Below are 72089 nucleotides of genomic sequence, written 5' to 3'. Positions count from 1 at the left end.
TCTCATAGATTATTTTCAGAATCTTTGATATGTGAATTTAACATCATCAATATTGTCAGTGCTGCCATGTTAACCCTGGTGAAATGAGATTTAATGGTGTCTGTTTAGATTCTAAAGCTTTACATCTCAATTCTGTCTGAGAGTGAAGTGATCCCAGATTGTAAAATCACATCCCTGTGAAGTTATTTCTCCAGTTTAGTTATACAATCTGCTGCTGGGTCACATGACATGGAAGCTCTTGAGAAAAAAATCATAATTTTGCACATTGATATTCATATGAATTACAGAAAGCAGTAAAACACAGTAAAAAACGGTGTGTCTCATTTGTCTAGTTTACTAATACAACCTGCTGCTGGTTTGGAGTCACATGACATGGAAGGTAGTGAAAAAACTACAGTTATTTTGTATCATTATATTTATGTTAAGTAATCTAATGATGGTCCCTAAATCAGTCTCAGTGGTTCAGCGAGGCTCTGGGAGGTGAGCTAACATTCCTCCTGCTGCTAACACTGGGAGAACCTCAGTAAAGTCGCGTCTGAGACCCGAGTGAATATCTGTCGAATATCCAACCTACATAGAGTAGTGTTTAGCCTCAGAGTGTGGACAGCAGGTCTGAGGGGCTTCAGATGGCTCTGTCAAGTTTACCTAGCTAGCTGCTAGCAACTTTTAATGCAAACTAGCAACTGGGGTCTAATCAATGTAACGTTAATCCAACAAGTGCAATAATTCACTCCCGACATGGGGTAAACAGTAAAATCAGAGACGGTTCATAAAGGATCTAAAGAATATTTATTTGGTTCTTGTTTTCATTATAGCCTAAGTTAGGCTGCCCATCTATATAAATGTTGTTGTCTGCATCACATCTGGCTTCGATGAGTCGCCTGTTGCGGCCTTTGAATAGGTTGACGAGGATTTCAGTCACTCAACTTAAAGGGTGACTAGTAGAAATTATACAAATAACAGTAATGACAATAATAATCGATTTCAAGATAACTTAGGGTGTAGTGCTTTCACTGTGTGCAACTTAAATTTGCCATTCGCCTGTGATATTAAACCTACAAAAATCATGTCTTTTGTTTGTTTTTTTTGAGGTGGTGGCACTGAAAATCCAGCAGCAGCAGCGTATCGCCACAGAATGCATATAGGAGGAGCACTGCATCATGATCCCAGACTGTATCATCACATCCTGCTGCAGTTCAACAGTGTGTGACTCCCTCTAGTGGATGTTGTGGAGTATTGTGTTGTCTTTGCTCCAAAGGTTTTTGTACAGAGGTCTGTCTGTCTTTTTTTCGTACAGAGGGAGCGCTCCTGTCAGCCAAAGATTGTGTTGCTCCCACACGTCATTGGCTCAGCATTCCTGGCGTGGCAGTGAGGGATTGGCCAGCACCAGGAGCGGGGAACTTAAAAGCTGATGCTGCTCAAGCGACGCGGTGGATCGCTATTGTGAAGGCATCTACCTGACAGACTGTACTAAGAAATTTCGTGTGACTTACTCAGAGTGTGTTTGTGCGCCTGAGTGCGGGAGTGTTTGTGAGTGTGTGTGTGCTCTGGGTAACCAGAGCAAGAGCGTCTGTGTTAGAGAAGCAGTAGGGGTGAGCTGCCTTTTCTTTTGATTCTGTTTTCTCCTGTTTTGTATTAGGTTAGGGAGTTAGGTTTAGCACTTGTCTTTTGTTTCGTTTTGTTTTCGGTAGGGTTTAGATAGTTTTCGGGCTCTAGAGGTTAGATTGATTTTGTTTGTTATTTTAGGCCTGGGCTCACCCTGAAGCCACGCTTCATCACTGTATAGATATACCGCACCCATCACTGTACATATTGCACCTGTTGTCTTGTAAATAAATTGTTTGTTTTCCCTGAACTTACACCGTGTTTGGGTGTTGGTTATTTATGTTAGGCTCGGCTCCCTAGACCGAGCGTAACAATACATAATAAGACTTTCTCTATTTCTTTTCATATCTGTATTTTCTCTTCTCTCTGTTACACTTCCCCTACCTTTAACTCTGAAATGACACTGATGCTTCAGTCACCATCATATAAATCATGTTTTGCACATGTTGAGACGAACCAGTGGAGGCTTCTTTATCAACAATCCCAGCTGTGAAACATGAATTTCTCTCTCCAGACTCTTTTCTGTTCAGTCTCCACAAACATGATATCTTTAAGTGTCAGCAGGGAGAGCTGAATATCAAGCAGCTCTTCTTCAGTTTAAACAGATTGAGTGTCTGAATACTGACTTCAGGTCAGCTCTAGTTTCTGCTCATACTCCAATATCACACAATGTCACATAGTTTGACAGAAGTCCTTCTGTCCACTGATGAATGTCTTTGTTCATGTTGGAAAATAAGTTGTTCAATATTAAATCAACGATGATGTGTTACTGAGGAACACAGTCATCATACAGAGAAACACATCATGTGTCAGTTAAAGTAATCAGTTATCATTTTATCCTCCTATTTGTCTTCTGGACCAAACGATCATATAGTGCAATGATCTCACACAGAGAACTCATCAGTTCCACTCTTTTGTGTTTTTGACTTTGTGAGTCCAAAGATGGTAGATGTCATAGTAACATCCAGCTGCAGTTTAACGGTGTGTGACTCCCTCTAGTGGATGTTGTGGAGTATTGTGTTGTCTTTGCTCCAAAGGTTTTTGTACAGAGTTTTGGTGTTTCCTGTCACTGTGGGCTGCAGAGCACAGTAGTACACAGCAGAGTCAGACAGCTGAAGCTTCTGGATCTTCAGAGGAACTGACTTGTTGATGATTGTAGCATTAAATCTGTCTTTCTCAAAGTCGTCAGCATGTTCTACTGTTTTTGAGAAACATTTCAGGATGAACTTTGGGAAGTTGTTTACTTCCTGTTTGTACCAGAACAAAGTTGGATTTGTTCCACTGGTCTCAAATTTGCAGCCAAGTGTAACTGTGTCTTCTTCAGCAGCAATGACATCTCCTGTTGGCTGCATCACTCTGTCTGCTCCTTTACACTCTGAGGAAGAAGAGAACATGCAGAGGAAGAGATGAATCAATAAAGATGTTGATTAAAGGAGAACAATCAGTAGGTTTAAAGAGTTACCTAGCCAGAGAGTCAGAATCAGGATGTTTCTCAGCCAGTGTTTCATGTCTGCAGTGAGAGGGGAGGAGAGAGAGGAAGAACATTGATACTCTGATGGATCTGGGCCTTCACATCATTGGTCCTTCATCTTTATCATCTGTTGAGGAACTCTCTACATTTACATCTCATTTACATTTCAACTGTTCAGCTGAAATGTTCTTCATGCTGATTGTAGCGGACAGAACACAGGAATATACAAAGAAACTAAATTCTTTCATCAACATTTTGATGCTTTAATTAAAAGGCTCTTTGTGCCTGTGTTGTGTTAATTTGCAGAATTCCAATCTGCTGTCTGATGAGTTCTGGTTATAACTTTTAACACATGCTGTCTTATGGTCTCTTGTCTCTTTTCAGCTCGTCCTCTTGTCCTGACTTTTGGCTTTTGCTCATCACACTTTTAAGGCTCTCGGTGGTGAAGCCCTCCGTCTTCAACATGCTGCTAACAACGACTGCAAATATTCCCAAAAGCCAGAAGCAAAGGCTTGCTTGATGAATCATTATACATTTTCTAATCCTCCTTATTTTTATCAAGTTAACATTGACTTTTTGGCTCCATGCATTCCAACTCTGCAGCCTATCTGAACACAACAAGACCAGAGAACACATGCTGTGTGTCTCCTCTGTGGACTCAGATAGACCTTGTCTGAGCCTGGACTCATCATCCTGAAGAAGTGAGACCAGCTGCTTCACTGAACCTACAAGTTCACTTCATCATCAGCCCATCAATCACCACAGGACTTAATCAATGGAGATGTTACCCCTACTAATGACTGCTTAATAATATCTCATAAATGGTGAGAATTTTACAAAGAAGATATATTTTAGTTTTCCTTCTAAACTCTGGTAAATCATCACATTTAATATTTTCTGTGAAAACAAATGTTTAACAAACATCCAACCAGGATTTGGTGATATAATATTGACATCTAAAATGTTCACTCTTAGATGATTTTTGCTACGTATTCACCTTTTTGTGTTTTTGAAACCATCGTTTGAGTCATTGTGATGTTGTTTAAACCAGTTTAACAGTGTGTGACTCCCTCTAGTGGATGTTGTGGAGTATTGTGTTGTCTTTGCTCCAAAGGTTTTTGTACAGAGTTTTGGTGTTTCCTGTCACTGTGGGCCGCAGAGCACAGTAGTACACAGCAGAGTCTGTCACGTTTTTCCTCAGACAGTTTGGTCGAGAACTTTGTATCTGATTTCAGAGACTCTGCAGGTCTTGTATCATTCAGCCCTGAGATGTAGAACAGAAACTCTGGTGGTTTTCCTGGATATTGTCGATACCAGAAGAAATAATCATTGCCATCAGCTTGTTTGGAGTAGGTGTAGGACAGAGTAACAGTGCTGTCTTCTAAACTGGACTCTTCATTCTTGACTGGACTGAGTTCTTCACAGCTGACACCTAAAGGAAGAAATAACTCTGTAACTTCCTGATGTAAATATTTCATCACTGAAGCTCTTGTAAAGTGAATTATGTCACCTACCTGTTATTGTGAGCAGAAACAAAGTGACAGACAGACTGAAGTTCACTGACAGCATCTTAAAGATCAAGACAATCTGTTTTTGTATGAAACTCCACTGTGAGAGTTTGTCTTTTCTGAACTTGAGTCTCAGTTTCTCTCCTCCCTTAATCCCTCCCTCCTTCCTCTCACAGCTCTGACAGATAGTGTGTTTGTCACTGCTGTGCTGCTGTTATTCACTAACTTCCATCATTTCCATCTGGTAAGAAGCAGCTGATGAGGTAACACTGATTTACACCTGACAGCACATGTGAAGGTCCTGACTCGCCTCAGTCTTTAATCTGACAATGTGCTCCCCTTCACTTCCACATGACAACCATATTAATGACTGATTGGAAACTTGTCTCAAACAATACTGTTCACATTATTGTGTCCCATGTGAGGACCAGTCAAATCATGAGAGTCCTGTACAAACATAAATCACCTACAAAGTTGATTTTCAGCTCCAACCAGAAAGATTGTTTCCATCTGTCAGACTGTCTCTTCTAAAGTCTCATGGTTGATCATTATTGTTCATCAGTCAGTCTGATTTTGTTGCTCAGTTATTTCATGTGCCATGTATTAGGGCTGTCAACGAATATTCAAAATACGAATATATTATATATTCGAATATTAAACAGAACAGAGATTCGATTGTGAAAATAAGTATTCGACTGTAGAAAGAAAACACTGGTTCTTTTCAAGTGGGCGTACTGCATGACAGGTCAGGGACAGGTTACAGGAGTCGCACATGCACAGTGTGACGCAGATGGCAGAGAGAAATCCAAATGGCAGAAAGTTCAGAGCCCAACTCGGCAGCAGAGAGAGTGGTTTGGACTCCTTGCAACCTCAAAAGGCCCGTTTGGAAATACTTCGGATTTTGGCCAGTAGAAGGCAAAAATGCAGAACATCGAGATAAAGTGTTATGCAAGGTGCATAAGCGACGGTTAGCTTCTCATTCGAACACAAGCAACATGAGGGCACATCTTGAAACTGTGTACCCAAAAGTGCATGCCCTGTGTGGAACTCCAACTAAACAGCCACGTCTCGATTAATATTTTTGACCGCCCGCCACAAGCTCTATGTCTGCAGCACGACAAGAGGCATGCACGGCAAAACTAGCTTCATTCATATGCAAGGACATGAGGCATATCAGTATCGTTGATGGCACGGAACCAAGTACCATATTCCGAGCCATGGAAAAATCACCAGTAGAATCATAGACATAACAGTACATCAGACAATATAAAGGATTTACTCAAAGACCAAGATGTGGCTCTTATAACGGATGGGTGGACCTCCGTAGCAACAGCATCCTATGTTACAGCAACGGCCCACTGGAATTCAAGTGACTGGGAAATGCACAACTTTGTACTTGAGACAAAAGAGCTTAGTGAACGCCACACTGCAGAGCATGTAGGCGAATGCATTCAAGAGATCTTGGACATTTATGGCATTAAAAAGGGAACAGACAATGCCACTAATTACGTCAATGCAGTGGAGAGACATCTTGAAACAGTGAACAGGCTCGGGGTCAGAGCCATTGAAGCAAGTAATAACATAATTTGGATTTGTTTTGCATCAGTGGGTCACATGACATGAACTCTACTGAAAGGAATGCAAATGTATCATTAGTATTAATTAATGTGATATATGACTAGCAGTATAACTCAGTTACAGCAGGTGTGTCCTCATCATCCAGAGAGGTAAAACAATTCATCGTTGGTTTGGAGTCACTGTGTTAACAGCTGTAACCACAGTGACTGTGATAAAACAGGAATTAGCAGAATCCGTCTGATATGAAGCTGTGGTTTGAATACCACTTCCCTCCTCTTTGAAGAGTAGTCAGATATCTGTGTTCAGGTTTTTGTACAGCCTCTTCTACACTTTGTATCACTGTGTTTCTAGAGCACAGTAGTAGAGAGCTGTGTCTGCCAGGGTTAGCTCTCTGATGGTCAGTGTAGTTGATGTTTGTGTTGTTTCAGATTCATATCGAGTGTTAGAAATATATTCATCTGTATCCCCCTTTGCTCCTTTCCAGAGTATAAATTGAGGAGCCTGAAGGTCAGAATGATGTCTGTACCAGTAAAGTGCAGGACCTGATGCAGTTGTCTCATATTGACATGTGAGGTTGACAGATTGTCCTTCTGTTCCACTGACTTCATCTTTTTCAGGAGAGATGCTGTCTCCAGCTATTAGTCCTGGAAAAAGTGTAGAAAATGAAGCCATTAGACTAACATTGTTCATGAGGCTGAGAGGAGAAGACAGTGGAAAATATCAAGTGTACAGTGTTACTCTGTGCTCCTTCACAGTCACATACAAACAATATCATTCAATGAACATCCATTTTGTCAATCTGATGAAAACATGAGGAGCATTGACTCTGTCAGAGCAAAGACATGAGAAAAGTGATGAAATCCAGGTTGTGTATATGTGGTTAATGCAGCAGGTTCAACAACACTTAAATTCCTGTTGTGTTCCAAAACTCACCTGTAAAGTGACAGAAGAGTAAAAAGAAGTAAAGCAACATGTCTTTGGATTTATTAAAGCCAGACAGACAGCAGATGAGCAGTGTTCTTCCACTGCAGCACAATGAGGAAGGAATGATGTCATTGGTTGAGTTGAGGCTAAATGGGCGGGGCCAATCAGCTCTTCACATTATTTATTCACTTCAACTCAACCAATCCATTTGTGTCTGTTGTCACGGCAGCTCTGTGTGGAATCTTTATTGGTTGAGGTTTTGTTGTATTTGTCATCAGTCCAGTGACACTGGCTCAGACTGTAATGGGTTCATGGTGTGTGAGTCCCTCTAGTGGATGTTGTGGAGTATTGTGTTGTCTTTGCTCCAAAGGTTTTTGTACAGAGTTTTGGTGTTTCCTGTCACTGTGGTCCTCACAGCACAGTAGTACACAGCAGAGTCTGTCACTGCAGCAGAGGAGATCTGCAGATGAAACTCCTTTCTGTCTCTATCATGTTTGAAAGACAACTTCTCTGTATTAACGAAACCTTCTGCGATGAGAAACTGTGGAGATGAACTGGACTTCTGTTGATACCAGTAGAGGCTGGTAACAGTGCCTGAATAGTTGCAGGAGAGAGTCACAGTCTCTCCTTCCACAGCCAGCATCACATCTTTAAATGGTTTCACTAAATCCTCAGAGGATCCTGAAAGAACAAACGTATATTTCACTGTGACATCTGTATTTTTTTAAAGTGAGTTTAGTAAAAGTAAAACTTGATTAAAATTGACTTACCAGCATGAAACATGAAGATCATCATCCAGATTAAAAAGAGCTGCATTATCTTCAGTTGTAGTGAATGAAGAACAGAGAGAACACAGCAGCTCTTCACTTCTAAAATGAAGCCTTTCATATTCAGTTGTGTAGCTCCTCCTCTTGCTGTGGTCTGTTTACATTCAGGCTGATGGAAGCTGTAGAAATGACAGTGATGCTGAGTCATCATCATCCAAGAAGGTCACACTGAAGGAGGAATCTGCAGAAAATTCACTCAGGTCAATCTGGAGAGAAACAACTGTCTGACCATTAACAACTGCACACTGAACACAAAGTCTAACTGTTTGTGAAATATTCCTGAATTCAAAGAGCCTCCTCAGTCTTATGGGTCATGTGGTTGAAAAGAATATATTGATATGAAACCGCTGTGATTGATAAACAGTGTGTCAATCAATCCAATCCAAGATGGCTGCCAGGTCAGTGCATTGTTTGTGTGTCAGTGTCTGATGTCTGAGTTATTGTGTTTTTATGACACTTTGACCCGAGTGAATGAACAACATCTCTTCAGTGTGGGATCACCAGATGAAACATTATTCTCTGGATGTTACTGGATTACCACTGAACTCTAAATCTGGCCTGTTTGAGGACTCGGTCTACCTGAAATCCACCTGCTGGTTTACAGCACCTAAGGGAGGCAGAGCATCAGTGTACATGTGTTATAGGTGGTACACTGCCAGAGTTGTAACTAATCTATTTCTATGTTGATCTGTAACCACATACTCACTCCTGCTGTTGGATTTTGTTTTTATAGCATTGTAGCCCAGCAGGCCCTCTGGTGTCCAAGAGGTTTTCATATGTTTTAAGTGGAATTTGGATTTTCCCTGTGGATTTTAAATTTTGCCGCTGACTTTTCTGGGTGGATTTGTGGAGAGTCAGCAGCCATGTGAAGCATGTGAGCCACTGAATTGAATGCTGGATTGTCTGGTTTTATTGGGCCTGTTTCTAGCTGATGAACTGGTCTGTTGGACCTCCTGTGCTGCTGGATGTTGGTGGATTTCTGTCAGCTTGCTTTGAGTCTGCTGGGCCTTTTTTCCAGAGTGGATAAACTTTGGATCTCTTTCTTTGTGTGATATTGCTTGACACCTGCTTACCCTCCCTTCCTGAGCAGAATTACAGAGATTCCCTCTTTTACTATGAGGCTGATCCAAAGTTTCCCAGACCCCCCATGGGTCTAGGAGACCTCCTTCTCCTCCTGTGATGATTCCACAGGAAAAACAGTGCTGCAGAGAGGGAACAGCTAAATATGTCAATCTAGCTTTTCTCACCGTGACTGCTGCAAAAATACTTGAACGCTCTAATCTGAGCTGAGGGTTGTGAAGTCTCTGGTTAAAATGGCTGCTTATAGTTGAGGAGTCTCTTCACTGCTATTGTCTCCTTGTGCTGAGGGACATTTTAATATTCCTACAACATCATTTACCTGAAATGTATTCACCACCAGTCTGCTGTAACATCAAGCAGAAACGGGTTGTTTTATTATTGCTTTTGCTCTCACAACATGTTGGGAAAAATCCAGGTCCTGTCACTCCTGCAATGCCTCACATCTGCAGATCTTAAATCTAGATCTGGTTTTGGGGTTATTCATACCAGTGTTTATTCTCTCACATGTTTAAGATCTGGATGAAATCAGCTAAGCCTGATATTGTGTTTTCTGAAACGGAGCTTACAGAATTTGTACAGAATTGTGAGATTTGCATTAATAGTTACAATGTTTATCGTACAGACCATCAACGAAAAGACAGTGTAGTGAATTTCTCTTTTTTTCAAATGTATTTGATGTTGAATTAGTGCTCTCTGAGTCAGTAAGCACAGAACTCAATTCAGAACGTGATTATATCTTCTGAGATAATCCCAGTTCTTTTAAAAATGGAGGCTTCTTTAAAAAGAAAGCTGTGAAACATGAATTTCTCTCTCCAGACTTTTTTCTGTTCAGTCTCTACAAACATGATTTCTTTAAGTGTCAGCAGAGAGAGCTGAATATCAAGCAGCTCTTCTTCAGTTTAAACAGACTGAGTCTCTGAATACTGACTTCAGGTCAGCTCTAGTTTCTGCTCATACTCCAATATCACACAATGTCACATAGTTTAAAGGAGTCATCACCCGGAAATCGCAATTTCTCTCGTTAAATCATGCATATTGGTGTTGGACCTCTGTTGAAACTTGCCTGAAAAGCTGGAGTTTGAAAGTGGCTTATTTTTTTCGCTTTGGCTCTTTTTCCGAACAGGAATAGCGCACAATAGTGCGCGTTCCTAAAGCAGGAGATTTTGACTCTGCTCCTGTGGTGACGTTACCACAGGAGGCTACTTGCATATTAAAGGTCCCATATTATGAAAAACTGACTTTTTCTGGGATTTGGGGTGTTATTGTGGGTCCATGGTGCTGCCACACACCTAGAAACTTTGAAAAAAGACTATCCGTGCTTTTTTGAGTGAGATACAGATTTCTAAAGGGGTCCTGCCTGCAGTTTCCAGATACACCAGTCAAATTTGCTGCGGCTGTCGACGTCGACGGCCACTCATTTGCATATGGCTACCCCACTGCCCCTCCCTTCACCGCACGGTGTCTCCACCCACCAGGTACAGCTACCGTCTGGGAGATCCGCCATTACGCTATTGAAATCACCATGTCCAAGCTCAAGGAGAAGTGCGCTGTTGTTGGTTGCAAGGACCAGCACAAAACACTCCATCGTCTCCCAGCTGCAGAGGACAAAAGAGCTGCATGGACTGAATTTATTTTTGAGGCCAATGTCCCAGCTGAAGTTGGCAAAAAACTGTTGGTGTGTGTGAACCACTTTGACGCTGACTGTTTCACCAACTTGGGCCAGTACAAGGCAGGAGTAGTCGGCTAATGTCTACTCAAAGGAATACTTGCAGACCAAGGACATGTAAGTATACAAATAATGTGCTGTGTGTTCCTGTAGATAAGGCTGAACTCGTGTGTGATGTACTGTGTGTTTTACCAATGAGAACAAGGTATGGTTAGCGGCTAACCGCTAACGTTAGCTTCTCTGACCACACAAGTTAGTGCTACAGCAGAATCACTCTGTGTATTACATTTCTGATCTTGCACATTATGTAATGCGCGTCCTAGGTAAATGTCTGCATGTGCAAGTATTTAGCTGTGTTTATTTAGCAATTTTACACGAACTAACCAAGCAGTGTCACATAGTACCAGCTAATGCTAACCGCGAGCTTCCAGGCTAATGCTAACCGCGAGCTTCTAGTTCGCGATCAACACGGTCTCCACATGCAAACCCAGAGACCCGGTCGGTCAAGGTACATACACACACCCTCCGCCGGGTCTAAGTTTTCAGGATTTTGTGAAATAATGCATTTGAAAACGTTTGCTAAGTTGGAATATGTTGGCATAGGCCAGGGCAAAACCAGTGTACTGCTGAATGCTACACAGCAGGCTGGACCGGGCCCTTGACCAAGTAATCGTGACTTTTTGTTTTTAATAACTCAAAATAATGACCATATTTCCAGCTAGAAAACGCGCATCTCTCTCCTCCCTCCATTTTTGTGTTGCTGCGTGGTGTTACACGTGAGTTATCCTCATGGTAAAAACGTGACTTGAGACGTACGTGACATCACTACCAACACGCAAGAAGAAAGCAAGAATATATATTTTTACTGAGGAAAATGATAAAAATAATTGTAATGCACAGTGACTTGAATAAATCACTTTAATCTGATCACTGGTTTGGAAATGTTAGATCACTCGTTACAGAAATAAAGAGGTCAGGTTAGAGTAACGTAACGCGATGCAGCCTTTAGTGCTTGAATTATACTGTAACAGTGCTGTCATGTGTTACTCCTAACTGTGATCACTTGAGAACATTTGCCCATTTCTTGCAATTGTTTTATGTTTTATTGTCTTTTTACTGTTCAAGACTCTACCTGGCTGCACTGCATTACAGTGAGAAGGCTGATAGAGGACAAGTCACCACATCATCAGGAGATCCTCTTTTCAAACTGAGCTTTCCAAAGTCCAGGAAGGGAGAGTGCAGAGCCAAACCCGTGAAGACAGGCATGACATTCTGTAAGTTTTACAATCTTTTATTTGAACTTCTCAAATTAAAATAAACATGGACACACAGGCATCACACAAAAGGTTGAAAACAAACACAAGCACTAAGTAATAAGAGAAACTTTACAACAGTACAGCACAAGGCTTTTTGGTTCTACTGCAATTTTCCTGTAAACATACATTTTTGTTTATTGCACTGCAGACTGCGGTGATGCACTGTTGGACCTGATCTCGAGAAGGTTCTCCAGGACCCTGCCCCATATGTGAAAGAGGTGCTGAAACTAATAATCCCTGAAGACCTCTTGGACCACGCAGACAGGCAGCACAACTCTCACTCTCCACCCCTGAGAGCCCCAGCACCAGCTTACAAAGCTTCTGTAGGCTATATAGGCTGAACACAATTCAATATAAAGTCAGCACTGAATGTTTACACCTATGGCAACTAGATACTTTATTTGTTATTATTTTCTTATTGATATTGAAGTTAATATATAAAGTTAAACTGTTTCACTTCAGATATTTATTTTCTTCTTCTTGTTATTATTTCATTCATGTCAACACGTTTAAAAATGTTTCTTACAATAAAACATTTTTCCTAACTGTTCTGTGTTTTCATTGATTGCTATGTAATTTTCATGGTAATAAGTAAAAGATAAACTATAAGCAATGTAAGATAGAGGAATCAGTTATGTACTTTTTATCATAACACTTTTGCAATAAATGAATAGTATTTATGTGACTAAAAGCTTACTGCACTATTCCCCTCAGACGTAAAGGTCCATAGTCTGCCCAATAAATGTTCAGTGCATTCTGCAGTGCAGATACATTCAGGCAGACAGGTTACAGGCCAGGAGGGTCCACCATGCATGATGGTGGCTCAGGAAGCTGCTGTTGTCTTCGTGTAACCTAGAAATTATGAAAGGTAAGTGAGTGACAATAGATTACAGAAAAGATAGACTGCAAAATGACAACCATGTTTGCCCAGTGTTCACACTTCATTGTGGTATTTCCATACAGCAGATATTCTCAGGTTATGTAGACATTTGTTCACAATTGCCACAGGAACACCTGCTTTTATGCAGAATTTTTATTATTCATTGTAAACTATAATCGCTAATCACGTCGCTTTGTTTCTTTGGTGATATATCTAAAGTTTATAAACCGTTGTAACTGGTTAAAAAACAATTCTACTGTTAGAGAGGTGATGGGGGGCAACTGGCTTACTGAAAACTACAGTTGAAAATTACTGGCAGTAGCTAATTACAGGTCGTCACTGCAAATAAGAACAGGTTCTCAATCAACTTACCTGGTTACATAAAGGTAAATAATAATATGGGGTTACGCTTTTGTCTTGTAACGGCTGTTGCTAAATTGCATCCGCGTTACAACAACTGGACAGCAGTAAACACCAGCCGAGGTTTGGCTAAGCTTTATGATGTAAACACTTGAGGCAGGAGAAGGGGGCTGTTATTTGAAACAACGCGGGGCAGACGGCCAGTAAGCCCGTAAAACTTTACTTAGTCTGCAGTAACATAAAAGTAATGTCGAGGTAACAAATTAACTACTAACCACTGAGAAACATCAATGTTAATTATTGGCTGCTTACTTTCTTCTGGAGCCTTTTGTTCTGGGTCGGACCGCAGTCTGTTGTCCAGCGGCCATTACTTCCTGAAACTCCGCCGTTGCCATGGTCACATGATGCCGTCCTCACGTCTTCCGCAGGCAGGAAGAGGTGGGCGGTACCGTGGGCGGCACGCAGCAGCTCATTAGCATTTAAAGGGAAAGGCACTGAAACAGGCCACCTGGAGCAGGGCTGTGAAACTGGTGTTTCAAGAACCCTGCTGTGCTCAATCCTTCAGCTTTTTTCGACCAAAGCATGTTACTAACATTCCATTTAGACTTCAAGGAACCATGTTAAGATGCAGAAATGACCATAATATGGGACCTTTAAGCATCGGCTCACAGCCGTCCTCAGCCAGACTTTCTGAGTGAGCACGCCGAATCTGCTTATTTCTCTGTCATTTTCACGCCATACATCGTCACCGCCAGCATTAAAACTCAGATCTTACATGTAAAACACGAGTGTGAAAAGTAAGACGGAAAAAAAAAGAATTTACCATTCAGAGACGTCCTGCTGTAAACGTGTCTCTTCCACCGTCTCTGCCTCTTCACTCTCCCGTTCAGTTTCCGACTCTGGCTCGTACATAAATGCCTGAATTCTGTAAGGTTCGTCATTTAGTGTGTGCGCCATGACAGCGGGCTGTTTATGTTTTGGAGTCTGTGTGTGCATGCAGGCTCGCCCCCCATTCCGGCTCTGTCCTTCCTGCGGCCAATCAACGCGTGCCTCATTACATATTAATACAATGCACATCCGGACCGGTCAAAACCTCGCGCATAATCTCGCGTGAGAAAGTCGCGGTATGAAAAAGTGTCAGAACAAGCTCTATGTTTGGTTTTTAAAAAAATAAAAAATTCTAATAAGTTTTAAGGATTGATCCAAAGCGATCCAAGAGGGACTGGATATGTAAAAAACCAGGTGATGACTCCTTTAACAGAAGTTCTTCTGTCCACTGATAAATGTTCATGTTGAAAGTAAAGTTATTAAGTATTAGATCAACAATGATGTGTTACTGATGAACACAGTCAGCATACAGACAAACACATCATGTGTCAGTTAAAGTATTCAGTGATCAGTTTATCCTCCTATTTGTCTTCTGGACCAAACTGTCATGGAGTGCAATGATCTAACACAGAGAACTCATCAGTTCCTCTCTTTTGTGTTTGTGACTTTGTGAGTCCAAGGATGCTAGACGTCATAGCAACATCCAGCTGAAGTTTAGTTGAGTTTAGTTGAGTCCCTCTAGTGGATGTTGTGGAGTATTGTTTTGTCTTTGCTCCAAAGGTTTTTGTAAAGAGTTTTGCTGTTTCCTGTCACTGTGGGCCTCACAGCACAGTAGTACACAGCAGAGTCTGTCACTGCAGCAGAGGAGATCTGCAGATACATTTTGGTTTTGTCATCACTCACTTTGAAGGACAGTCTAGAGACTGGATCAGATATGGATGATCCTGTTCCAGAGTGAGAGATAAGGAACTCTGGTGGTTTTCCTGGATATTGTCGATACCAGAAGAAAGTTTCTTGGGCAGTTGCTTGTTTGGAGTATGTGTAGGACAGAGTAACAGTGCTGTCTTCTAAACTGGACTCTTCATTCTTGACTGGACTGAGTTCTTCACAGCTTAAACCTAAAGGAAGGGAAATCTGTTTTATGTTGTGCTTGAAAAAACACCAAAAGAAATGAACTGCCTTCAGAAAACATTAGAATTTGACTTGACAGGACAAAAGCACAATGCAACTTACCTGTTATAATAGAGAGAAACATCAGAGACAGCCCATAATAGTCCAGTGACAGCATGTTGAATAAAGGTAATGTTTCTGGTTTGTGTATTGAACTCTGCTGAATATGGAAGTTCCTCTCTCTTCTATAGTTCAGTAACAGCTCAGCTCCTCCCTGAGTCTCTCCGTCTCCTCTTAGATCTGTATTTCCACCTCTTCTTCTTCCTCCTGGTTAACAGACTGAAGGTAGCAGTTTGTAACAGCTGGAGCTGCAAAGTTTTCTTTGTTGTAGTTTTTTGTGTTTGATTCCTTTATTACTGGAATGAATTACAGAAATATAGTTGTGATGGTTTCAAGGATGGATCATCTTTTCAGGGTTTGCAAAGAAAAGAGGGACTCATTCTATGTTCTTGAAATAGAGACAACATTATTTAATCACTGTACAACTTAATCTTGTCATTGGTAACATTCCGAGATATATATTATACACTGTCTCGCACGGGGTACCATGTATAGTGCTTAATGCAACATCAACAGAGGGTTTGAGGATAAATTTGGCTGTCAATAATAATTTATGATTATGTGAGATGGTAACTAATTATAATGTGTGAAACAAAATTCATGTTATTTTAAATTCCTTCCTGTCGACTTGACCCGATTGAAGATTATGGACAAACATGTACATGCCATATTTTTATCATATATTTTGAATTTGTAATATTGATATTGTCTTTAGAAAACTCAGCATGTTTTTCTAATTTGCTGCAGGGTAATGTGAGAAAAATGCAGATCTGTCATAGTAATTATATGATTTTTGCATCAGTGGGTCACATGACATGAACTCTACTGAAATGAATCCAAATTTATAACTCATGTTAATTAATGTGATATATGACTAGCAGTTTAACTCAATGACAGCAGGTGTGTCCTCATCATCCAGAGAGGTAAAACAATTCATCGTTGGTTTGGAGTGGCTGTGTTAACAGCTGTAACCACAGTGACTGTGATAAGACAGGAATTAGCAGAATCCATCTGATATGAAGCTGTGGTTTGAATACCACTTCCCTCCTCTTTGAAGAGTAGTCAGATATCTGTGTTCAGGTTTTTGTACAGCCTCTTCTACACTTTGTATCACTGTGTTTCTAGAGCACAGTAGTAGAGAGCTGAGTCTGCCAGGGTTAGCTCTCTGATGGTCAGTGAAGTTGATGTTGGTGTTGTTTAAGATTCATATCGAGCGTTAGGAATATATTGAGCTGAGCTCCCTTTGGCTCCTTTCCAGAGTATAAACTGAGGAGCCTGAAGGTCAGAATCATGTCTGTACCAGTAAAGATAAAGACCTGGAGCATTTGTCTCATATTGACATTGAGGTTGACAGATTGTCCTTCTGTTCCACTGACTTCAGCTTCTACAGGAGAGATGCTGTCTCCAGCTATTAGTCCTGGAAAAAGTGTAGAAAATGAAGCCATTAGACTAACATTGTTCATGAGGCTGAGAGGAGAAGACAGTGGAAAATATCAAGTGTACAGTGTTACTCTGTGCTCCTTCACAGTCACATACAAACAATATCATTCAATGAACATCCATTTTGTCAATCTGATGAAAACATGAGGAGCATTGACTCTGTCAGAGCAAAGACATGAGAAAAGTGATGAAATCCAGGTTGTGTATATGTGGTTAATGCAGCAGGTTCAACAACACTTAAATTCCTGTTGTGTTCCAAAACTCACCTGTAAAGTGACAGAAGAGTAAAAAGAAGTAAAGCAACATGTCTTTGGATTTATTAAAGCCAGACAGACAGCAGATGAGCAGTGTTCTTCCACTGCAGCACAATGAGGAAGAAATGATGTCATTGGTTGAGTTGAGGCTAAATGGGCGGGGCCAATCAGCTCTTCACATTATTTATTCACTTCAACTCAACCAATCCATTTCTGTCTGTTGTCACAGCAGCTCTGTGTGGAATCTTTATTGGTTGATGTTTTGTTGTATTTGTCATCAGTCCAGTGACACTGGCTCAGACTGTAATGGGTTCATGGTGTGTGACTCCCTCTTGTGGATGTTGTGGAGTATTGTGTTGTCTTTGCTCCAAAGGTTTTTGTACAGAGTTTTGGTGTTTCCTGTCACTGTGGGCTGCACAGCACAGTAGTACACAGCAGAGTCTGTCACTGCAGCAGAGATGATGTTCAGATCCACACGTTTGTCTGCTTTGTTGATGTCAGCTGAGAACTCAGAGTCAGTTTGATGAATGAGTCCTCCCTCTGTGATGTAGAGCAGGAACTCTGGTCTGGATCTCTGGTATTGTCTGTACCACTGGATATTGTTAATATCAGCATCATATTTACAGGTCAGGTTGATGTTTCTTCCCTCTTCAACACGTTCTTCACTTCTTTCTGGCTTTATGCTGTTCATGGAACCCAGCGCTGCAAAATGAGTGTTATTCATGTTAGTCGTCTGTAACATTGTGACATCAAGAGACTCAGCAGACCTTCTTTAATAAACCAAATGTTCTTTTCTATCGTGGATATTGTTACCGTCCACAGATACAGCTGCAGTCATTAAAGGAGACAGAATATGTGGTTCAGACAGCAGGTTAATGAGACTTTGATCTCTGTTCCAACACTTACCTATAAAGTGAGAGAAAAGTATAAAGAGGTAGAGCGACATGTCTTTAGAGTTGTTCAAGTCAAACAGACAGCAGATGTCAGCTCTTCTCCTCAACATCAAGCTGATTGTGCTTTTAGTTCCTCAAACACTTCTGCTCCAGAGACAGAAATCATCTCATTGGTTCAGTTGAAGGTCAGTGGGTGGAGCCAAAGAAAAACCTTTTTAGAGATTCTCTGCCTCCTCAAGTTCAGTTGAGCCAGTGAGGTGATTTGTGAATCCAGCTGTTCAGAGAAATGTTGACTGAATGTGCAGTTTCAGTCCTTCACAGCTCTGTGAGACCGAGGCAGGTGACAGGAGAAGGAAGCTTTGATCACCTCAACATTTAGTCTTTACTCTGGAAACATGGAGGCTGTTTAACAGATCCTTTAAACACAGTGAAGAAATACTAATATTAATATTTTATTTTAGCAATGATCAGTTTAAAGCTCCAGACATTCTGAAGGTGGAGAATGAACTTCCATGCTTTGCTTCTCTTGTTTCACAGCAGTGTGGCAGAGTGGGTGGGCAGATAAAGCTGTATTGTGCATCGCTGTCGGTAACATGACAAAAGGTGGAATTGATCCAAACGTGTTTCATCAGCAGTCCTTACACTTGTTTGCAAAATATTGTATGTCATTTATTAACATATATTGTTTTATATAATTCACTTCCAGGCTGAATGCCATTAATTTCTAAGATTCTAAGTAATAACCTTGACATCCTGATTTTGATGTACTTTTCAATATTCATCAGTTATAAAGGACGATTCTCAGCTTTTAGCTCAGTTCTCAGAGGATTTGTTGTCTGACAGTGTCCAATTTATGTAAAGACATCGTTGACGGAGTAACCGTCCAACAGAACTGACTGATCATTAACCAGTCACAGCTCTGAAATGTCATGTTTATTTGTTGTTAACCTCTCCGCACCCACCCGCCCGCCGACGGGCGATTTCAGATAAATGAGTGTATGTCTACACTGCGCAGTGACGTATCCCACTTCAACTTTCATCAATATGGACATACTATACGTCGATAGAAAGAGGAGAATCTCCGCAATTCATTCATCCAGTTGATTTTGCAGAAATCATGAGCACCAAACCATAAATCATTGATATTCACCAGCATGGTAAACGTGAGACACAAGAAACACACGGCGACTCCCTACCTTTGAAGCGGCCATAAAGCCGTAATATGTGTACATTCCTCAATTATCTATATTCCAGTTGTCCGTAAGAATCCACTGATCAAAAGCATCAAAATGGTTTTTCATAAAATTATTCCAGCTTGTGAATATCGTCCTGTAAAGTCCATTTGTTTACCGTCTGCCAACTTTGTCCGGCATATAAAGTTCATACTTTACCGGCCGCACCGAAATGTTTTCTAGTTCCTGTATGGTGATGTTGGGTATGCTTGTTTTCATCACTTTGCTAGCTACAAAATAAAAGTGTCCCCATCTTTTTCTGTTCAGTTTTCACCCCAGCAGAGCCCCTGAAGTAGATCGAGCGCTGCCTGTTTGAAGGACCAATATACTTTGTTTACTGTTTTTCGTTGCCTTAGTATAGGAATAGCGTATTGGCTATCGACATGTCAATAACTCAGGCTTCTAGCCAATTATTTTACCTTTCTAATGAGGGCAGGCGTGCCCAGGTCAGGTATTTATGAGCCGAGGGGTTTCCGTGCGTCTGGCGACTCGTGGGCGGACTTTACGCAGCAGACGCACGGTGAAGAGACGCAGCAAACATTTACATTTCTTCGTAGGCATTTTCAGAGTTTACAATGGCGAAAGCCAGGAAGAAATCCAAATATATCCGAGAAGATGACCAGGAATGGACTATAGCATCATCTGATGAGAGTCAAGACAGTGAGTATGACTCTGAGAGAGAGGAGATGTTCGCTCAGAGACTTGACGACATCTTAGATCGATGAGTAACGTTATCTTTGATCATGTTTTATTTATTTATTTAGCCATGAGTGAAATTTGAATGAAAGTTAGTGGGTGGGGTTTTTTTTATGATTACAGTGAACAGTACAGTATACATTAGCATGTCATAAATGATGCTAAATGGTTAGCGCCCCAGGGCCTAATTAGCCTTGCTAAGCCTAGCTAGCTAGCTAGCTACTCAACTACTCAACTAAAGTTATGTAATCCTTGTAATCCTATTCTATAATGTCAGGGTTTTCCCTGACATTATACGGCTAAGGCGCGGCGCCCAAGCGTTTTTGCCTCCCGCCTAAGCAGGGTTCTCCCCAGACGGTGGAACAGCGGCGCTACCCTGCTATACCGCTAGGTCAGCGGCGCTATACTCCGCGCGTGACAGTGATGAGCGTCCGTCCCCCGGCTGACGGCGATGAGCGTCCGTCCGTCCGTGTCTCTCTCTTCCCCCACCCCCCGGGACAGACTATCCTCTAATTCCCTTTTATTTAGATTTTTTTTTTCAAGCTTGTAAACAAACTGAACTAGATCTTCTTCACTGGGAATATTCCCCCAATTCAATTATTCTGTTTATGTACAGTTATTTCCCTGATGTTTTTGTGTAATATATAATATCATATCCGTGTTTATTTGTTTCCTATGTAAATAACACCCCATTGAAATGCATTTATATATTTTTTCATTATATTTGGTAACATTTGTGCATTGCATTGTGTTTTGTAGGTCACAGTCTGACAGTGACGTGGATTGGGAGCCTCAAAGTAGGACACTCAGACGCCAAACCCCATCTCCTGCTGAAGTTGGTCGGCAGAAGCGGCAACGATCGTCTGCATCCACCAGTGCTACCTCGCCCGCTGCATCTTTCACTGCCCCCTCTGGCTCAGGGGAAGCTGCAGCTTCTACACCAACTGCTGGACGTTCCCGTGCTGCCAGACGTGCCCGGGGGAGGGGCAGAAGAGGAGCATCCTCCAGAGCACATAGCTCCCACACGGAGGAACAACAGTGGCATGATGTGGGGGATGACGACGTTGAACCTGCTCAAGTTGCCTTCATGCCGGTGAGACAGCCCGGACCACAGCAGGAGACCAGAGTGGCAACCAGTCCACTGCAGTTTTTCAGACTGTTCTTCACCGACGCAGTGCTTGGGACTTTGATGGCAAACACTGATATTTTCTTGATATTGGCACAGTTATACATACAGTAATAGTGTATTGATAGATAATACAATCCTTGTTTGAAATTCAGTTCAGTATAGTCTGTCATTTTTGTATAATGGTAACTATTCTGTAGTGTCTTGTCACATGACAATATCTCAATATGGCCACCTAGAAGCGTGTGGAAACCCCTCCAACCACCCATCAAATGAATGTGTGAATAAATTATGTTTTGAATCATGGAGAAAGGTTTTATACTCACCAGAATGCTTCAGTAATGTTTTCAGTGTCACAGAAGTGAGTAAAAGCATTTGGCACAATTTGGCCATTTGGAGACGTTTTGGAGAGGTTCGTGGACGCCAGTGACACCACAAACTAAAACCTCCATAACTCCCAAAAGGGTAGGCCTAGAAGTCTAAAATTTCACCCAGGTGTAGTTGACAAGATGAGGAAGGTATGTGCTATATTGCCATATGCCTTACATAAAGCACATCCTAGTTATTGTTATTCAAATATGACCTATTATTTTCGAAGACAAAAAAAATGATTTAGAGCCATGTTTGAACTGATGTCATTTTGGTTGTGTGTATGGTACATGCTAAATAAACACATTCACAGAAACTAGAGGTTGTCAGCTTTCAAATGGCGTATCATACATCCATCTCGGACTTGTAGTTCTTGTGTTATCAGCTTTTCCATTTGGGTATGCTAAATAGGTGAAGTTACTGAAAATAGGTGGGTGCGAACAGGTTAACACAGTTAGCATCTATGTTGAAGGCATTCTGACCCCTCTACAGACTTTACACTCAAATAGATTTGTTTTTTAAATACTTTCTTTCTATTTTAGGTTTTCTTTTCAAATCTGATGAGCCTAGTGAAATGATGGCAAGAGTGTTGCCATGGTTACATCGCCAAAATTCCGGTGAATGTTCACTCTGAGTAGTTTGATATTTAAATCATTTCATCATCAGTGAAAACACTCCAGACTGTATCATCACATCCAGCTGCAGTTTAACATTGTGTGACTCCCTCTAGTGGATGTTGTGGAGTATTGTGTTGTCTTTGCTCCAAAGGTTTTTGTACAGAGTTTTGGTGTTTCCTGTCACTGTGGGCTGCAGAGCACAGTAGTACACAGCAGAGTCAGACAGCTGAAGCTTCTGGATCTCCAGAGGAACTGATCTTAAGGTGGGATTCAGTGTGGAAGAAAATCTCTCCTTATATCCGTCCTCTGTGTTCCCCGTACCAATCTTAAAGCGGCTCAGAATGAATTTGGGGCTGTTGTCTCCATCCTGTTTGTACCAGAAGAGATGATAATCTGTTGAACTGCTGTTATATTGACAGTCGAGTGTTACTGCCTCTCCTTCAGCAGCAGTCACATCTCCTTCTGGCTGCAGCACGTTGTCTTGTTGTGCTCTGCATTCTGTAAAACAGCAACAAACAGTATCAGTGTGCTGTTAAAGAATCATGTCAGTGTTGGATACATATCACAGAAACAGAGTTGTGTTCATACCGAGACACATAACAGCCAGCAGCACTGAGATGAACAGAGGCTGCATCATATGTGCAGTGTTGAGTAAGTGTGAGCGACAGCAAGTGTAAAGAAGGCTGTGATCTCTGTGTTCAGTCTTCATCAACACTCAGTTGGTGGATTAGAAGGAGGAGCCTGATCACAGTGACAGGGCTCATTCACAGCCCTGTGTTACTCCCTACTGACAACTTTACACTCTACACATGTTACTGCCACTCTGCTGTCAGAGTACAACTGGTCTTCTGTGTCCTCATCAGAGGACATATGTTCTGTTCAACAACTGCAGACTGCAGATTCACTTTGTTCCCTGACAAATAAAAGATAACTGTTGTGAAGCTGCTACGGCCCTTTAATATTTATCATCAGACAGATTACAAGCAGACTGAGGATGAATATTTGAACAACATTTGACTTTTTATGTTCTTTTCAGAAGGTTTTTCCTTCAACATAAATTGACAGTTTCATATATTTTGGTGATCTGCAGCCATGAGAGGTCAAATGCAAATATGCTGAATATTTACTGTTGATTTTGATGCAAATGTTGATTAACAAATAAGTCAGAGTTTTATTAGTAGCAGCTGATTGTGTCCTGATGAACCACAGGCTACAAAGAGGATTTATTGAGTGAGTCAGTGTCATTGTCTTTGTTTTCATGGTGTGTTGAGTTTGAAGCTTCATCCAGTTGGTTTGTCATTGATGTGGATTTGCTGCTCATGTGAATCCTCCCACAGTGTTTCATTAGCAGCTGTAACCACAGTGACTGTGATAAAACAGGAATTAGCAGAATCCATCTGATATGAAGCTGTGGTTTGAATACCACTTCCCTCCTCTTTGAAGAGTAGTCAGATATCTGTGTTCAGGTTTTTGTACAGCCTCTTCTACACTTTGTATCACTGTGTTTCTAGAGCACAGTAGTAGAGAGCTGTGTCTGCCAGGGTTAGCTCTCTGATGGTCAGTGAGGTTGATGTTGGTGTTGTTTGAGACTGATATCGCTTATCAGGAATATATTCAGCTCTGTACCCCTTTGCTCCTTTCCAGAGTATAAACTGAGGAGCCTGAAGGTCAGAATGATGTCTGTACCAGTAAAGTGCAGGATTTGATGCACTCGTCTCATATTGACATATGAGTGTGACAGATTGTCCTTCTGTTCCACTGACTTCAGCTTCTACAGGAGAGATGCTGTCTCCAGCTATTAGTCCTGGAAAAAGTGTAGAAAATGAAGCCATTAGACTAACATCGTTCATGAGGCTGAGAGGAGAAGACAGTGGAAAATATCAAGTGTACAGTGTTACTCTGTGCTCCTTCACAGTCACATACAAACAATATCATTCAATGAACATCCATTTTGTCAATCTGATGAAAACATGAGGAGCATTGACTCTGTCAGAGCAAAGACATGAGAAAAGTGATGAAATCCAGGTTGTGTATATGTGGTTAATGCAGCAGGTTCAACAACACTTAAATTCCTGTTGTGTTCCAAAACTCACCTGTAAAGTGACAGAAGAGTAAAAAGAAGTAAAGCAACATGTCTTTGGATTTATTAAAGCCAGACAGACAGCAGATGAGCAGTGTTCTTCCACTGCAGCACAATGAGGAAGGAATGATGTCATTGGTTGAGTTGAGGCTAAATGGGCGGGGCCAATCAGCTCTTCACATTATTTATTCACTTCACCTCAACCAATCCATTTCTGTCTGTTGTCACAGCAGCTCTGTGTGGAATCTTTATTGGTTGATGTTTTGTTGTATTTGTCATCAGTCCAGTGACACTGGCTCAGACTGTAATGGGTTCATGGTGTGTGACTCCCTCTAGTGGATGTTGTGGAGTATTGTGTTGTCTTTGCTCCAAAGGTTTTTGTACAGAGTTTTGGTGTTTCCTGTCACTGTGGGCTGCACAGCACAGTAGTACACAGCAGAGTCTGTCACTGCAGCAGAGATGATCTGCAGATGCAGTTTGGTTTTATCCTCACTCACGTTAAAGGACAGTCTAGAGACTGGTTCAGATATGGATGATCCTGTTCCAGAGTGAGAGATTAGGAACTCTGGTGGTTTTCCTGGATATTGTCGATACCAGAAGAAATAATCAGCACCACCTTGTTTGGAGTATGTGTAGGACAGAGTAACAGTGCTGTCTTCTAAACTGGACTCTTCATTCTTGACTGGACTGAGTTCTTCACAGCTGACACCTAAAGGAAGAGAAATCTGTTTTATATTATGTTTTTTGAAAAAAAACTCAAAAGAAATGAACTGCCTGCAGAAAACATTAGAATTTAACTTGACAGAATAAAAGCATAATGTAACATACCTGTTATAATGGAGAGAAACATCAGAGACAGCCCATAATAGTCCAGTGACAGCATGTTGAATAAAGGTAATGTTTCTGGTTTGTGTATTGAACTCTACTGAATATGGAAGTTCCTCTCTCTTCTATAGTTCAGTAACAGCTCAGCTCCTCCCTGAATCTCTCCGTCTCCTCTTAGATCTGTATTTTCACCTCTTCTTCTTCCTCCTGGTTAACAGACTGAAGGCAGCAGTTTGTAACAGCTTTCAGCTGATAGTTTTATTTGTTGGTGATTTCTTTCTAATAGGAGTTACAGACCTGTAGCTGTGAGGATTGTAAGGGTGGATCATGTTATCAGGGTCTATAAACAAAAACAATCGACTGATTTATAGTCCTGAAGTAGAGACAACATTATTCATTACTACTATTCAGCCCAGTTTCACAGCAACACGTGTGATAGACCCACAGATCCTCTACAGGACAGTGTGTGAGTGTGACAGTTTGTCTCACTGGGTGCAAAATGTAAAAAAGCATCAACGGGCAGCAGAGGCGGAGCTAGAGGCGAGGCCGGGGTAGCACTGGACCCCCTGAAATCTGATTGGACCCCCCAGGTGCCCCCCCAGATGATTGACATGTCACGGCACCGCACATCTTGTTGAAAGGAGCCAGTTGCGTTTTGAAATCAGTGATGCTTATTGACTGCTAAGTCCCTCCTGTACAGAAGTTGGCGCTATTTACCACAAAGAGTTGAAATCCACATTTATTAGGAGAAGAAGAAGAATCGCCACAGAAGAAGAGTAAGTTTGAACTAGAGGACCGCTTATCGTTGCTGGATTGCCTTGAGCCAGGAGAACAGGACAGGAGACCAACACAACAAGACGGAAAAGAAGAAGAGAAAGAAGGATAAATAGCTTTCATGGACAGTGAAATCCTCATTCTTAAGTAAGTTTTACAGTGGTGTCCTAATGAGTAAGTGTTTAAAATCACTTTTGTGTTCAGATAGGAGATCGCTTTGCTAGAAGCCACGGGTATAAAGCTAACGTTAACATTAAGTTACATCTCATGGTGTCAACAGATGACCAGTGTCAGCTTCCAACAGCCGCTCCACATTAACCAGAGGTGGGAGTAAGTCACATACATGCAAGTCATAAGCAAGTCACAAGTCTTAACTTTCAGGTCTCAAGCAAGCCCAAAGTTACTATTGATGAAAATCAAGCAAGTCAAGTCGAGTCATTGCTAAGGTTAAACAAGTCACATGAAGTTCGTATGAATGTATTCTTCATATCTGTAGACACAGTAAACAGAAGTAGGTCTACTTACCTGAAACTTACTAGTTAGCTGCAGTTATCATCTCATAATCTTCTGGATCTCTTAACTGTGTTTCCATGAACATTTTATTTGTATTCCAGATATTTCAAGATGCTAAGAGGAGGGTCCAATTTAGCCGTGTCTGATATAATTCCCTAGAACTCAGCATGGAGCAAGGAAGAGAGCATTCAATTCTTGGATTCAATACTCACTCCTTAAAGACTCCTCCTACTGCTTTGCATGTAGACATTTTCCCCTGCCTAATGCACCAGACTCTGCCTTTGCATCAGAGTCAGGCTTCTCCAATTGGAAAAAGGTGTTTGTCAAAGCAGGCTGGGTTTAAACTCCACTCAAAATCAGAGATGCATGTCAATGCAATGTATGCATGGAATCAGTGTAAAAAAGCTACTGAGATGAACACGAGTATGTTAACCTCTCCGCACCCACCCGCCCGCCGACGGGCGATTTCAGATAAATGACTGTATGTCTACACTGCGCAGTGACGTATCCCGCTTCAACTTTCATCAATATGGACATACTATACGTCGTTAGAAAGAGGAGAATCTCCGCAATTCATTCATCCAGTTGATTTTGCAGAAATCATGAGCACCAAACCATAAATCATTGATATTCACCAGCATGGTAAACGTGAGACACAAGAAACACACGGCGACTCCCTACCTTTGAAGCGGCCATAAAGCCGTAATATGTGTCCATTCCTCAATTATCTATATTCCAGTTGTCCGTAAGAATCCACTGATCAAAAGCATAAAAATGGTTTTTCATAAAATTATTCCAGCTTGTGAATATCGTCCTGTAAAGTCCATTTGTTTACCGTCTGCCAACTTTGTCCGGCATATAAAGTTCATACTTTACCGGCCGCACCGAAATGTTTTCTAGTTCCTGTAAGGTGATGTTGGGTATGCTTGTTTTCATCACTTTGCTAGCTACAAAATAAAAGTGTCCCCATCTTTTTCTGTTCAGTTTTCACCCCAGCAGAGCCCCTGAAGTAGATCGAGCGCTGCCTGTTTGAAGGACCAATATACTTTGTTTACTGTTTTTCGTTGCCTTAGTATAGGAATAGCGTATTGGCTATCGACATGTCAATAACTCAGGCTTCTAGCCAATTATTTTACCTTTCTAATGAGGGCAGGCGTGCCCAGGTCAGGTATTTATGAGCCGAGGGGTTTCCGTGCGTCTGGCGACTCGTGGGCGGACTTTACGCAGCAGACGCACGGTGAAGAGACGCAGCAAACATTTACATTTCTTCGTAGGCATTTTCAGAGTTTACAATGGCGAAAGCCAGGAAGAAATCCAAATATATCCGAGAAGATGACCAGGAATGGACTATAGCATCATCTGATGAGAGTCAAGACAGTGAGTATGACTCTGAGAGAGAGGAGATGTTCGCTCAGGGACTTGACGACATCTTAGATCGGTGAGTAACGTTATCTTTGATCATGTTTTATTTATTTATTTAGCCATGAGTGAAATTTGAATGAAAGTTAGTGGGTGGGGTTTTTTTTTATGATTACAGTGAACAGTACAGTATACATTAGCATGTCATAAATGATGCTAAATGGTTAGCGCCCCAGGGCCTAATTAGCCTTGCTAAGCCTAGCTAGCTAGCTAGCTACTCAACTACTCAACTAAAGTTATGTAATCCTTGTAATCCTATTCTATAATGTCAGGGTTTTCCCTGCCATTATACGGCTAAGGCGCGGCGCCCAAGCGTATTTGCCTCCCGCCTAAGCAGGGTTCTCCCCAGACGATGGAACAGCGACGCTACACCGCTATACCGCTAGGTCAGCGGCGCTATACTCCGCGCGTGACGGTGACGAGCGTCCTGCCCCCGGCTGACGGCGATGAGCGTCCGTCCGTCCGTGTCTCTCTCTTCCCCCACCCCCCGGGACAGACTATCCTCTAATTCCCTTTTATTTAGATTTTTTTTTTCAAGCTTGTAAACAAATTGAACTAGATCTTTTTCACTGACCAGACACTGGGAATATTCCCCCAATTCAATTATTCTGTTTATGTACAGTTATTTCCCTGATGTTTTTGTGTAATATATAATATCATATCCGTGTTTATTTGTTTCCTATGTAAATAACACCCCATTGAAATGCATTTATATATTTTTTCATTATATTTGGTAACATTTGTGCATTGCATTGTGTTTTGTAGGTCACAGTCTGACAGTGACGTGGATTGGGAGCCTCAAAGTAGGACACTCAGACGCCAAACCCCATCTCCTGCTGAAGTTGGTCGGCAGAAGCGGCAACGATCGTCTGCATCCACCAGTGCTACCTCCCCCGCTGCATCTTTCACTGCCCCCTCTGGCTCAGGGGAAGCTGCAGCTTCTACACCAACTGCTGGACGTTCCCGTGCTGCCAGACGTGCCCGGGGGAGGGGCAGAAGAGGAGGATCCTCCAGAGCACATAGCTCCCACACGGAGGAACAACAGTGGCATGATGTGGGGGATGACGACGTTGAACCTGCTCAAGTTGCCTTCATGCCGGTGAGACAGCCCGGACCACAGCAGGAGACCAGAGTGGCAACCAGTCCACTGCAGTTTTTCAGACTGTTTTTCACCGACGCAGTGCTTGGGACTTTGATGGCAAACACTAATATTTTGTTGATATTGGCACAGTTATACATACAGTAATAGTGTATTGATAGATAATACAATCCTTGTTTGAAATTCAGTTCAGTATAGTCTGTCATTTTTGTATAATGGTAACTATTCTGTAGTGTCTTGTCACATGACAATATCTCAATATGGCCACCTAGAAGCGTGTGGAAACCCCTCCAACCACCCATCAAATGAATGTGTGAATAAATTATGTTTTGAATCATGGAGAAAGGTTTTATAGTCACCAGAATGCTTCAGTAATGTTTTCAGTGTCACAGAAGTGAGTAAAAGCATTTGGCACAATTTGGCCATTTGGAGACATTTTGGAGAGGTTCGTGGACGCCAGTGACACCACAAACTAAAACCTCCATAACTCCCATAAGGGTAGGCCTAGAAGTCTAAAATTTCACCCAGGTGTAGTTGACAAGATGAGGAAGGTATGTGCTATATTGCCATATGCCTTACATAAAGCACATCCTAGTTATTGTTATTCAAATATGACCTATTATTTTCGAAGACAAAAAAAATGTTTTAGAGCCATGTTTGAACTGATGTCATTTTGGTTGTGTGTATGGTACATGCTAAATAAACACATTCACAGAAACTAGAGGTTGTCAGCTTTCAAATGGCGTATCATACATCCATCTCGGACTTGTAGTTCTTGTGTTATCAGCTTTTCCATTTGGGTATGCTAAATAGGTGAAGTTACTGAAAATAGGTGGGTGCGAACAGGTTAAACTCTTTGAACATGAACTGACGAAAAAAAGTGGAAGAAGATCAACATCATGTGAAAACAATAGCAAATGTGCTCCTTTTGACTGCAACCCAAATTATAGTACAGAGGGGCCATCGAGAGTCCTCAGACTCAGAATAAGGGGAACTTTTTGGCCATTCTAGATGAGATAGCAAAGCATGACCAATTTATTGAAAAAAGGCTGGATGCCATGTATGTTACAGATACTTTAATTCATAGACTGGATCTAATATATTCCACCCACAGTGAAGTTAGTTTTAGGTTGGATGTTGGACAGACATTGTCTCTGGATCCAGCGGCGTCAGTTTGTCCCGGTGTTGGCAGTCAGAGGACGTTAGCTGACCTCTGAAACACAGAGGTTTCACTCAGGATCCGTCAATAAAATACTGTCTGACTGAAACAAAGATCATGTTATTTTCAGTACCTTCCTGCTGGCTTGACCTTATTAGTGAAGATCATGGATACAAATGTTCATGTCATGTTTTCTATTGAAATTGATTATTTATAATATTCATAGTGTCTTTAGAAAACTCAGCATGTTTTATCATTTGTTTCCAGGTCACATGACAAAAAAAATTGATTTGTCATAGTAATAATATAGTTTGGATTTGATTTTGCATCAGTGAGTCACATGACATGAACTCTACTGAAAGCAATGAAAATGTATAATTAATGTTATTTAATGTGATATATGACTAGCAGTATAACTCAATGACAGCAGGTGTGTCCTCATCATCCAGAGAGGTAAAACAATTCATCGTTGGTTTGGAGTCACTGTGTTAGCAGCTGTAACCACAGTGACTGTGATAAAACAGGAATTAGCAGAATCCATCTGATATGAAGCTGTGGTTTGAATACCACTTCCCTCCTCTTTGAAGAGTAGTCAGATATCTGTGTTCAGGTTTTTGTACAGCCTCTTCTACACTTTGTATCACTGTGTTTCTAGAGCACAGTAGTAGAGAGCTGTGTCTGCCAGGGTTAGCTCTCTGATGGTCAGTGTAGTTGATGTTTGTGTTGTTTGAGACTGATATCGCTTATCAGGAATATATTCAGCTCTGTACCCCTTTGCTCCTTTCAAGAGTATAAACCGAGGAGCCTGAAGGTCAGAATGATGTCTGTACCAGTGAAGGTAAATATCGTTGTATCTTGTCTGATATCGACATTTGAGTGTGACAGATTGTCCTTCTGTTCCACTGACTTCATCTTTTTCAGGAGAGATGCTGTCTCCAGCTATTAGTCCTGGAAAAAGTGTAATGAAGCCATTAGACTAACATTGTTCATGAGGCTGAGAGGAGAAGACAGTGGAAAATATCAAGTGTACAGTGTTACTCTGTGCTCCTTCACAGTCACATACAAACAATATCATTCAGTGAACATCCATTTTGTCAATCTGATGAAAACATGAGGAGCATTGACTCTGTCAGAGCAAAGACATGAGAAAAGTGATGAAATCCAGGTTGTGTATATGTGGTTAATGCAGCAGGTTCAACAACACTTAAATTCCTGTTGTGTTCCAAAACTCACCTGTAAAGTGACAGAAGAGTAAAAAGAAGTAAAGCAACATGTCTTTGGATTTATTAAAGCCAGACAGACAGCAGATGAGCAGTGTTCTTCCACTGCAGCACAATGAGGAAGGAATGATGTCATTGGTTGAGTTGAGGCTAAATGGGCGGGGCCAATCAGCTCTTCACATTATTTATTCACTTCAACTCAACCAATCCATTTCTGTCTGTTGTCACAGCAGCTCTGTGTGGAATCTTTATTGGTTGATGTTTTGTTGTATTTGTCATCAGTCCAGTGACACTGGCTCAGACTGTAATGGGTTCATGGTGTGTGACTCCCTCTAGTGGATGTTGTGGAGTATTGTGTTGTCTTTGCTCCAAAGGTTTTTTGTACAGAGTTTTGGTGTTTCCTGTCACTGTGGGCTGCAGAGCACAGTAGTACACAGCAGAGTCAGACAGCTGAAGCTTCTGGATCTTCAGAGGAACTGAGTTTGAGGTGGAATCCAGTGTGGATGAAAATCTCTCCTCATATTCCTTCTCTGTGTTCCCTGTACCAAACTTCGGGCGGTTCAGTATGAATTTGGGGCTGTTGTTTCCATCCTGTTTGTACCAGAAGAGATAATAACTTGGGTCACTGGTCTCAAATTTGCAGTCCAGTGTAACTGTGTCTTCTTCAGCAGCAATAACATCTCCTGTTGGCTGGATCACTCTGTCTGCTCCTTTACACTCTGAGGAAGAAGAGAACATGCAGAGGAAGAGATGAATCAATAAAGATGATTGATTAAAGGAAAACAATCAGTAGGTTTAAAGAGTTACCTAGCCAGAGAGTCAAAATCAGGATGTTTCTCAGCCAGTGTTTCATGTCTGCAGTGAGAGGGGAGGAGAGAGAGGAAGAACATTGATACTCTGATGGATCTGGGCCTTCACATCATTGGTCCTTCATCTGTATCATCTGTTGAGGAACTCTCTACATTTACATCTCATTTACATTTTATCTGTTCAGCTCAAATGTTCTTCATGATGATTGTAGCGGACAGAACACAGGAATATACAAAGAAACTAAATTCTTTCATCAACATTTTGATGGTTTAATCAAAAGTCTCTTCATGTCTGTGTTGTGTTAATTTACAGGATAATGTTTCCTCCCTTTTTTATCTAGTTAACTTTTAAAGACTTTTTGACTCAATGCATTCCAACTCTGCAGCCTGAAACTGAATACAAGTCCAGAGAACACATGCTGTGTGTCTCCTCTGTGGACTCAGATAGACCTTGTCTGAGCCTGGACTCATCATCCAAAAGTGATCCCAGCTGCTTCACTGAACCTACAAGTTCACCTCATTATCAACCCATCCATCACTGCATGATGAGGTATCTGGACTGCAACACATTCTGGTCTTTAATTCAACTCAGTTTAAATTTAACCTGTTCCTCCATGTTGTGTGAGTTAAGGAATGTAGACAGTGTGGGGCTAACAGCTCCAAGGGTCCCTGGATTCAGTATTCAGCTGTGTGTGTGTCAAAGGTTAGCAGAAGACAAGGCAACTGTAGAGAAATGAAACAGAATTTGACCGTCATGTCAGATGGATGGAGATGTCTAAACATGTACATTTCCAGGAAAGGATAGTTGGATCATTTTGGTAATTTTGGGATACAAGACCTAAGGAGTGACAGTAACATATTTAGTCATTTATGGGAGATGAGCAGGGAGATAGACCAACTCCTTTTCTAGTCCATTGGACAGATCGACCCTCAACCCACCAAAGTGACCAATTGGAAGAAGTAGGCAGGTATAGCCCCAGGGACTTTACATTGGCCTGCACGAGTAGAGAAGGTGAGGTGGTAATTGGTAGATTTCCTAAGATCGAAGGCTTGATAGGATTTCTGATAGGGCAGAGGGTGAAGCATTTTGGCTTTGCTTTACCATATATGTAAGAATACCAGAGGGCGGCCGCATCTGGTTCAGACGCCAGCTTGAGATCTGTTTCAATAAAGATTGCTCTATCATTCCATCCAGCCTTGCCTTCGCAGAATTCTTTTATCATCAAACTACTAGCCAACACCTTTGATGAAGAGAGCCCAGAGACAACAATGACTTAATCAATGGAGGTGGTGTCACTTCTAACGACTGCTTAATAATGTCTCATGTATGGTAAGAATGGTACAGAGGATATATTGTTAACTTGTTTTACAAACATCCAACCAGCATTTGGTGATATAATATTGACATCTAAAATGCTCATTGCTAGATGATTTTTGCTTCTATTGATCAGAGTATCATATTCCCATTTGTGTTTTTGAATCGATTGTAATATCGTTCATTCATTATTTGGTTCATTTTGATGTTGTTTCACACACATCAAGCCAGGATTTAAACCAGTTTAACAGTGTGTGACTCCCTCTAGTGGATGTTGTGGAGTATTGTGTTGTCTTTGCTCCAAAGGTTTTTGTACAGAGTTTTGGTGTTTCCTGTCACTGTGGGCCTCACAGCACAGTAGTACACAGCAGAGTCTGTCACTGCAGCAGAGGAGATCTGCAGATGCATTCTGGTTTTGTCATCACTCACTTTGACAGACAGTCTAGAGTCTTGTTTTTTTAATATTCCTCCTGTTCCCAAGTGAGAGATGAGGAACTCTGGTGGTTTTCCTGGATATTGTCGATACCAGAAGAAATAATCAGTGCTATCAGCTTGTTTGGAGTATGTGTAGGACAGAGTAACAGTGCTGTCTTCTAAACTGGACTCTTCATTCTTGTCTGGACTGAGTTCTTCACAGCTGACTCCTAAAGGAAAAAATAACTCTGTAACTTCCTGATGTAAATATTTCATTACTGAAGCTCTTGTAAAGTGAATTATGTCACCTACCTGTTATTGTGAGCAGAAACAAAGTGACAGACAGACTGAAGTTCACTGACAGCATCTTAAAGATCAAGACAGTCTGTTTTTGTATGAAACTCCACTGTGAGAGTTTGTCTTTTCTGAACTTGAGTCTCAGTTTCTCTCCTCCCTTAATCCCTCCCTCCTTCCTCTCACAGCTCTGACAGATAGTGTGTTTGTCACTGCTGTGCTGCTGTTATTCACTAACTTCTATCATTTCCATCTGGTAAGAAGCAGCTGATGAGGTAACACTGATTTACACCTGACAGCACATGTGAAGGTCCTGACTCGGCTCAATCTTTAATCTGACAATGTGCTCCCCTTCACTTCCACGTGACAACCATATTAATGACTGATTGGAAACTTGTCTCAAACAATACTGTTCACATTATTGTGTCCCATGTGAGGACCAGTCAAATCATGAGAGTCCTGTACAAACATAAATCACCTACACAGTTGATTTTCAGCTCCAACCAGAAAGATTGTTTCCATCTGTCAGACTGTCTCTTCTAAAGTCTCATGGTTGATCATTATTGTTCATCAATCAGTCTGATTTTGTAGGTCAGTTATTTCATGTGCCATGTATGTGTTACAAATACTTTTATTTATAGACTGGATGTTATATATTCCACCCACAGTGAAGTTAGTTTTAGGTTGGATGTTGGACAGACATTGTCTCTGGATCCAGCGGCCTCAGTTTGTCCCGGTGTTGGCAGTCAGAGGACGTTAGCTGACCTCTGAAACACAGAGGTTTCACTCAGGGTCCGTCAATAAATTACTGTCTGACTGAAACAAAGATCATGTGATTTTCAGTACCATCCTGCTGGCTTGATCTTATTAGTGAAGATTATGGAGACAAATGTCATATTTTTTATTACAATTTTTCATTTGTAATATTCATGTTGTCTTTAGAAAACTCAGCATGTTTTATCATTTCTTCCCAGGTCATGTGATTAAAAAATGTTGATCTGTCATAGTATAATTTGGTTTTGATTTTGCATCAGTGGGTCACATGACATGAACTCTACTGAAAGGAACGCGGATTTATAATTAATTTGGTATATGACTAAATTATTAATGTGATATATGAATAGCAGTATAACTCAATGACAGCAGGTGTGTCCTCATCATCCAGATTCATCGTTGGTTTGGAGTCACTGTGTTAACAGCTGTAACCACAGTGACTGTGATAAAGCAGGAATTAGCAGAATCCATCTGATATGAAGCTGTGGTTTGAATACCACTTCCCTCCTCTTTGAAGAGTAGTCAGATATCTGTGTTCAGGTTTTTGTACAGCCTCTTCTACACTTTGTATCACTGTGTTTCTAGAGCACAGTAGTAGAGAGCTGTGTCTGCCAGGGTTAGCTCTCTGATGGTCAGTCTAGTTGATGTTTGTGTTGTTTGAGACTGATATCGAGTATCAGGAATATATTCATAATCTCTGTTTGACTTTGCTCCTTTCCAGAGTATAAACTGAGGAGCCTGAAGGTCAGAATGATGTCTGTACCAGTGAAGGGCAACATATGTTTCAGTTGTTTCATATTGACATTTGAGGTTGACAGATTGTCCTTCTGTTCCACTGACTTCATCTTTTTCAGGAGAGATGCTGTCTCCAGCTATTAGTCCTGGAAAAAGTGTAGAAAATGAAGCCATTAGACTAACATTGTTCATGAGGCTGAGAGGAGAGACAGTGGAAAATATCAAGTGTACAGTGTTACTCTGTGCTCCTTCACAGTCACATACAAACAATATCATTCAATGAACATCCATTTTGTCAATCTGATGAAAACATGAGGAGCATTAACTCTGTCAGAGCAAAGACATGAGAAAAGTGATGAAATCCAGGTTGTGTATATGTGGTTAATGCAGCAGGTTCAACAACACTTAAATTTCCTGTTGTGTTCCAAAACTCACCTGTAAAGTGACAGAAGAGTAAAAAGAAGTAAAGCAACATGTCTTTGGATTTATTAAAGCCAGACAGACAGCAGATGAGCAGTGTTCTTCCACTGCAGCACAATGAGGAAGGAATGATGTCATTGGTTGAGTTGAGGCTAAATGGGCGGGGCCAATCAGCTCTAAACATTATTTATTCACTTCAACTCAACCAATCCATTTCTGTCTGTTGTCACAGCAGCTCTGTGTGGAATCTTTATTGGTTGATGTTTTGTTGTATTTGTCATCAGTCCAGTGACACTGGCTCAGACTGTAATGGGTTCATGGTGTGTGACTCCCTCTAGTGGATGTTGTGGAGTATTGTGTTGTCTTTGCTCCAAAGGTTCTTGTACAGAGTTTTGGTGTTTCCTGTCACTGTGGGCCTCACAGCACAGTAGTACACAGCAGAGTCTGTCACTGCAGCAGAGGAGATCTGCAGATGCATTTTGGTTTTATCATCACTCACGTTGAAGGACAGTCTAGAGACTGGATCAGATGTTGGTTTTTCTGTTCCATAGTGAGAAATAAGGAACTCTGGTGGTTTTCCTGGATGTTGTTGATACCAGAAGAAAGTTTCTTGGGCAGTTGCTTGTTTGGAGTATTTGTAGGACAGAGTAACAGTGCTGTCTTCTAAACTGGACTCTTCATTCTTGACTGGACTGAGTTCTTCACAGCTGACACCTAAAGGAAGAGAAATCTGATTTATGTTGTGCTTAAAAAAACTGAAAAGAAATAAAGTGCCATCAGAAAATATTCGAATTTAACTTGATAGAATAAAAGCATAATGGAACATACCTGTTATAATAGTGAGAAACATCAGAGACAGCCCATAATAGTCCAGTGACAGCATGTTGAATAAAGGTAATGTTTCTGGTGTGTGTATTGAAATCTGCTGAATATGGAAGTTCCTCTCTCTTCTCTAGTTCAGTAACAGCTCAGCTCCTCCCTGAATCTCTCCGTCTCCTCTTAGATCTGTATTTTCACCTCTTCTTCTTCTTCCTGGTTAACAGACTGAAGGCAGCAGCTTGTAACAGCTGGAGCTGTATTTAATTATAAAAATGTGGCTCTGATGATTTCAATGATAGATCATCTTTTCCAGTGGTGGACAGTAACGGAGTAAATTTACTTGAGTACTGTACTTAAGTACATATCCAGAGGATTTGTACTTTCCTTGAGTATTAGATTTCTTTGGTACTTATTACTCTTAGTTGAATACATTTCCAAGACAAATATTTTTACTTTTACTTGAGTTAATTTCTAGGAAGGCTGAAACGTACTCGCTACTTTCAGGTCTGCTCTTTTTTTTTTTTTTTTTTTTCTAAAATACTATTGGACACAAGCTGTGTTTGTCAAAGAAGGAAACCTATCACAGTGCACGCTCTCCACTGGGATCTATGTAAAAGCAGAAATACGTCATCCCTCCCCATAAGAAAACCACCAAAGTAGCCACGCTCTCGACTGCGGTCGTCAACACAAAACCGCGACAATGGCTGCATCAGATGTAGTTTTTTGTAAAGCAGTGATTCTCAACCAGTGGTCTGGGGACAACATTGGTCTTTGAGGGGGTTCCAGTTCCCAACTTAGCTAAATGATAGAGAGTTAGTTGGACGGTGCAGGTTCATTTGGTTACAGTTTTAATGATTGTTAATAAACATCTGCATCTGCAACATCTGCTGTCCTCCTGTGATCCCATTCATTTGATCTGTTTTTATAGGTGTTTCTGCAGGCTTTATATAATATTGTGGTTCTAAAAGCAAGCACATCAGTGCAGGTGGTTTCAAAGAGTTAATTCTCAGAAACAAGAGTTAAAAGGTCCTTAAATTCATTTAGAAAAAATTATAGTAACTCATTGATGTGAAAAATAAGAAATATACTCTTACTTTTACTTAAAGCAAATTTAAAAGCCTGTACTTTTGGATACTTAAGTACCTTTAAAAGCAAGTACATTTTTACTCTTACTCGAGTAACATGTCGACTGAGCTACTTTTACTTGTAACGGAGTAAATTTTGACCAGTAGTATTTGTACTCTTACTCAAGTACTGGGGTCGATCACTCTGTCCATCTCTGATCTTTTCTGGGTTTGTAAAGAGAAGATGTACTTGTTCTATACTCCTAATGTAGAGTCAAAACTTTTTCATCACTGTACAACTTAATCTTGTTACTGGTAACATGCAGAGATATATATTGTATGTTGCCTCACATGGGGAACCATATATGGTGATTCATCTTGAGGCATCTGGATGGCAACACATTCTGATCTTTGATTTTACTTAGTTTAGATTTAATGATGACTGATTGTTTCTCCTTGTGTGAGTGAAGGAATGTAGATGTTGTGGAGCTTGCAGGTCCAGGGTTCTCTTAGTTGTTTTTCAGCTGTGGGTGTGTTAAAGGTTACTTTGACCCTCACATCAAATGGGGAAAGATGCCTAAACGTTTATGTTCCTGTAGAAAGACAGACAGGTCATTTTGGGGAGAAGACCTAAGGTCGACCGCAGCCAAGTTATATGAGTTATGGGAGATGAACAGGGAGACAGGTCAACTCCTCTTATAGTCTATTGGATAATTTACCAAAATGACCAATTAGGAGAAGTAGGTGTGTACTGGAGAAGGGACTCTAAAAAGGCCTGCACAGGGAGAGACGGTTGGGGTGGTTATTTGTAGATTTCCTAAGATAGAAGGTTTGAGAGGATTTCTGGTAGAGCAGAGGGCAAAGCACTGGGCAGAACTTTGCCAGGATCTGAGAACACCAGAGGGTGGCTGCCTGTTCGGATGCAGGCTGGAGATCTATTTCAATAAAGATTTCTTTATCATTCCATCCAGCCTTGCCTCTGCAGAATCCTTTCATCATCAAACTACACGCTAACACCTTTGATGAAGAGAGCCCAGAAACTACAGTCTGACATTAATAGGGAGTTTTGGGTTAAACTTGGCTGTCAATAATAAGAAGTGATTATTGGGGATAATTACAAATCATGATAAAAATGAAAATGACATTTAATTTCTCTCCGTCTCTTCTTAGATTTGTATTTTCTCTTCTTTCTGTTAAACTTCCTCTACCTTCAACTCTGAAATGATGCTGATACTGCAGTAGCACACATATAAATCATGTTTTACTCATGTCGGATATATTTTTGTGTTTTTGATGAGTCAAACATGTGAAACACATGCTGGAAAAAATGAATCCCATTTCCTTTCTAAATGGAGGCTTCTTTAAAAAACAATCCCAGCTGTGAAACATGAATTTCTCTCTCCAGACTCTTTTCTGTTCAGTCTCTACAAACATGATTTCTTTGAGTGTCAGCAGCGAGAGCTGAATATCAAGCAGCTCTTCTTCAGTTTAAACTGACTAAGTGTCTGAATACTGACTCTAGTTTCTGCTCATAATCCGATATCACACAATGTCTCTTTGTTTGACAGAAGTTCTTCTGTCCATTGGTGAATGTCTTGATCTGGTTGGAAATAACGTCATTAAATATTTGATCAACAATGATGTGTTACTGATGAACACAGTCAACATACAGACAAACACATCATATGTCAGTTAAAGTAATCAGGGATTATTTTGTCCTCCTGTTTGTCTTCTGGACCAAACTGTCATGTAGTGCAATGATCTCACACATAGAACTCATCAGTTCCACTGTTTTGTGTTTGTGACTTTGTGAGTCCAAAGATGGTAGATGTCATAGTCACATCCAGCTGAAGTTTAACAGTGTGTGACTCCCTCTAGTGGATGTTGTGGAGTATTGTGTTGTCTTTGCTCCAAAGGTTTTTGTACAGAGTTTTGGTGTTTCCTGTCACTGTGGGGCTGCAGAGCACAGTAGTACACAGCAGAGTCTGTCACTGCAGCAGAGGAGATCTGCAGATGAAACTCCTTTCTGTCTCTATCATGTGAAACAGACAACTTCCGTGTTTTCTCTGAACCTTCTCTGATGAGAAACTGTGGAGATGAACTGGACTTCTGTTGATACCAGTAGAGGCTGATAACAGTGCCTGAATAGTTGCAGGAGAGAGTCACAGTGTCTCCTTCCACAGCCAGCATCACATCTTTAAATGGTTTCACTAAATCCTCAGAGGATCCTGAAAGAACAAACATATAATTCACTGTCACATTTGTATTTCTTTACAGTGAGTTTAGTCAAAGAAAAACTTGATTAAAGTTGACTTACCAGCATGAAACATGAAGATCATCATCCAGATTAAAAAGAGCTGCATTATCTTCAGTTGTAGTGAATGAAGAACAGAGAGAACGCAGCAGCTCTTCACTTCTAAAATGAAGCCTCTCATATTCAGTCGTGTAGCTCCTCCTCTTGCTGAGGGTTGTGATGTATGTGGTCAAAATGGCTTCTTGTAGTTGTTATTGTCTCCTTGTGTTGAGGGGACAATTTAGCATTCCTTCAACATCATTTACTGGAAATGTATTCACCGCCAGTCTTCTGACAGACGTAAAAGTCTGTAACATCAAGCACAAACTCGTTGTTTTATTATTGCTTTTGCTCTCAGCATATGTCGGGACAAATCCAGGTCCTGTCAGTCCTGCACAATGCCTCACACCTGCAGATTTTATTCATGGATTCAGGATTCTTCATATCAGTGTCAGAAGCTTATTCTCTTAAATGGACATGTTTAGAATATGGATAAACTCTAAGCCTGATATTGTGTTATCAGAAACGGAGCTTACAGAATCTGTACAGATATTTGCATTAATGTTTACAGTGTTTATTGGACAGGCATCAAAGAAAAGACAGTTAAGTGGCTTTTTAAATCAAATATATTTAATGTTGAATTAGTGTTTTTTGAGTCCAGAACATAATTCAGAATATCTCTTCATGTTAAATTATCTAAAAATCACCATATTGTGCTGGTGGGATGTTGTTTTCTTCTATCTTCCCCTCAGATAACACTGTCTGCTCTTATTAAGCTTCTGTCTCAACTAAACTACAATCAAGAAAAAGAGAGATTAAGAGAAAACCTTAAAAATTCAAGGAAGTGCTTGAAAACCATCAAATCAATAGCTTCCAGGATTTACTGGAGAACATCTGGGTCCAGACCAAAGCACAGAAGACATGATGAGAGACTGTAACTAAGTCTTTAGTTTTCAAATGTTCTTGAATTTGAAGCTTCATTCAGTTGGTTCAGTGACAGCAGGTGTGTCCTCATCATCCAGAGAGGTGAAACAATTCATCGTTGGTTTGGAGTCACTGTGTTAGCAGCTGTAACCACAGTGACTGTGATAAAACAGGAATTAGCAGAATCCCTCTGATATGAAGCTGTGGTTTGAATACCACTTCCCTCCTCTTTGAAGAGTAGTCAGATATCTGTGTTCAGGTTTTTGTACAGCCTCTTCTACACTTTGTATCACTGTGTTTCTAGAGCACAGTAGTAGAGAGCTGTGTCTGCCAGGGTTAGCTCTCTGATGGTCAGTGAGGTTGATGTTTGTGTTGTTTGAGACTGATATCGATTATCAGGAATATATTCATCTGTTCTCCCTTTGGCTCCTTTCCAGAGTATAAACTGAGGAGCCTGAAGGTCAGAATGATGTCTGTACCAGTGAAGGGCAACATCGTCATCAGTTGTCTCATATTGACATATGAGTGTGACAGATCGTCCTTCTGTTCCACTGACTTCAGCTTCTACAGGAGAGATGCTGTCTCCAGCTATTAGTCCTGGAAAAAGTGTAGAAAATGAAGCCATTAGACTAACATTGTTCATGAGGCTGAGAGGAGAAGACAGTGGAAAATATCAAGTGTACAGTGTTACTCTGTGCTCCTTCACAGTCACATACAAACAATATCATTCAATCAACATCCATTTTGTCAATCTGATGAAAACATGAGGAGCATTGACTCTGTCAGAGCAAAGACATGAGAAAAGTGATGAAATCCAGGTTGTGTATATGTGGTTAATGCAGCAGGTTCAACAACACTTAAATTCCTGTTGTGTTCCAAAACTCACCTGTAAAGTGACAGAAGAGTAAAAAGAAGTAAAGCAACATGTCTTTGGATTTATTAAAGCCAGACAGACAGCAGATGAGCAGTGTTCTTCCACTGCAGCACAATGAGGAAGGAATGATGTCATTGGTTGAGTTGAGGCTAAATGGGGGGGAGCCAATCAGCTCTTCACATTATTTTTTCACTTCAACTCAACCAATCCATTTCTGTCTGTTGTCACAGCGGCTCTGTGTGGAATCTTTATTGGTTGATGTTTTGTTGTATTTGTCATCAGTCCAGTGACACTGGCTCAGACTGTAATGGGTTCATGGTGTGTGACTCCCTCTAGTGGATGTTGTGGAGTATTGTGTTGTCTTTGCTCCAAAGGTTTTTGTACAGAGTTTTGGTGTTTCCTGTCACTGTGGGCTGCAGAGCACAGTAGTATACAGCAGAATCTGTCAGTGCAGCAGAGGAGATCTGCAGATGGACTCGATTTCTCTTGTCATTCAGTTCAGCAGTCAGTCGAGGGTGTGGAGGTGTTGCTCTCACCACTGAAGGCTCTTTTGTATCAGTGATCAGGAGAAGGAACTGAGGAGCTGATCCAGGATCCTGTCGATACCACTGGAGATTATCAGCTTTAACTGAATAGTTACAGGACAGAGTAACACTACTGCCCTCTGATGAAAACACTTCAGCTCTGCTGGCAGCAATATCATCTTCCAAGGTGTTACCTAGTGAGGGAAACAACACGTTATATTTAGAGTTCAGTTCAATCAGAAGTACATCATTTGAATCATACATTGGGAAAATCATCCATACCTACGAGAGTTGAAAAGAACAAAATTGCAGTGAGTTTTTCCATGTTGACAGAGGTGAAATGCTGTAATTGAATGTTCAGTGTGAATAACTTAATTGAGTTGGGTTTTGTCTGATGTTCACAGCTGAAATCAAACAGTTCTGTCATGAAGCTCCTCTAGAGTCAGTAGGAAGAGATTCATATGTCAGACTGTCTTCATTTGTGAAGCTCTTCATTACAACTGTGTCTCATGAGTGAAAACACTCCAGACTGTATCATCACATCCTGCTGCAGTTTAACAGTGTGTGACTCCCTCTAGTGGATGTTGTGGAGTATTGTGTTGTCTTTGCTCCAAAGGTTTTTGTACAGAGTTTTGGTGTTTCCTGTCACTGTGGGCTTCACAGCACAGTAGTACACAGCAGAGTCAGACAGCTGAAGCTTCTGGATCTTCAGAGGAACTGATTTTGAGGTGGAATTCACTTTGGATGAAAATCTCTCCTCATATTTCTTCTCTGTGTTCCCCGTACCAAACTGGGGGCAGCTCAGTATGAATTTAGGGCTGTTGTTTTCATCCTGTTTGTACCAGAAGAGATAATAACCTGTTCCACTGGTCTCAAATGTGCAGTCCAGTGTAACTGTGTCTCCTTCAGCAGCAATGACATCTTCTGTTGGCTGGATCACTCTGTCTGCTCCTTTACACTCTGAGGAAGAAGAGAACATGCAGAGGAAGAGATTAATCAATAAAGATGATTGATTAAAGGAGAACAATCAGTAGGTTTAAAGAGTTACCAAGCCAGAGAGTCAGAATCAGGATGTTTCTCAGCCAGTGTTTCATGTCTGCAGTGAGAGGGGAGGAGAGAGAGGAAGAACATTGATACTCTGATGGATCTGGGCCTTCACATCATTGGTCCTTCATCTTTATCATCTGTTGAGGAACTCACTACATTTACATCTCATTTACATTTCAACTGTTCAGCTCAAATGTTCTTCATGATGATTGTAGCGGATTGAACACAGGAATATACGAAGAAACTAAATTCTTTCATCAACATTTTGATGGTTTAATCAAAAGTCTCTTTGTGCCTGTGTTGTTAATTCACAGGATTCCACTCTGCTGTCTGATGAGTTCTGGTAATAACTTTTAACACAGTGACATAATGAAATGTCAGCACAGCATGAGTGTATTTGATGTTAACCAGTATGATTTACTTATGACTTGATACAGCCCTAGAATATAAAACTTTACAAGTCACGCCGTCTTACGGTCACTTTTCTCTTTTCGGCTCGTCCTCTTGCCCTGACTCTTGGCTTTTGCTCATCACACTTTTTGGGCTCTCCGTGTTGAAGCCCTCCTACTTGGACATACTGCTAACCAGCCTTTAGGGATGTGGGCTTCTGTTTTTCACTTTTTACTGAGAACAACCCAAAGCTCCAGAATGAACTCTGAACTGAGAAAAATGACTGCAAAGATTTTTAAAAGCCAGAAGAAAAATGCTTGCTTGATGAATCATCATTCATTTTGTGATCCTCCTTATTTTTTTATCTATTTAATTTTGACTTTTGAAGACTTTTGGCTCCATTCATCTAAACTCCGCAACCTGTCTCTGAATAGAATAAAATAGAATAGAATAGAATAGAATAGAATTACTTTATTGATCCCAGTCTGGGAAATTATTTTGTTACAGCAGTAGTGTGTCCTGTTACGCTCGGTCTAGGGAGCCGAGCCTAACATAAATAACCGACACCAGAACACGGTGTAAGTTAAGAGAAGAATGCAATTTATTACAGGACAACAGGTGCAATATGTACAGTGATAGGTGCAATAGTGATGAAGCGTGGCTTCAGGGTGAACCCAGGCCTAAAATAACAAACAAAATACCGATCTAAACTCTGGAGCACGAAACTTACTAATCCCTACAGAAAACAAAAGAAACAAAAAGACAAGTGCTGAACCTACCTCCCTAACCTAATACCAAACACAGGAGAAAACACTACCTACTGCTTCCCTTAGCTCAGACACTCTTGCTCTGGTTTTACCCAGAGCACACGCACACTCACAAGCACTCCCGCACTCAGCCAAACAAACACACTCTAAGTTATTCACACTTTAATTTCTCACAGTACAATTTGCACAGAGTCTCAGCTAGGTAGATGCGTTGGCAAAAACAATCCACACTCATCGTCGGGCAGCATCGGCTTTTTAAGTCCTCGCTGCCTGTGTTGGCCAATCCATCGCTGCCACGCCAGGAATGCGGAGCCAATGGGGTGCGGGAGCCACCCGATCTTTGGGGCGATATGAGCGCTCACTCTGGCTGAAAGAAAAACACACACTACAGACAGATGCCGGCGGGAGCCGTAACAGTCCACAAAAATAAAAGAAAGAAAAAGAAAAATGCTCTGTACATGACATAAATAGAAAGCAAGGTATATGCACAGTGCAAACTATACTTGAAACAATAATTATCTATACAACTGTACAAGAAGTAAACAATTTCTATGAATGTGCAATGACAGAACCAAAATGTACACATAAGTGTGCAATGATAGAACCACAGGGAATATAAATAGATAAATAGACTTACAAGAACCTAGAATGCTTAGATGTAAGCATGTTATAAACTGAACAAAAACAGTAGTGAGATCAGAGATCTCTATGTCAGGCAGAGGTGAGAGAGTTGCTGAGTGGAGTGATGGCTTGTGGCAGGAAAGATTTCCTCTATCTGTTGTTACGATAGCGAAGCTGAAGCAGCCTTCGGTCAGTGTCCTCCTCTCCACCACAGCCTCCAGAGTGTCCTGTTTACAGCCAATCACAGAGCAGAGCCTCCCTAATGAGTTTATTGAGTCTGTTGGTGTCGCTGGCTCCAATGCTGCTTCCCCAACAAACCACAGCAAAGAAAAGTACACTGGCCACCACAGACTGATAAAAGATCTCCAACATCTTGCTGCACACGTTGAAGGATCTCAGCTTCCTCAGGAAGTAAAGTCTGCTCATCCCCTTCTTGTAAACAGCTTCAGTGTTAGATCTCCAGTCCAGTCTGTGGTTGATGGTAACACCAAGGTACTTATAATCCTCCACATCCCTTCCCAGAATGCACAGAGGTTGGGAAGCCCTCCTCCTCTTCTTCCTAAAATCAATCACCATAATTTTATTCATTTATTTGAATCCTAACTTGGTAAATTCTTTTTATCACTCGTATTTGACACGTGCACACACACACACAATGTAGAGGAGATGAGCAAACGGGCTGCAACACATGCCAGGATGAATCCAAGTGGGACTTGAACTGGCGACCTCCAAGACCCCAAGCCAAGTCCCTACGGACTGAGCTATTGCCGCAAAGTGAAGTTCAGCTGCAGGTGATTCTGTCCAGTCCACTCCACAAAGTTGTCCACCAGTGCCCTGTACTCCTCCTCCTGTCCCTCACTTATACAACCAACAACAGCTGAGTCGTCAGAAAACCTCTGCAGGTGACACGACCCGGTGTTGTACTGAAAGCAGTGGTGTATAAGGTGAACAGGAAAGGAGACAGTACAGTCCCCTGTGGAGCTCCTGTATCACTAACCACCGCATCAGACAGAACACTGCCCATACGGACAAACTGTGGCCTGCCTGTCAGGTAGTCAGTAATCCAGGAGACAATGGAAGTGTCGACACCCATCACCCGCAGCTTCTCACCCAGTGACAGTGGCTGGGTGGTGTTAACAGCACTGGATAAATCAAAGAATGTGATTCTCACAGAGCTGCCACCACCATCCAGGTGCGAATGGGCTCGTTGCAGCAGGTAGATGACAGCGTCATCAACTCCCAAGTGGGGCTGGTAAACAAATTGCAGAGGGTCTAGCAGGGCTCTCACCTGCAGCCTCAGGTGGGCCAAGACCAGTCTCTCCAGCACCTTCATGACGTAAGATGTGAGGGCCACTGGTCGATAGTCATTGAGGCCTGATGGTGTCCAACACAACAAGACCATGATGTAGATTTACAAACATCAAACAACAACTTGTTGACTCAGTATTGAAATCTAGAGGAATCTGGACAAACAACAAATTAGATTAATCTATGATGCTTTATAGATTAATCTTGTCAAAGATCTGATTTCAACATCAAAAGTGTTTTCAGTGCTGCCCTGGTGAAATATACTTCAATGTTCAGAGTGAATATATTGTCAGTGGTATAAATTCTAAAGCTTTACATCTCATTATCATCCCAGACTGTATCATCAAATCCTGCTGAAGTTTAACAGTGTGTGACTCCCTCTAGTGGATGTTGTGGAGTATTGTGTTGTCTTTGCTCCAAAGGTTTTTGTACAGAGTTTTGGTGTTTCCTGTCACTGTGGGCTTCACAGCACAGTAGTACACAGCAGAGTCAGACAGCTGAAGCTTCTGGATCTTCAATGGACATGATTTTGAGGTAGAATCTAATGTGGATGAAAATCTTTCCTTAAACTCATCTGGTGCGTTCCCCTCATCCCGTTGAATGCGGCTCAGTATGAATTTAGGGCTGTTGTTTCCATCCTGTTTGTACCAGAACAGATATGGACTTGTGTCACTGGTCTCAAATGTGCAGCCAAGTGTAACTGTGTCTCCTTCAGCAGCAATGACATCTCCTGTTGGCTGGATCACTCTGTCTGCTCCTTTACACTCTGAGGAAGAAGAGAACATGCAGAGGAAGAGATTAATCAATAAAGATGATTGATTAAAGGAGAACAATCAGTAGGTTTAAAGAGTTACCTAGCCAGAGAGTCAGAATCAGGATGTTTCTCAGCCAGTGTTTCATGTCTGCAGTGAGAGGGGAGGAGAGATAGGAAGAACATTGATACTCTGATGGATCTGGGCCTTCAGATCATTGGTCCTTCATCTTTATCACCTGTTGAGGAACTCTCTACATTTACATCTCATTTACATTCCAACTGTTCAGCTCAAATGTTCTACATGATGATTGTAGTGGACCGAACACAGGAATATACAAAGAAACTAAGTTCTTTCATCAACATTTTGATGGTTTAATCAAAAGTCTCTTTGTGCCTGTGTTGTGTGAATTCAGAGGATTCCACTCTGCTGTCTGATGAGTTCTGGTCATAACTTTTAACACATGCCATCTTATGGTCTCTTGTCACTTTTAAGCTCGTCCTCTTGTCCTGACTTTTGGCTTTTGCTCATCACACTTTTAAGGCTCTCGGTGGTGAAGCCCTCCGTCTTCTACATGCTGCTAACAACGACTGCAAATATTCTTAAAAGCCAGAAGCAAAGGCTTGCTTGAAGAATCATTATTGATTTTCTAATCCTCCTTATTTTTATCAAGTAAACATTGACTTTTGAAGACTTTTTGGCTCGATGCTACTCAACTCTACAGCCTGTCACTGAACACAACAAGACCAGAGAACACATGCTGTGTGTCTCCTCTGTGGACTCAGATAGACCTTGTCTGAGCCTGGACTCATCATCCTGAAGAAGTGAGACCAGCTGCTTCACTGAACCTACAAGTTCACCTCATCATCAGCCCGTCCATCACCACAGGACTTAATCAATGGGGGTGATTCCCCTTCTAATGACTGATTAATAATGTCTCATATATGGTGAGAATGTTACACAGATGATATATTTTAGTTTTCCTCCTAAACTCAGGTGAAACATCACATTTCATATTTTCTGTGATTCCAAATGTGTTTTTTTAACAAACATCCAACCAGGATTTGGTGATATAATACTGACATCTAAAATGTTCAATCTTAGATGATTTTTGCTTCTATTGATTTGTTTCATTCTGATGTTTTTTCAAACACATCAAACCAGGATTTAAACCAGTTTAACAGTGTGTGACTCCCTCTAGTGGATGTTGTGGAGTATTGTGTTGTCTTTGCTCCAAAGGTTTTTGTACAGAGTTTTGGTGTTTCCTGTCACTGTGGGCCTCACAGCACAGTAGTACACAGCAGAGTCTGTCACTGCAGCAGAGGAGATCTGCAGATGCAGTTTGGTTTTATCACCACTCACTTCAGCAGACAGTCTATTGTCTTGATTTTTTAATATTTCTCCTGTTTCTAAGTGAGAAATAAGGAACTCTGGTGGTTTTCCTGGATGTTGTCGATACCAGAAGAAATAATCTCCAGCAGTTGCTTGTTTGGAGTATGTGTAGGACAGAGTAACAGTGCTGTCTTCTAAACTGGACTCTTCATTCTTGACTGGACTGAGTTCTTCACAGCTGACACCTAAAGGAAGAGAAACCTGTTTTATACTGTCAAGAATTCAAACATTTTACATGCTGCAAAATGCCACCTACCTGTTATAATAGAGAGAAACATCAGAGACAGCCCATAATAGTCCAGTGACAGCATGTTGAATAAAGGTAATGTTTCTGGTTTGTGTATTGAACTCTGCTGAATATGGAAGTTCCTCTCTCTTCTATAGTTCAGTAACAGCTCAGCTCCTCCCTGAATCTCTCCGTCTCCTCTTAGATCTGTATTTTCACCTCTTCTTCTTCCTCCTGGTTAACAGACTGAAGGCAGCAGTTTGTATCAGCTGGAGCTGATAGTTTTACTTGTTGGTGATTTCTTTGAAATGAGAGTTACAGACCTGTAGCTGTGAGGATTTTAAGGGTAGATCATCTTTTCATGGTCTGTAAACAAAACAATGGACTGATTTTATAGTCCTGGGCTCGTATTCACAAAGAATCTTAAGGCTAAAAGTAGCTCCTAACAGGCGAATTTAGGAGCAACTCCTAAAAATAATGGGCGTGTCAGTCGTAACTTTAGGAGTCCTAATTTTTGAAAATAAGAGTTATTCACTAAACATTTTAAGCCTAAAAGTAGCAGCTAAGTCTGGGAGACCTTAGAAGTAGTCCAGAGGACTCCTGACTCGCTAAGACCTGGTAACAGCCGAATGTTTTGAAGACGCTAAATGACAGGGAATTATTAAAACGATGTTGGATGGACCGCGAAGGGACTGAAGTTGTGGTTGAGTTGGTGAGGGACGCAATAACGTCCCCAATCAACTGAAACAATCCAATCCAATCGCTGGAGCAGCACAACAGTTAGATATGGATATTTTTAATATAATAACTGGTGAGCCTGTTGAAAGATGGAAAAATGTTCCTTACCGCATGCTGCCATGTATGTAATCCATCTAATCATCTTTCGAGATTTCGCTCTTCTGATGAGCCTCCTGAAATTGCACCCAAAATGCTGTCAAAACTTTCATTCATAATTCCCAACGCAGCCTCCATAATTCTCGACCGGGAAAAAGGCAGAAAAAAGGTGTGGAAAACACAAAAAACCTTAAGAAAAACAAAAAACAACCCCAAATCACAGAGATGCCGATTTGCACGGGACTAATATTATCAAATGACCTCTGTGTTTGGTGAAATATGGTAGGTAATTTGCGGTGGAATTTTTAAATTGCGGACATTCGCATGGGATTAAGATCACAGACGACCTCCGCAATTATTACAGATTACTGGAGGTCCCCAGGTTATACTAGTCCCGTGCGAATAGGGCTTTTGTCAATCGGAAAAAGTTGCATTCCATCAATACACAAATTGTCTTTGACGCTTGTTACAATATACTGGACATTGTTGCGAAATGGCTCGGATCAACACACGATTCCCGAATTTTAATGGAGAGTGGTTTGACGCAGCTTTTCGAGCAAATGCCGCTTTTATTGGCAATTCACGTTTTTCATCGCAATCTTCTAATTTGTCATTTTTGTCCGAAGCGTTTTTGTTTGGGGGGGGGCACTTCATTCTCCTCATAAATACATTTCTTTATCCAATATCTTTTCATAGGCTTTGTCATGGGCTCGTAGGCAATTTCCTTATTTTCCCTTCATGCATTGCGTAGCCTAAATGACTTTTTTTAATGGGCTGCCCTGTCACTCAACAACCAATCACCGTTGTCACCGCTTCTAAGTGCGTCCTTATAAAATGACATCATCCATAGCAACAGAGAGTTACTTCTAGTTTAGGAGTTCACTGTTTTCACAACTAAAAGTAGGTCTCAGCGGCTTTGTGAATTACTTTTAAGAAACGACTCCTACATAAAAACTTTTAGTCCGATTTAGGAGTACTCCTAACGTTAAGATAAAAGTCTTTGTGAATACGGGCCCTGAAGTAGAGACAGCATTATTCAGCCCAGTTTCACAGCAACACGTGTGACAGACCCACAAATCATCTAATGTTGAAGTCATTAGGAGGTCGAACCACCAGTAAAGAACCAGAACATCCACATGAGGAGAAGATCAGGGTTGGTTTGGTGGTTCATTCAGAGGACTTTCAGACTTTCAAACAGGATTTAACCAGGATTCCAGCAGGTAGTGTAGTTACTGAGTTATAATGAAACCAGGTTTTCCTCCTTTGTCCAAGCAAGTCTTTTTGGTGCCTTTATTTTGGTAGACATGACATGTTTGTCAGTGGTAACTCGACCAGAGAAAGAGACTGTGTTGTTTTCACTGGTAGGTGAGGTCCAACATGAGAGTGACACTGTGGACTGTTGTGTTTGTTAGACAGCTTGGTGTGATACCAGGGTGTATTATTCAAGCACTGTACAACTTCAGTCAGATATAATGAAATAGCAGCTTATTGTCATATTTTATACTCAGATGATGAGGGGTACGCTGAACATCAACAATCAGCTGATGAAGATTTCATTTCAGCTGGTTGACAGAACAAGAGGAGGACCTCAAAGTTTCTCAGTTCTCAGTTCAACTGATTGTATGAAGGTCCGAAATAGTAGAACCTTACATATAATAAAGCAGCTGGAATCAAATAGTTCTGTAATGAAGCTCCTCTGCAGTCAGTAGGAGACTCATATCCTAAACACATCTTCATGTGTGAAGCTCTTCATCACAACTGTGTCTCATGAGTGGAAACACTCCAGACTGTATCATCACATCCTGCTGCAGTTTAACAGTGTGTGACTCCCTCTAGTGGATGTTGTGGAGTATTGTGTTGTCTTTGCTCCAAAGGTTTTTGTACAGAGTTTTGGTGTTTCCTGTCACTGTGGGCTGCAGAGCACAGTAGTACACAGCAGAGTCGGACAGCTGAAGCTTCTGGATCTCCAGAGGAACTGATCTTAAGGTGGGATTCAGTGTGGAGGAAAATCTCTCCTTATATTCGTCCTCTGTGTTCCCCGTACCAACCTTAAAGCGGATCAGAATGAATTTGGGGCTGTTGTCTCCATCCTGTTTGTACCAGAAGAGATAATAATCTGTTGAACTGCTGTTATATTGACAGTCAAGTGTTACTGCCTCTCCTTCAGCAGCAGTCACATCTCCTTCTGGCTGCAGCACGTTGTCTTGTTGTGCTCTGCATTCTGTAAAACAGCAACAAACAGTATCAGTGTGCTGTTAAAGAATCATGTCAGTGTTGGATCCATATCACACAAACAGAGTTGTGTTCATACCGAGACACATAACAGCCAGCAGTACTGAGATGAACAGAGGCTGCATCATATGTGCAGTGTTGAGTAAGTGTGAGCTACAGCAAGTGTAAAGAAGGCTGTGATCTCTGTGTTCAGTCTTCATCAACACTCAGTTGGTGGATTAGAAGGAGGAGCCTGATCACAGTGACAGGGCTCATTCACAGCCCTGTGTTACTCCCAACTGACAACTTTACTGATAATCTTAATTGACATTTTCATATATTTTGGTGCTCTGTAGCAATGCAAATACAGTGAATACTTTCTGATGATTTTGATTAACACGTTAAAGAACAAAAAATTCAGAGTTTAATTAGTTTGTTCAGAGTGTATCTCAACACTTTGAACAATGGAAGCAGCAGATTGTGTCCTGATGAACCACAGGCCACAAAGAGGATTTATTGAGTGAGTCAGTGTCATTGTCTTTGTTTTCATGGTGTGTTGAGTTTGAAGCTTCATCCAGTTGGTTTGTCATTGATGTGGATTTGCTGCTCATGTGAATCCTCCCACAGTGTTTCATGAGCAGCTGTAACCACAGTGACTGTGATAAAACAGGAATTAGCAGAATCCATCTGATATGAAGCTGTGGTTTGAATACCACTTCCCTCCTCTTTGAAGAGTAGTCAGATATCTGTGTTCAGGTTTTTGTACAGCCTCTTCTACACTTTGTATCACTGTGTTTCTAGAGCACAGTAGTAGAGAGCTGTGTCTGCCAGGGTTAGCTCTCTGATGGTCAGTGAGGTTGATCTATCTGATGTTTGAGACTGATATCGATTATCAGGAATATAGTCCAGATGACTCCATGATCCCTCTCCTTTCTTGAGTATAAACTGAGGAGCTTGAAGGTCAGAATGATGTCTGTACCAGTAAAGGAGAACATCATCATCACTTGTCTGATATCGACATGTGAGTTTGACAGATTGTCCTTCTGTTCCACTGACTTCATCTTCTACAGGAGAGATGCTGTCTCCAGCTATTAGTCCTGGAAAAAGTGTAGAAAATGAAGCCATTAGACTAACATTGTTCATGAGGCTGAGAGGAGAAGACAGTGGAAAATATCAAGTGTACAGTGTTACTCTGTGCTCCTTCACAGTCACATACAAACAATATCATTCAATCAACATCCATTTTGTCAATCTGATGAAAACATGAGGAGCATTGACTCTGTCAGAGCAAAGACATGAGAAAAGTGATGAAATCCAGGTTGTGTATATGTGGTTAATGCAGCAGGTTCAACAACACTTAAATTCCTGTTGTGTTCCAAAACTCACCTGTAAAGTGACAGAAGAGTAAAAAGAAGTAAAGCAACATGTCTTTGGATTTATTAAAGCCAGACAGACAGCAGATGAGCAGTGTTCTTCCACTGCAGCACAGTGAGGAAGGAATGATGTCATTGGTTGAGTTGAGGCTAAATGGGCGGGGCCAATCAGCTCTTCACATTATTTATTCACTTCAACTCAACCAATCCATTTCTGTTTGCTGTCACAGCAGCTCTGTGTGGAATCTTTATTGGTTGATGTTTTGTTGTATTTGTCATCAGTCCAGTGACACTGGCTCAGACTGTAATGGGTTCATGGTGTGTGACTCCCTCTAGTGGATATTGTGGAGTATTGTGTTGTCTTTGCTCCAAAGGTTTTTGTACAGAGTTTTGGTGTTTCCTGTCACTGTGGGCTGCAGAGCACAGTAGTACACAGCAGAGTCAGACAGCTGAAGCTTCTGGATCTTCAGAGGAACTGATTTTGAGGTAGAATCCAGTGTGGATGAAAATCTTTCCTTGAACTCATCTGGTGAGTTCCCGTCATCCCGTTGAATGCGGCTCAGTATGAATTTAGGGCTGTTGTTTCCATCCTGTTTGTACCAGAAGAGATAATAACTTGGGTTACTGGTCTCAAATTTGCAGTTCAGTGTAACTGTGTCTCCTTCAGCAGCAATGACATCTTCTGTTGGCTGGATCACTCTGTCTGCTCCTTTACACTCTGAGGAAGAAGAGAACATGCAGAGGAAGAGATGAATCAATAAAGATGATTGATGAAAGGAGAACAATCAGTAGGTTTAAAGAGTTACCTAGCCAGAGAGTCAGAATCAGGATGTTTCTCAGCCAGTGTTTCATGTCTGCAGTGAGAGGGGAGGAGAAAGAGGAAGAACATTGATACTCTGATGGATCTGGGCCTTCACATCATTGGTCCTTCATCTGTATCATCTGTTGAGGAACTCTCTACATTTACATCTCATTTACATTTCATCTGTTCAGCTCAAATGTTCTTCACGATGATTGTAGCGGACCGAACACAGGAATACACAAAGAAACTGAATTCTTTCATCAACATTTTGATGGTTTAATCAAAAGGTTCTTTGTGTCTGTGTTGTGTAAATTTAGAGGATTATATATCCTCTTTTATTCAATCTAGTTAACTTTTGAAAACTTTTTGGCTCGATGCATCTCAACTCTGCAGCCTGTCACTGAAGACAACAAGACCAGAGAACACTGTGTGTCTCCTCTGTGGACTCAGATAGACCTTGTCTGAGCCTGGACTCATCATCCTGAAAAAGTGAGACCAGCTGATTCACTGAACCTACAAGTTCACCTCATCATCAGCTCATCCATCACTTCATGATGAGGTATCTGGACTGCAACACATTCTGGTCTTTAATTCAGCTCAGTTTAAATTTAACCTGTTCTTCCATGTTGTGTGAGTTAAGGAATGTAGACAGTGTGGGGCTAACAGCTCCGAGGGTCCCTGGATTCAGTATTCAGCTGTGTGTGTCAAAGGTTAACAGAAGACAAGGCCACTATAGAGGAATAAAACAGAGTTTGACCATCATGTTAGATTGATTGAGATTTCTAATCTTGTACATTTCTAGAGAAGGATAGAGAGATCATTTATGGTAGCTATGGGATACAAGACCTAAGGAGTAACAGTAACATATTTAGTCATTTATGGAAGATGAGCAGGGAGATAGACCAACTCCTTTTCTAGTCCATTGGACAGATGGACCCTCAACCCAGCAACTGGAAGAAGTGGGCAGGTACAGCAAAAGGGACTTTAAATAGGCCTGCATGAGTAGAGAAGGTGAGGTGGTAATTGGTAGATTCCCTAAGATTGATGATTTGATAGGATTTGTGATAGAGCAGAGGGCGAAGCATTTTGACATTGCTTTCCCATAGATTTGACAATACCAGAAAGCGGCCACCTCTGGCTTGGACGCAGGCTTGAGATCTGTTTCGATAAAGATTGCTCAAGCACTCCACCCAGCCTTGCCTCCACAGAATTCTTTTATCATCAAACTACACGCCGACACCTTTGATGAAGACAGCCCAGAGATGACAGTGACTTATTCAATGGAGGTGGTGTCACTTCTAACGACTGCTTAATAACGTCTCATATATGATAAGAATGGTACAGAGAAGATATTTTTAAGTTTTCCTTCTAAACTGTGGGAAAACATCACATTTAATATTTTCTGTGAAAACAAATGTTCAACAGACATCTAACCAGGATTTGGTGATATAACATTGACATCCAAAATATTTATTCCTAGATGATTTTTGCTTCTATTGACCAGAGTATTGTATTCCCCTTTTTGGGTTTTTGAATCGATTGTGATATTGTTCATTCATTGTTTGATTCATTCTGGTGTTGTTTCACACAATCAAACCAGGATTTAAACCAGTTTAACAGTGTGTGACTCCCTCTAGTGGATGTTGCGGAGTATTGTGTTGTCTTTGCTCCAAAAGTTTTTGTACAGAGTTTTGGTGTTTCCTGTCACTGTGGGCTTCACAGCACAGTAGAACACAGCAGAGTCTGTCACTGCAGCAGAGGAGATCTGCAGATGCATTTTGGTTTTATCATCACTCACTTCAGCAGACAGTCTATTGTTTGTGTCATTCTGTGTTCCCAAGTGAAAGATGAGGAACTCTGGTGGTTTTCCTGGATATTGTCGCTACCAGTAGAACTCATCAGTGCCATCAGCTTGTTTGGAGTATGTGTAGGACAGAGTAACAGTGCTGTCTTCTAAACTGGACTCTTCATTCTTGGCTGGACTGAGTTCTTCACAGCTGACACCTAAAGGAAGATACATCTGTTTTATGCTCTGAAAAAAAACTCAAAAGAAATAAACTGCCGTCAGAAAACATGTGAATTTAACTAAAACAATAATGAAAGCATGATGTAACATACCTGTAATAATAGTGAGAAACATCAGAGACAGCCCATTATAGTCCAGTGACAGCATGTTGAATAAAGGTAATGTTTCTGGTTTGTGTATTGAACTCTGCTGAATATGGAAGTTCCTCTCTCTTCTATAGTTCAGTAACAGCTCAGCTCCTCCCTGAATCTCTCCGTCTCCGCTTAGATCTGTATTTTCACCTCTTCTTCTTCCTCCTGGTTAACAGACTGAAGGCAGCAGTTTGTAACAGCTTTTAGCTGATGGTTTTATTTGTTGGTGATTTCGTTCTGATAGTAGTCACAGACCTGTTGCTGTGAGGATTTTAAGTATGGATAATCTTTTCAGGGTCTGTAAACACAATTATTCAGCCCAGTTTCACAGCAACATGTGTGACAGACCCACATCCTTCTACAGTGTGTGAGTGTGACAGTTTGTCTCACCTGCTGCAAAATGTAAAAATGCATCAAGGGGCAGTAATGTTTAAATCATTAGGAGGACGAGCGACCAGTGCCTACTCCTAATCGGTCACTGTGGTGGGTTGAGGGTCCATCTATCCAATCAACATGAGAAGGAGGTGCTCATCTCCCATAAATGGCTAATCTGTTACTGTCCCTCCTTGGGTCTTGTACTCCAAAATTACCTAAATGATCTCTCTATCCTTTTCTGGAGATGTACACGTTTAGATATCTTCCTCCATCTGATATAGGAGTCAGACTCTGTTTTAGTAGTGGCCTTCTCTCCTGCTCACCTTTGACCCACACACAGCTGAATGCTGCCTCCAAGGTCCCTTGGAGCTGTGACCCACGTATTGTCTACATTCCTTAACTCACACAAGGAGGAACAGGTTAAATTTCAACTGAGTTAAATTAAAGGCCCCGAATGTGTTGCAGTCCAGATACCTCATTGTTGAGAAGGTGTAGTTTGTGTGTCTTTTTGAAACATGTGAAAGTTCTGATGTGATGGGGAATGTCATTTCATAACTGTGGTGGATGTATGAAATAAGGATTTCTGACAATAGTTGTTATTGTATGCAGGGACTGGAATGAGTGCCTGTGAGATTGACCTAGTGAGGCAAACTTATCTCATATCATGTGTCAGGAGAAGTGCAGCAAGTGTTGATGAAGTGTTGTTTTGAATCTGAAAATAAGATGTAATAGCGTGGCTGTGTATATAATCCTGAAAAGTCAAGGCGTTGGAGCGTGTGAGTTCAGTCCAATGGTGAAACCACTTTGGGAGGTTACTGTGGATCATATGAACTCAATAATACAGACGGACTATTGGTTCAGTAACCTCCTTAGTGGTAAGTGACCAGATTGGAAGGCAGTAGGAAATTGTTAAAAAACACAGTTGCGTGTAGCTACATTTCAGAAACAGAGATATAATCTAATCTTATTATACACATAAAGTTTCTGCATCAACTTATTGGTTAGTTTAGAAATGTGCTCACAGTATGTAAGATGTGAAAAAAGTAGCACACCAAGATATTTGTAGGACTTTGTGATGACAAGATCTTGGCTTGCAAAGGTGATAGGATCAGTGAAGTAAATACATTTTCTGGCAGAGTGAAAGTACATTCATCCAGTTCTCTTCACATTGGTGGTCTAATGCTTCTTTTTCAACCAGTCATGTGAGACCTGAAGATCAGACGATAATTTGGAATTTATGACATTTGGATTTCAGTCAGAGAGAAAAATCACAGTATCATCAGCAGACAGTAAACATTTTGAATATTTGCATACTTGAGGGAGATCGTTGATGTTTAAAATAAAAAGTAATGGTCCAAGAATGCTGCCTTGTGGAACACCCATATCACAGACTAAAGGTTGGGATGATGCTCGATCAATTTTGACAACTTGCGACCTGTTTCTCAGATAGGAAGAAAGCATTTCAATCACAAATGAAGACAGTTTAATAGAGTGAAGTTTGTTAAGCAGGATTTGATGGTTCACTGTGTCAAAATCTTCAGGAAAATCACTAAAAAAATTGCTCCAGTGATGTGACCTTTGTTCAGAGAGTCACCTTACATATAACAAACAGCTGGAAACAAACAGTTCTCTGTCATGAAGCTCCTCTGCAGTCAGTAGGAGGAGACTTGTAGGGGTGGGTAAAAATATCGATTCATCAATGCATTGCAATATATTTTTTCTCAATTCAATATCGATTCATAAAATCCTCTGAATCGATTCCGGCAAGCAGCGGCCACCGACCACCCGCTGTCCCTCACAGGACCTCTCAGTCCCCGCCTCCAGCAGCTTGAAGCGCCTCGCCCGCAACCTCGCTTGGGGGTCGGAGGGTGATGCGCCGCGAAAACACCGTTGGAGCTGCGGAGGCAGAAATCGAATCGAATCGTTAGGTTCTTAACAATACCCAGCCCTAGAGACTTGTATGTCAAACTATCTTCATTTGTGAAGGTCTTCATCACAACTGTGTCTCATGGTTTGAAAACACTCCAGACTGTATCATCACATCCTGCTGAAGTTTAACAGTGTGTGACTCCCTCTAGTGGATGTTGTGGAGTATTGTGTTGTCTTTGCTCCAAAGGTTTTTGTACAGAGTTTTGGTGTTTCCTGTCACTGTGGGCTGCAGAGCACAGTAGTACACAGCAGAGTCAGACAGCTGAAGCTTCTGGATCTTCAGAGGAACTGATCTTAAGGTGGGATTCAGTGTGGATGAAAATCTCTCCTTATATTCGTCCTCTGTGTTCCCCGTACCAAACTTGAAGCGGCTCAGTATGAATTTGGGGCTGTTGTCTCCATCCAGTTTGTACCAGAAGAGATAATAATCTGATGAACTGCTGTTATATTGACAGTCAAGTGTTACTGCCTCTCCTTCAGCAGCAGTCACATCAAATCAAATCAAAAATCAAATCAACCTTTATTTATATGGCGCTTTTCATACAGAAAGTATCACAAAGTGCCTTACAGCAGAAAAAGAGAAACAGCAAATAAAATCAGGAGAAGAAGCTTAAAAGAACCCAACCCTCCCACCCCCATAGTCATGCACAGAGACACACACAAATATATACACACTCATACACACACTCACACCTACACACACAGCCACGCAGACACACAGACACACACACTCACACCTACACAAACGCTAGCTGTCACTACAGAGACATGGCTGGGCAGCGAGATCTGAGGCACAGAGGAAGCTTTAGGAAGCTACCTTTGGGGGGCCAACCACACTGGGAGAGATCCCAGTCCAAGGTCGCAGGGAGCCCCACCACAGAGACCACCCCAACCCGGGCAGACAGGAGGCCCCGCACCAAAGTGCAGAGCCCTCTAGTCGCCCAGGCTGGAACCGACCACGGGACAGCACCCCCCGCGGCCAGACCAGAGACAACTCCCAATCTGGCAGGCCCCCCTGAGGAAACACTGGAGATTAAAAACTGATACATCTCCTTCTGGCTGCAGCACGTTGTCTTGTTGTGCTCTGCATTCTGTAAAACAGCAACAAACAGTATCAGTGTGCTGTTAAAGAATCATGTCAGTGTTGGATCCATATCACAGAAACAGAGTTGTGTTCATACCGAGACACATAACAGCCAGCAGCACTGAGATGAACAGAGGCTGCATCATATGTGCAGTGTTGAGTAAGTGTGAGCTACAGCAAGTGTAAAGAAGGTTGTGATCTCTGTGTTCAGTCTTCATCAACACTCAGTTGGTGGATTAGAAGGAGGAGCCTGATCACAGTGACAGGGCTCATTCACAGCCCTGTGTTACTCCCTACTGACAACTTTACACTCTACACATGTTACTGCCACTCTGCTGTCAGAGTACAACTTGTCTTCTGTGTCCTCATCAGAGGACATATGTTCTGTTCAACAACTGCAGACTGCAGATTCACTTTGTTCACTGATAAATAAAAGATAACTGTTGTGAAGCTGCTACGGCCCTTTAATATTTATCATCAGAGAGATTACAAGCAGACTGAGGATGAATATTTGAACAACATTTGACTTTTTATGTCCTTTTCAGAAGGTTTTTCCTTCAACATAAATTGATAGGTTCATATATTTTGCTATTATGCTCTGCAGCCATGAGAGGTCAAATATCAAAAGGTGAATATTTACTGTTGATTCGATTAAAATGTTAATTAACAAACAATTCAGAGTTTAATTAGTTTGTTCAGAGTGTATCTCAACACTTTGAACAATGGAAGCAGCAGATTGTGTCCTGATGAACCACAGGCCACAAAGAGGATTTATTGAGTGATTCAGTGTCATTGTCTTTGTTTTCATGGTGTGTTGAGTTTGAAGCTTCATCCAGTTGGTTTGTCATTGATGTGGATTTGCTGCTCATGTGAATCCTCCCACAGTGTTTCATTAGCAGCTGTAACCACAGTGACTGTGATAAAACAGGAATTAGCAGAATCCATCTGATATGAAGCTGTGGTTTGAATACCACTTCCCTCCTCTTTGAAGAGTAGTCAGATATCTGTGTTCAGGTTTTTGTACAGCCTCTTCTACACTTTGTATCACTGTGTTTCTAGAGCACAGTAGTAGAGAGCTGTGTCTGCCAGGGTTAGCTCTCTGATGGTCAGTGTAGTTGATGTATCTGATGTTTGAGACTGATATCGATTATCAGGAATATAGTCCAGATGACTATATGATCCCTCTCCTTTCCTGAGTATAAACTGAGGGGCTTGAAGGTCAGAATGATGTCTGTACCAGTAAAGGAGAACATCATCATCACTTGTCTGATATCGACATGTGAGTTTGACAGATTGTCCTTCAATCACATTATTTATTCACTTCAACTCAACCAATCCATTTCTGTCTGTTGTCACAGCAGCTCTGTGTGGAATCTTTATTGGTTGATGTTTTGTTGTATTTGTCATCAGTCCAGTGACACTGGCTCAGACTGTAATGGGTTCATGGTGTGTGACTCCCTCTAGTGGATGTTGTGGAGTATTGTGTTGTCTTTGCTCCAAAGGTTTTTGTACAGAGTTTTGGTGTTTCCTGTCACTGTGGGCTGCAGAGCACAGTAGTACACAGCAGAGTCAGACAGCTGAAGCTTCTGGATCTTCAGAGGAACTGAGTTTGAGGTAGAATTCACTTTTGATGAAAATTTCTCCTCTTGTTCCTTCTCTCTGTTCCCTGTACTATACTTAGAGCGGCTCAGTATGAATTTGGGGCTGTTGTTTCCATCCTGTTTGTACCAGAAGAGATAATAATTTGTGTCACTGGTCTCAAAATAGCAGTCCAGTGTAATTGTGTCTCCTTCAGCAGCAATGACATCTCCTGTTGGCTGGATCACTCTGTCTGCTCCTTTACACTCTGAGGAAGAAGAGAACATGCAGAGGAAGAGATGAATCAATAAAGATGATTGATTAAAGGAGAACAATCAGTAGGTTTAAAGAGTTACCTAGCCAGAGAGTCAGAATCAGGATGTTTCTCAGCCAGTGTTTCATGTCTGCAGTGAGAGGGGAGGAGAGAGAGGAAGAACATTGATACTCTGATGGATCTGGGCCTTCACATCATTGGTCCTTCATCTGTATCATCTGTTGAGGAACTCTCTACATTTACATCTCATTTACATTTCATCTGTTCAGCTCAAATGTTCTTCATGATGACTGTAGCGGACTGAACACGGGAGTATACGAAGAAACTAAATTCTTTCATCAACATTTTGATGGTTTAATCAAAAGTCTCTTTGTGCCTGTGTTGTTAATTAACAGGATTCCACTCTGCTGTCTGATGAGTTCTGGTAATAACTTTTAACACAGTGATATAATGAATTGTCAGCACAGCATGAGTGTATTTGATGTTAACCAGTATGATTTACTTATGACTTGATACAGCCCTAGAATGTAACACTTTAGAACAAACGCCGTCTTACAGTCACTTTTCTCTTTTCAGCTCGTCCTCTTGTCCTGACCGTTGGCTGTTGCTCATCACACTTTTTGGGCTCTCTGTGTTGAAGCCCTCCTACTTGGACATACTGCTAACCAGCATTTAGGGATGTGGGCTTCTGTTTTTCACTTTTAACTGAGAACAAGTCAAAGCTCCAGAATGAACTCTGAACTGAGAAAAATGACTGCAAAGATTCCTAAAAGCCAGAAGCAAATGCTTGCTTGATGAATCATCATTCATTTAGTAACCCTACTTATTTTTGTATCTATTTAACTTTGACTTTTGAAGACTTTTTGGCTCCAAGCATCTCAACTCTGCAGCCTGTCACTGGATAGAATAGAATAGAATAGAATAGAATAGAACAGGATAGAATTACTTTATTGATCCCAGCCTGAGAAATTATTTTGTTACAGCAGCAGTGGGTCCACAAGAATAAAATAAAGAAAAAGAAAAACACTCTGTGCATAACATAAATAGAAAGCAAGATATATGCAATGTATATACACAGTGCAAACTATACTATAAACAATAATTATCTATACAACTGTACAAGAAATAAACAATTTCTATGAATGTGCAATGACAGAACCAAAGGTAATATAAATAGATAAACAGACTTTAAAGAACCTAGAATGTGTAGATGTAAGCGTGTTATAAACTGAGTAAAAACAGCAAAGAGATCAGAGATCTCTCTGTCAGGCAGAGGTGAGAGAGTTATTGTATAAGGTGATGGCTTGTGGCAGGAAAGATTCTTGCTGCACACGTTGAAGGATCTCAGCTTCCTCAGGAAGTAAAGTCTGCTCATCCCCTTCTTGTAAACAGCTTCAGTGTTAGATCTCCAGTCCAGTCTGTGGTTGATGGTAACACCAAGGTACTTATAATCCTCCACCGCCTCCACATCCCTTCCCAGTTCCGGTTGGAAAGCCGTCCTCTTCTTCTTCCTGAAATCTATCACCATCTCTCTGGTCTTGCTGATGTTCAGCTGCAGGTGATTCTGTCCAGTCCACTCCACAAAGTTGTCCACCAGTGCCCAGTACTCCTCCCCCTGTCCCTCACTTATACACCCAACAACAGCCAAGTTGTTGGAAAACTTCTGCAGGTGACACGACCCGGTGTTGTACTGAAAGTTAGTGGTGTATAAGGTGAACAGGAAAGGAGACAGTACAGTCCCCTGTGGAGTCTCAGCCTCAGGTGGGCCAAGACCAGTCTCTCCAGCACCTTCATGACGTAAGATGTGAGGGCCACTGGTCGATAGTCATTGAGGCCTGATGGTGTCCAACACAACAAGACCAGAGAACACATGCTGTGTGTCTCCTCTGTGGACTCAGATAGACCTTGTCTGAGCCTGGACTCATCATCCTGAAGAAGTGAGACCAGCTGCTTCACTGAACCTACAAGTTCACCTCATCATCAGCCCATCCATCACCACAGGACTTAATTAATGGGGGTGATTCCCCTTCTGATGACTGATTAAGAATGTCTCATATGTGGTGAGAATGCTTCACAGATTATATATTTTAGTTTTCCTCCTAAACTCTGGTAAAACATCACATTTCATATTTTCTGTGGTTACAAATATGGTTTTTTTTAACAAACATCCAACCAGGATTTGGTGTTATGATATTGACATCTAAAATGTTCAATCTTGGATGATTTTTGCTTCTACTGATCTGAGAAACGTATTCCCCTTTTTGTGTTTTTGAATCGATTGTGATATTGTTCATTCATTGTTTTGATTCATTCTGATTTTGTTTCAAACACATCAAACCAGGATTTAAACCAGTTTAACAGTGTGTGAGTCCCTCTAGTGGATGTTGTGGAGTATTGTGTTGTCTTTGCTCCAAAGGTTTTTGTACAGAGTTTTGGTGTCTCCTGTCACTGTGGGCCTCACAGCACAGTAGTACACAGCAGAGTCTGTCACTGCAGCAGAGGAGATCTGCAGATACATTTTGGTTTTATCTTCACTCACTTTGACAGACAGTCTGTTGTTTGTGTCATTTTGTGTTCCCAAGTGAAAGATGAGGAACTCTGGTGGTTTTCCTGGATATTGTCGATACCAGAAGAAATAATCAGTACCAGTTGCTTGTTTGGAGTATGTGTAGGACAGAGTAACAGTGCTGTCTTCTAAACTGGACTCTTCATTCTTGGCTGGACTGAGTTCTTCACAGCTGACTCCTAAAGGAAGAGAAATATCTTTCATATTTTGGAGGAAAAAAACTCAAAAGAAATGAATTGCCTTCAGAAAACATCAGAATTTAACTTGACAGAATAAAATCATAATGTAACATACCTGTTATAATAGTGAGAAACATCAGAGACAGCCCATAATAGTCCAGTGACAGCATGTTGAATAAAGGTGATGTTTCTGGTTTGTGTATTGAACTCTGCTGAATATGGAAGTTCCTCTCTCTTCTATAGTTCAGTAACAGCTCAGCTCCTCCCTGAATCTCTCCGTCTCCTCTTAGATCTGTATTTTCACCTCTTCTTCTTCCTCCTGGTTAACAGACTGAAGGCAGCAGTTTGTAACAGCTGGAGCTGGGAAGTTTTCTTTGTTGTAGTTTGTGTTTGATTCCTTGATTATTGGAATGAATTACAGAAATATAGTTCTGATGGTTTCAAGGATGGATCATCTTTTCAGGGTTTGCAAAGAAAAGAGGGACTTATTCTATATTTCATTCTATAGAGACAACATGATTTCATCACTGTACAACTTAATCTTGCTGTTGCTAATATTCAGAAATTTATGTTGTATGTAGCCTCACTCGGTTCACCATATGTAGTGTGTCCTGTAACATCGATAGAGAGTTTTAGGTTAAGATTAGCTGTCAATAATAATCAATGATTATCAGGGATGATTATCGAATAGGAAAAATAATACGATTTAATTCCGTCTTCTCAGATCTGTATTTCCTCTCCTCTCTGTAACACTTCCTCTCCCTTCAACTCTGAAGTAACATTGATGTTGGAGTCACCATCATATAAATCATGTTTCACTCATGTTGGATAAAAACCAGTGTTTTTGTGTTGTTGATGAGTCAAACATGTGAAACACATGCTGGAATTAATTAATCCCACTTATTTTGAAAATGGAGGTTTCTTTATAAAAGAATCCCAGCTGTGAAACATGAATTTCTCTCTCCAGACTCTTTTCTGTTCAGTCTCTACAAACATGATTTCTTTAAGTGTCAGCAGGGAGAGCTGAATATCAAGCAGTTCTTCTTCAATTTAAAAAGACTGAGTGTCTGAATACTGACTTTAGTTCAGCTCTAGTTTCTGCTCATACTCCAGTATCACACAATGTCACATAGTTTGACAGAAGTCCTTCTGTCCACTGATAAATGTTCATGTTGAAAGTAAAGTTATTAAGTATTAGATCAACAATTATGTGTTACTGATGAACACAGTCAGCATACAGACAGACACATCATGTGTCAGTTAATGTAATCAGTGATCAGTTTATCCTTCTATTTGTCTTCTGGATCAAACTGTCATGTAGTGCAATGATCTCACACATAGAACTCATCAGTTCCCTCTTTTGTGTTTGTGAGATTGTGAGTCCAAAGGTTGTAGATGTCATAGTAAGAGCCATCTGAAGATTAACAGTGTGTGACTCCCTCTAGTGGATGTTGTGGAGTATTGTGTTGTCTTTGCTCCAAAGGTTTTTGTACAGAGTTTTGGTGTTTCCTGTCACTGTGGGCTGCAGAGCACAGTAGTACACAGCAGAGTCAGACAGCTGAAGCTTCTGGATCTTCAGAGGAACTGATTTTGAGGTAGAATTCACTTTTGATGAGAATTTCTCCTCTTGTTCCTTCTCTCTGTTCCCTGTACTATACTTAGAGCGGCTCAGTACGAATTTGGGGCTGTTGTCTCCATCCTGTTTGTACCAGAAGAGATAATAAGTTGGGTCACTGGTCTCAAATGTGCAGCCAAGTGTAACTGTGTCTCCTTCAGCAGCAATGACATCTCCTGTTGGCTGGATCACTCTGTCTGCTCCTTTACACTCTGAGGAAGAAGAGAACATGCAGAGGAAGAGATGAATCAATAAAGTTGATTGATTCAAGGAGAACAATCAGTAGGTTTAAAGAGTTACCTAGCCAGAGAGTCAGAATCAGGATGTTTCTCAGCCAGTGTTTCATGTCTGCAGTGAGAGGGGAGGAGAGAGAGGAAGAACATTGATACTCTGATGGATCTGGGCCTTCACATCATTGGTCCTTCATCTTTATCATCTGTTGAGGAACTCTCTACATTTACATCTCATTTACATTTCATCTGTTCAGCTCAAATGTTCTTCATGATGATTGTAGTGGACAGAACACAGGAATATACGAAGACACTACATTCTTTTATAGACATTTTGACGGTTTATTCAAAAGGCTCTTTGTGCCTGTGTTGTGTTAATTTACCGGATTATATATCCTCTCTTTTTTCATCAAGGTAACTTTTGAAGACTTTTTGGTTCCATGCATTCCAACTCTGCAGCCTGTCATGAACACAACAAGACCAGTGAACACATGCTGTGTGTCTCCTCTGTGGACTCAGATAGACCTTGTCTGAGCCTGGACTCATCATCCTGAAGAAGTGAGACCAGCTGCTTCACTGAACCGACTGTACAGAGGTCATCATCTGACTGTGTCCTGGCGGCAGAGGATCACAGAGTCTGCTCGCCATGCTCTACGCTTTCCAGGAAGTGTGTGTCATCATCAGCCCGTCCATCACCACATTAATCAATCAATGGAGGTGGTGCCCCCTCTAACCACTGCTTAATAATATCTCATATATGTGTGAGAATCTTACACAAAAGATATATTTCAGTCTTTTTCCAAAACAACATTTTTGATAAAACATCACATTAAAGATATTTTTCTGTGAAAACAAATATTCAACATCAAACCAGGGATTTCTGACAAAATATTGACATCAAGAGAAATCTGGACAACCAACAAAACAGATGAACCTATAATGCTTTAGAGATCTCATAGATTATTTTCAGAATCTTTGAAATGTGAATTTTACATCATCAACATTGTCAGTGCTGCCATGTTAACCCTGGTGAAATGAGATTTAATGGTGTCTGTTTAGATTCTAAAGCTTTACCTCTCAATTCTGTCTGAGAGTGAAGTGATCCCAGATTGTAAAATCACATCCCTGTGAAGTTATTTCTCCAGTTTAGTTATACAATCTGCTGCTGGGTCACATGAAATGGAAGCAATTGAGAAAAAAATCATAATTCTGCATATTAATATTCATATTAATTTGAGAAAGCAGTAAAACACAGTCAAAAACGGTGTGTCTCATTTGTTTAGTTCACTAGTACAACCTGCTGCTGGTTTGGAGTCACATGACATGGAAGGTAGTGAAAAAACTACAGTTATTTTGTATCATTATATTTATGTTAAGTAATCTAATGATGGTCCCTAAATCAGTCTCAGTGGTTCAGCGAGGCTCTGGGAGGTGAGCTAACATTCCTCCTGCTGCTAACACTGGGAGAACCTCAGTAAAGTCGCGTCTGAGACCCGAGTGAATATCTGTCGAATATCCAACCTACATAGAGTAGTGTTTAGCCTCAGAGTGTGGACAGCAGGTCTGAGGGGCTTCAGATGGCTCTGTCAAGTTTACCTAGCTAGCTGCTAGCAACTTTTAATGCAAACTAGCAACTGGGGTCTGATGAATGTAACGTTAATCCAACAAGTGCAATAATTCACTCCCGACATGGGGTAAACAGTAAAATCAGAGACGGTTCATAAAGGATCTAAAGGATATTTAATTGGTACTTGTTTTTATTATAGCCTAAGTTAGGCTGCCCAACTATAAAAATGTTGTTGTCTGCATCACATCTGGCTTCGATGAGTCGCCTGTTGCAGCCTTTGAATAGGTTGACGAGGATTTCAGTCACTCAACTTAAAGGATGACTAGTAGAAATTATACAAATAACAGTAATGACAATAGTTATCGATTGCAAGATAACTTAGGGTGTAGTGCTTTCACTGTGTGCAACTTAAATTTGCCATTCGCCTGTGATATTAAACCTACAAAAATCATGTCTTTTGTTTGTTTTTTTTGAGGTGGTGGCGCTGAAAATCCAGCAGCAGCAGCGTACCGCCACAGAATGCATATAGGAGGAGCACTGCATCATGATCCCAGACTGTATCATCACATCCTGCTGCAGTTCAACAGTGTGTGACTCCCTCTAGTGGATGTTATGGAGTATTGTGTTGTCTTTGCGCCAAAGGTTTTTGTACAGAGTTTTGGTGTTTCCTGTCACTGTGGGCTGCACAGCACAGTAGTACACAGCAGAGTCTGTCACTGCAGCAGAGGAGATCTGCAGATGCAGTTTGGTTTTATCCTCATTTACGTTAAAGGACAGTCTAGAGACTGAATCAGATAATAATTGTCCTGTTCCAGAGTGAGAGATAAGGAACTCTGGTGGTTTTCCTGGATATTGTCGATACCAGAAGACATAGTCTGCTGTTATTCACTAACTTCCATCATTTCCATCTGGTAAGAAGCAGCTGATGAGGTAGCACTGATTTACACCTGACAGCACATGTGAAGGTCCTGACTCGGCTCAATCTTTAATCTGACAATGTGCTCCCCTTCACTTCCACATGTCAACCATATTAATGACTGATTGGAAACTTGTCTCAAACAATACTGTTCACATTATTGTGTCCCATGTGAGGACCAGTCAAATCATGAGAGTCCTGTACAAACATAAATCACCTACAAACTTGATTTTCAGCTCCAACCAGAAAGGTTGTTTCCATCTGTCAGACTGTCTCTTCTAAAGTCTCATGGTTGATCATTATTGTTCATCAATCAGTCTGATTTTGTTGGTCAATTATTTCATGTACCATGTATGTTACAAATACTTTAATTTATAGACTGTATCTTATATATTCCACCCACAGTGAAGTTAGTTTCAGGTTGGATGTTGGACAGACATTGTCTCTGGATCCAGCGGCGTCAGTTTGTCCCGGTGTTGGCAGTCAGAGGACGTTAGCTGACCTCTGAAACACAGAGGTTTCACTCAGGGTCCGTCAATAAATTACTGTCTGACTGAAACAAAGATCATGTTCATGTTCAGTACCTTCCTGCTGGCTTGACCTTATTAGTGAAGATTATGGAGACAAATGTCATATTTTTTATTACAATTTTTCATTTGTAATATTCATGTTGTCTTTAGAAAACTCAGCATGTTTCATCATTTCTTCCCAGGTCATGTGATTAAAAAATGTTGATCTGTCATAGTATAATTTGGTTTTGATTTTGCATCAGTGGGTCACATGACATGAACTCTACTGAAAGGAACGCAGATTTATAATTAATTTGGTATATGACTAAATTATTAATGTAATATATGACTAGCAGTATAACTCAATGACAGCAGGTGTGTCCTCATCATCCAGAGAGGTAAAACAATTCATCGTTGGTTTGGAGTCACTGTGTTAACAGCTGTAACCACAGTGACTGTGATGAAACAGGAATTAGCAGAATCCATCTGATATGAAGCTGTGGTTTGAATACCACTTCCCTCCTCTTTGAAGAGTAGTCAGATATCTGTGTTCAGGTTTTGTACAGCCTCTTCTACACTTTGTATCACTGTGTTTCTAGAGCACAGTAGTAGAGAGCTGTGTCTGCCAGGGTTAGCTCTGTGATGGTCAGTGAAGTTGATGTTGGTGTTGTCTGAGATTCAAATCGAGTGTTAGGAATATACTGAGCTGTGTTTGACTTTGCTCCTTTCCAGAGTATAAACTGAGGAGCCTGAAGGTCAGAATGATGTCTGTACCAGTGAAGTTCAAGACCTGCTGCAGTTGTCTGATATTGACATGTGAGTTTGACAGATTGTCCTTCTGTTCCACTGACTTCATCTTTTTCAGGAGAGATGCTGTCTCCAGCTATTAGTCCTGGAAAAAGTGTAGAAAATGAAGCCATTAGACTAACATTGTTCATGAGGCTGAGAGGAGAAGACAGTGGAAAATATCAAGTGTACAGTGTTACTCTGTGCTCCTTCACAGTCACATACAAACAATATCATTCAATGAACATCCATTTTGTCAATCTGATGAAAACATGAGGAGCATTGACTCTGTCAGAGCAAAGACATGAGAAAAGTGATGAAATCCAGGTTGTGTATATGTGGTTAATGCAGCAGGTTCAAGAACACTTAAATTCCTGTTGTGTTCCAAAACTCACCTGTAAAGTGACAGAAGAGTAAAAAGAAGTAAAGCAACATGTCTTTGGATTTATTAAAGCCAGACAGACAGCAGATGAGCAGTGTTCTTCCACTGCAGCACAATGAGGAAGGAATGATGTCATTGGTTGAGTTGAGGCTAAATGGGCGGGGCCAATCAGCTCTTCACATTATTTATTCACTTCAACTCAACCAATCCATTTCTGTCTGTTGTCACAGCAGCTCTGTGTGGAATCTTTATTGGTTGATGTTTTGTTGTATTTGTCATCAGTCCAGTGACACTGGCTCAGACTGTAATGGGTTCATGGTGTGTGACTCCCTCTAGTGGATGTTGTGGAGTATCATGTTGTCTTTGCTCTAAAGGTTTTTGTACAGAATTTTGGTGTTTCCTGTCACTGTGGGCCTCACAGCACAGTAGTACACAGCAGAGTCTGTCACTGCAGCAGAGGAGATCTGCAGATGCATTTTGGTTTCATCATCACTCACTTTGACAGACAGTCTATTGTTTGTGTCATTTTGTGTTCCCAAGTGAAAGATGAGGAACTCTGGTGGTTTTCCTGGATATTGTCGATACCAGAAGAAATAATCAGTACCAGTTGCTTGTTTGGAGTATGTGTAGGACAGAGTAACAGTGCTGTCTTCTAAACTGGACTCTTCATTCTTGACTGGACTGAGTTCTTCACAGCTGACACCTAAAGGAAGAGAAATATGTTTTATATTATGTTTTTTTTAAACTCAAAAGAAATGAACTGCCTGCAGAAAGCATTAGAATTTAACTTGACAGAATAAAAGCATAATGTAACATACCTGTTATAATAGTGAGAAACATCAGAGACAGCCCATAATAGTCCAGTGACAGCATGTTGAATAAAGGTAATGTTTCTGGTTTGTGTATTGAACTCTGCTGAATATGGAAGTTCCTCTCTCTTCTATAGTTCAGTAACAGCTCAGCTCCTCCCTGAATCTCTCCGTCTCCTCTTAGATCTGTATTTTCACCTCTTCTTCTTCCTCCTGGTTAACAGACTGAAGGCAGCAGTTTGTAACAGCTTTGAGCTGATGGTTTTATTTCTTGGTGATTTCTTTCTAATAGGAGTTACAGACCTGTAGCTGTAAGGATTGTAAGGGTGGATCATGTTATCAGGGTCTATAAACAAAAACAATCGACTGATTTATAGTCCTGAAGTAGAGACAACATTATTCATTACTACTATTCAGCCCAGTTTCACAGCAACACGTGTGATAGACCCGAAGATCCTCTACAGGACAGTGTGTGAGTGTGACAGTTTGTCTCACTGGGTGCAAAATGTAAAAAAGCATCAACGGGCAGCAGAGGCGGAGCTAGAGGCGAGGCCGGGGTAGCACTGGACCCCCCTGAAATCTGATTGGACCCCCCAGGTGCCCCCCCAGATGATTGACATGTCATGGCACCGCACATCTTGTTGAAAGGAGCCAGTTGCGTTTTGAAATCAGTGATGCTTATTGACTGCTAAGTCCCTCCTGTACAGAAGTTGGCGCTATGTACCACAAAGAGTTGAAATCCACATTTATTAGGAGAAGAAGAAGAATCGCCACAGAAGAAGAGTTAGTTTGAACTAGAGGACCGCTTATCGTTGCTGGATTGCCTTGAGCCAGGAGAACAGGACAGGAGACCAACACAACAAGACGGAAAAGAAGAAGAGAAAGAAGGATAAATAGCTTTCATGGACAGTGAAATCCTCATTCTTAAGTAAGTTTTACAGTGGTGTCCTAATGAGTAAGTGTTTAAAATCACTTTTGTGTTCAGATAGGAGATCGCTTTGCTAGAAGCCACGGGTATAAAGCTAACCTTAACATTAAGTTACATCTCATGGTGTCAACAGATGACCAGTGTCAGCTTCCAACAGCCGCTCCACATTAACCAGAGGTGGGAGTAAGTCACATACATCAAGTCATAAGCAAGTCACAAGTCTTAACTTTCAGG

General features: G+C 41.1%; 1 long non-coding RNA gene and 2 gene segments (V, D, J or C); all 3 read right to left on the bottom strand.

Annotated features, from left to right (window-relative positions):
* Window positions 1-31391: 31391 nt before the first annotated feature.
* LOC115572825 (T cell receptor alpha variable 14/delta variable 4-like) lies at window positions 31392-48013 on the bottom strand (the record flags this gene model as incomplete). The annotated part of the segment is given in 3 exon segments: window positions 31392-31708; window positions 47236-47273; window positions 47994-48013. Coding segments are annotated over 3 exon segments (375 nt in total), but the record flags the coding sequence as incomplete, so codon positions are not given.
* A 10297-nt stretch (window positions 48014-58310) lies between these two features.
* LOC115572824 (T cell receptor alpha variable 38-2/delta variable 8-like) lies at window positions 58311-59692 on the bottom strand. The segment is given in 4 exon segments: window positions 58311-58399; window positions 58700-58922; window positions 59480-59523; window positions 59614-59692. Coding segments are annotated over 4 exon segments (405 nt in total).
* A 1484-nt stretch (window positions 59693-61176) lies between these two features.
* LOC115572747 (uncharacterized) lies at window positions 61177-61494 on the bottom strand. Its single transcript, XR_003982148.1, has 2 exons — window positions 61451-61494; window positions 61177-61362 (listed from the first exon to the last, which is right to left on the bottom strand). It is a non-coding gene; the product is annotated as an uncharacterized LOC115572747 (long non-coding RNA).
* Between the last annotated feature and the right edge of the window lie 10595 nt (window positions 61495-72089).

The sequence above is a fragment of the Sparus aurata genome, chromosome 21 (genome assembly GCF_900880675.1).
Source record: "Sparus aurata chromosome 21, fSpaAur1.1, whole genome shotgun sequence".
NCBI classification, from domain to species: domain Eukaryota; kingdom Metazoa; phylum Chordata; class Actinopteri; order Spariformes; family Sparidae; genus Sparus; species Sparus aurata.
Note: the sequence above shows the minus strand (reverse complement) of the source record. Positions and strands in the feature narration are given on the sequence as shown.